This window comes from Trichosurus vulpecula, chromosome 8 (genome assembly GCF_011100635.1).
Source record: "Trichosurus vulpecula isolate mTriVul1 chromosome 8, mTriVul1.pri, whole genome shotgun sequence".
In the NCBI taxonomy this organism is placed as follows: Eukaryota; Metazoa; Chordata; class Mammalia; order Diprotodontia; family Phalangeridae; genus Trichosurus; species Trichosurus vulpecula.
In genome coordinates this window covers 8,202,712-8,274,800 of record NC_050580.1, presented here as the reverse complement: position 1 = coordinate 8,274,800, position 72,089 = coordinate 8,202,712, and the positions used below count along the sequence as shown (strand labels likewise).

The window sequence follows — 72,089 nt, the reverse complement described above, 5'->3', positions numbered from 1 at the left end:
AAGCTTAATTTTCATTACTAACATTTTCTACATCACTTTCTCAAGTCTAGACAGTCAGCAAAACAATAACTCAAATCTTGATTTCGAGTGTTCCCCTATTTCTGAGACACAAATGCTCACACTAAAATCTTAACAATGAGATAAGATGGTGCTCATGAGATAGTGTGAGTTGACTCGTGTGTACCCCTGGGGGGAACGGAAAAGATTCCTACAGAAGATCTGATATGGGCATAGAGAGAGAAAGACAGGAACAGAGACACAGAGGCAGAGGCAGAGAGAATGATTAATGAATTGGGCAAGCTTCAGGAGAAGGAAGGAAAAAAAGATAAGCCATTAAAAGAACAATAAAGAACTTAGCCTTGGCAAACAGAACACCCACCTCAAAGAAATAGAGAACTTCTTGGAGCTGTGAAGGATAAGAAATGCCCTGTCTCACAGAATTAGGAAATTTTAGAAGTGAAGGAGAATTCAAGTGTCATCTAGGTCTGCTCAGTCAGCTACTGCTTGAGGACCTCCATTGAAGAAGAGGGACCATCTACCTTCTGAGTCAGACAGTTGCATGGTTAGGCAGCTCTAATTGACAGGAACTTCCTCTTAATGGGGAGTGAGGTGTCAGAAGACTAGAAAGGTGAAGGGAAAGTTAAGAAGATGGAGAAAAGACCCAAGCTTAAATAACTAGGAAATTCTGTTAAAAGGGAAAGTTAAACCTGAAGGCCCTAATAAACCTTGAGAAATAGTCAAACAACCTGTTAGAAGTTGTGAGCAGCTGGGCACCTGAGGCAAAGAGTTTCTTTTTGAAGTTGAAAAGCTTTGTGTAGTCAAATGTAGTCAATGAATAAAGAAGCCAGAATTTTGTGATTTTTTTTTCCTTAGGAAGGACTTTTCTTAGCCCTTTATTATGACTGTGTGTGTTAAGGAGTTCTGCTTTATAAAAGATTGGGGCTTGAAAGTAAAAGAGCCTGGAAGAACCCACTCTCTTATGAAACACAGAAAGCTGGGTGCAGGGGAAAAAAAACAATGTGGGCCAGTAGAGGGAACCTTGCCTAGTCGTGGCCCATAGTCACCACGGGAACAATATAGCAACCCTGCACAGTAGCCCTGGAAGACCAGCAGCTGGCAAATCTGTGTGAAGACTCCCTCTGGTAGACACTATGTTCAAAGGACACTCTTCATCCAGTGGGGGTATGAACACTGTGATCCCAGCGGGAAGAGACCTGGTAGGTGCAGCGCATAAGAATACCAGAAAATGTGCAATGTCAGAGGTAGGTGTTGTCCCCCATGCATGCTCCCTGGTCACACATGCTCCCTTCATGTGCCTCCTGGTCTCAGGCATTGCCCACTACTACCCTACATGTGTCCACCTTTCCTAAGTTTGGTGTGTGAATTTATGGGAAAGTGTGGCTTCAGTTTGTGGGGAAAGTGCATTATTGCTACTTTCTTATTAGGTTCCCTCATTTAGTGCCTTTGCTTTGAATGAATTGTGTCCTCTGGGTAAATTTGTCAGTGGGCATTTGTGAGTTATTGTTTTGAGTGTAGGAAGACCCAGAGAATTCCTTGAACCTGGAGAGCTTGTCTGGGTGAATCTACTCTGGGAATTGGGGGTGCCCCAGGTGTTACAGATTAACATAATTCAGATCTTTCTCTGCATCTGACTGTTGATTTCCCTTTTGAATGAAGGAAAAAGAGGTTGATTGTGTTTTCAGAGAGATTTCTATGCTAATTAGAATATCTTACTGTTGAGCCCCTAATTAACACAGTTACATTGCATTCCCTATCTCATTCCCCACCCTCACCCGAATCCCCATTCCCTTTTGAGAGTAAAGCTGAAATATTTTGAGGAGAAAAGTCAAGGGAGATCTAATAACTAGCTCCATGATCATGGGCAAGTCACTTAACCTCTTTGAGGGCATAATATTTCTCAAAAAGACAGGCTATTAGTACAAAAGAGGGGAATGATGACTTGAAAGCATAAACAATATGGTTCAAAGTTACTATTTTGTATTTGTTGAATCCATAATTTATACCTTTAATAAACTTCGGTAGTTTTTTGGCAAAGTGTATCCCAGCTGTCTCTATTATCTGCACACCGGGAAGATTCATTATGCAATATCATTATCTTGTATAAACAAACTTCTAATCACTGTTAGGAAATTATTTATGAAGATGTAACTGGGGAAAAAACGCCACCAACACTTCCCTCGCTGTTGCAATGAAATGACAGCTGTGTGGTCTGGGCTTGCTAAGTGGTCTTTTCCCTTTCAGGGCATGACAAAACAGAACTGGGACCAACTCCTCTGCCTGCCCCCAAAAGCCAGGTCACTCCTGGAGACCAGGGATGGAGTGGTTTTCATTATTGTGGTCCCAGCACCGACCAGCTCCATGCCCTTGTGTCCCCAAATAATAGATGTTTGTGGAGGGTTGTGTATTTGAGCCTTGCAACCTCCCCGTGGAGCAGGTGCCATACTGTCCCCATTTTATAAATGAGAAAACCGAGTCTCAGAGTGGATATATGACTGACGACTCTTGGAGGGGGGAATCCAACCCAGGCCCTACTGGATCCTAACCCAACACTTTGACCACTACAGTAGGTGCTTAATCAATGTTTGTTGGAATGAATTTGATCTAAAAGATTCACGCTTCCAGAAATTCCAGGTTGGCCCAAATGCCTGAGTCCTGTTGCCAAAATATTTGATTCTAGCAGCCTGGTTTTTATCAGAGGTACATCTCAGTTACTTCTATTTACCCCAAAGCGTAGCACATTACAGAAGCTGCCAAAGAATCCCTATCTGTTATGCAATCTTCATAGGTGCCATATTGCACAGAGGGCTAGGGCTGGAGTTAGGAAGACTCTGAGTTCAAATTGATGTCAGACACTAGCCATGTGACCCTGGGCAAGTCACTTAACCTCTTTTTGTCTCAGTTCCTTCAACTGTAAAGTAGAGATAATAATAGCTCCTACCTCTTAGGGTTATTGGGAAGATCTAATGAGTTCACATTTGTACTTAGCATAGTGCCTCAAAAAATGCTATATAAATGTTATAAAATGTTTATTTCTGAACACTATGCTTCTTTTGTTGCAGCCCAAATCACCTTCATTTTCTTGACTGTGTTGAGCATGTAAGGCATGTACTTCTCATGTAATATAAACATAGAAGGCAACTCTAAAGGAGGTGATGATAGCTATCTCTGGAAGGGAGTTCATGATTCATGCCTTGAAGGGAGCAGAAGAAAGGGCCATGGGCTGACCATTGAACTCTCCTTTGAGAGAAGTACTCTGTGTTAGAATTATAGCTTTCCACCTCTCTAAATATTGCTAGCCTGGGGCCATGATTGATTCAAAACAAAAAAAAACCTGCTAGCTTTCTGGTCTCCACCTCTTAAACGGGGAGGATACCCTAAGCTTCCATTCACCAGCTTCATTCCTTCCTTCCAAATACTGGTTAAAGAAAAAGACCATCACAAATAGTGAACGAGTAAACCCATTTGTCCAAGAAGAGAGCAAACAGAAATCAGAAAAGTTCTACAGATTAAAATGTATCAAAAAATCCATAGATTGGGTGAGCTTTTTAGATGGAGCAAGAGGAGATCCTGCTCAATCAAGAGAGACGCTCTGATCTCCCTCAAGGGGAAACCCTACAAAATCATTAAAGAAGGAATTCGGAAATCAAGGGCATGTTGAGGAACTATTCTCTACATGTTTGCATTCCAAAGTTTTTCTTCTTGCTCCATACCTTTCTCCCAAAGGGAGTCTTGAACCACAGGTACATCTGTTGAATCCAATCCAATTCAATAAACATTTAGGTGCCTTCAATTTGCCAGACACTATGCTGAGCACTAGGGATACAATTAATAGAAAGAAAAACACTCCTCACCCTCAAAAACCTTACAATTTAATGGAGGAGCTTACAATCCAATGGAATTTTCTGTTGAAGGAGGAATGAAGATCGACTCATTTCCATCAAAACTCTAACACCAACTCTGCACCTTCTTGAAGGCATGAAACATATCAGCAGTCTCTCCAATGATTAGGAGAGTCTCACGCAAAATGCTCTGGAAGCCTGAGTAATAGCAGCCATGATCCACTGCTGACTCAAATGGAGCTTACAATCCATCCCTTCCCCTTCCCCATATGTTTTCAGCTTAACACTATGTTTAGAGGACCTCATGAAGAATAATCAATTCCATCTTCCTACAAATGGCCCCTGGCATCCCTATGAGAGGCTATAAGATAGGGTGGGGAGAGTCATTAGTGGAGGCCAACATTCATATTCATATGTTTAAAGAAACAGATGTTTAAGAGTTCATCAAATAGGTCTTTGAGTGGAGCTATGGGCCAGACTATTCTGCATTGTGGACTTATAGCAAAACAAGATGATAACCAGGTTCTGCATATACCCCACTGACATTTTTTTCCATAGCATTTGGAAGATACGAGGAGGTATGTTAAGGAAAATAATGACGAGAAAGAGAGAGACAGAGACAGAGACAGAGACAGAGAGACAGAGAGAGAAGCAGACATTTTCATAAAGTGCAATAAAGCAAGAGTAGAGGGGTGAATGAAGGGAGCACAATACTGCTGCCATCAAAAACTAGCAAGTTTTTCCCTTGACTTGGCTAAAATGGGGGGTACCCAACAGTGGGAGGTCAATAGACAGTGAAATCAGCCAAAGGAAAAAAAACAGAAGGAGCTTATTGCTCCTGTAATGAAAACCCTGGAGTAGCCAATAAGAGAGATAGGAAACTGAGCAGGTAGGCATTGGGGGTTTGTAAGAGGTAGGTGATATAATTGAGGATGAACTTGTCCAGTTCCAAGAGTATTTCCAGGTGATAAAAAATCCATTTCCAGCTAGGGCAGACATTGATTTAAAATTGGAGTGTGTTTTAGCTTAGTGATTTCAGGGACCTTGGTGTCCTTCAGGACTCCAAGTGGCTTCACTTTGGAAACTTCATTTTCAGCAAAAATAATTCATAAGGGGCTCAAGCCAACAACTTCTCTGTAGAGCTCCATTACCACCGTGTTGTTGCTGAATTCTCACAAGGATTGACCTTGAAATGATTGTTTCAGGTTTCCACATCCAATATGGCCCCAGGGAACATAGGATTGCTGATGCTGCCCCTCCGTGGTATTTCAAAGATTCTAGCCAGTTCATTGTGATATCCACTCCCTGAAATTGTCTCAAATTGGAGTTATAACTCTGTAGTGTCCAGTCATTCTAGATTTATGAGAGTATCCCTGAATTCAAAAAAGAAATAAAGGAATATACTTTTAATGAGGTTTTTCACAGTATTTCAAAGTATTAACCTTATCAAGGCCATGATTTTTAGTTTGGAAAAGAAAGTCAACGTGTATATGTGTATATGTGCTTGCTGTGTGACTGTATATGTCTCTTAACCTCTCAGTGGCCCAGGCAACAATCTGTGATGATTAGTTACAGATTAATTTCTGTTTGCCTCAGTTTCCTCAACTGTAAAATTGGAATAATACCAGCACCTACCTCACAGGATTGTTGAGAGGATCAAATAGGATATTTGTCAAGCTCTTAGCACAATGTCTGACACATAGTAAGTATGATATAAATGCTTATTCCACCCCCCTACACACACACATACCCCTTGACACTTTAAATAGGTAACAACATATCCTAATCAATCAAAAGGCCTTAGCATGAAGTGTGGGGTCTTTGAAAGCCATTGGAAAAAGTTAAAGTATGCAGACAAGAGGTCTATTCCATTAGGCTGGGTTTTGTATGTAAGCATCGCATTGGCTATAATAAAGAAAACTTCCAATTTGGAACCCAAAGTTTTAAAAACAGATGTTCAAAAACAAAAAAAAAAAAAGTTTTTGCATGCAACTAGAAAATAAGATACAGAGGCAATGGGGTGTAGAAATTTATCTTGCCCTACAAGAAAGGAAGGGAAAAGGGGATGGAAGGGGAGTGGGGTGACAGAAGGGAGGGCTGACTGGGGAACAGAGCAACCAGAATATACACCATCTTGGAGTGGGGGGGAGGGTAGAAATGGGGAGAAAATTTGTAATTCAAACTCTTGTGAAAATCAATGCTGAAAACTAAATATATTAAATAAATAAAAAATACCAAAAAAAAATAAAGAAAGAAAACTTCCAAATATTGGAATATAAGACTTTCCAGCATCCCCTTGAAGAGTAAAAATCAGATTGAGCTATGTAAGGGAAGGGAAATATCAAGGAGGGTGATTGGTTCTCCAGACATCTCAGAGCAGAAGACCCAGGCTGGGGAAAGTCCCAAGAAAAGGTCAACTCTTTCCCCAACTTTCCTTCTCATGCCCGTCTATCCACAGACGCTATCATATAATTGGCTATTTTGTTAGCCACATGTTCCCAGGAAACTGAATTTTGTCTCAACCACAAAGGACCAGGGGTTAACTAGAGATAGACATAAATGTAAAGTTAGGAAGAGACCCCCAACCCAAGCTATGCCTAAATGTTGGGTGATTTCCTAACTTGGAGCTCAGAGCACTTGTGATTCATTTATTACTGTTTGTCTAAAATAAGCTTCTTAAACCTGAAGAGAAGGGAGCCATGTGGATTTTAGGAGTCATTTTGTTGCCACCACCACTCCCATCCCTGCTCCTTAAAATTAGCTAATTACTCTAATGGAGTGCTATATATCTCTGTCCCATATTCACCTGGGGTTTTCTCTCCCTGGTAGTCTGTGAGCCCCATGGAGGAGGTGGGCTTTTCTAGAGCAATCGTTGTGGGGTACATACATAGAATGATAGATTGGGAATCAGCTAGACCTGGGTTCAATTCTCACCTTTAAGGCATAGTACACATTTGTGTAATTATAGATAAATGTGTGATTCTAGGCAAGAACCATTAGGGCCCTGAGCCTCACTTTCACCTCGGTTAAATGGAAATGATGTAATACCAATCTCACAGGGTTATTATGAAGTTCAAATGAGCTAATATAAGGTGCTTTGCAGACAGGAGAGGAGGACATCAGCTTGTTCTCCTCCTCCCTGTTCTCGTGCATTTATTTCTGTGTGCACATTTTATCTTCCCAGTAGAGTGTTATCCATTGAAGGGCAGGAGCTATTCTATCCTTGCTTGTTAAAGCATGATGGGAAGTACAGTGCACATAATAGGTATTTAATATTTGTTGAATTCAGATTAGCATGTGTCAGTTTGGACAGAGGAGGAGCAAAATAGCTTAGCCCTCGCCCCCTCAGTTCTGGCCAGTATAAGAGGTCTTAGAAAAGAATCCCAAACTCTTTTCCCTTCCTCTCTTTTTCTCCCTCTTTCTCACTTTCTCTCTCTTTTCTCTCTTCCCTCTCCCTCCTTCCTCTCTTTCTCCTTCTCTCTCTCTCTCTCTCTTTCTTTCTCTCTCTCTCTCTCCTCCCCCCCCTCTCTCTTTCATCTTTGTTTAGCAGTGTCCACTTGCCTAGAGCTCTCCAGGTCAGTGTCTGGGCAGATCCTCACAGAAGTGTTCTGCTTGGCCTGAGGACCAAGAAATAGGGATGGCAGAGTGGCAAATTTAAGTTTACTGTAAAGAAACATTTCAACCTCTTTGAACATTCTGAAAGTAGAGACAGTGAGCTAACCCACACTGGAGGTCTTCAAGCAAGAGCTGTATGACTTCTTGTCAGGTACACTGTAGAAGGAATTCTTGTTGGGCTACAGATTGGACCACCTAGCCTATGAGGCCCTTTCAGCTCTGACATTCTGAGATCCTGGGGCCAGCCCCTCCACCTCTGAGGAATGAGGCAGCAGGTTCAGGAATGCTGCTGCCCAGCACAAGCAGTCAGGAGAGCCCTCATCACCATGATGGCCACAGGGTGAATTTTTCAGCCACAGACCCTTTAGAAAAATGTCTAGGGGGACAGATGGGGCTCAGAGTTCTCTTAGTAAAGGGAATACCCATACCAATGAAAACCAGGGTCCTTGAAATATAAAGTACACAAAATAGACAAGTTAGGGGCTGATTGTTCCCTGGATCAGAAGGTTTGTTATAGAGTGTCTCTAAGCAGAAACCCAAGAGAGCCAGATTTTTTCCAATCTCTTTATAGGTCTTCGATCACAGGCCAGCTGACATCTTGTTTGGCATGTCATAATGGAGACTGCTTTTCTTAAATAGGTTAGACAGACTAGAGGCCTCCAGAGATTACTTTCAAATCTAAAATGCTGTGATTTGGTAGCATGCCCCCTAGTGTCTCAAAAGTATGAATCCATTTAGAAACAATTCTCACAGTTTGCTCAGAAAACCATGGAAAAAGCCAGTAAGACATCAAGGCCTTGGGATTTCATCAGTATTGGACCTGTCCCCACTGAGGAAACATACTACAGTCAATAACATACTACATATGTTGTAAACGTTTGCCCAAGACTCAGACAGGTTTAGCAACTTGCCCATGGTCCCATTGTAGTATGGGGTCCAGTGCTTAGGACAATGCCTGGTACATAGTAGGTGCTTAATAAATGTTAATTGACAGGAAGAGCTAAAACAGAGAAAGAAAATTATAGACCAATTTCCCTAATGAATATTCATGCAAAAATTTTAAATAAAATATCAGCAAGGAGATTATAGTAATTTATCACCGGGGTAACATACTATGACCAGGTGGCAGTTATACCAGGAATGCAGGGCTGGTTCAATATTAGGAAAACTGTTAGTATTGATCATAGTACTAACAAAGCAAACAGAAATCATATGATTATCTTAATAGATACAGAAAAAGCTTTTGACAAAATATACTAGAGAACATAGGAATAAATGAAGCTTTCGTTAAAATGATAAGTAATATCTATCTAAAACCATCAGCAAGCATTATTTGTAATGGGGATAAGCTAGAAGCCTTCCCAGTAAGATTAGGGGTAAAACAAAGATGCTCATTATCAACACTGTTATTCAATATTGTACTAGATATGTTAGCTACAGCACTAGGAAAAGAAGAAGTGAAAGGAAATAGAATGGGCAATGAAGAAATAAAACTATCACTCTTTGCAGATGATATAAAGATAGACTTAGAGAAGCAACTTAAAATTATTTTAAATAATTAACAACTTTAGTAAAGTCAAAGGATAAAATAAATGCACATAAATCATCAGCTTTTCTACAAATTACCAACAAAGCCCAGCAGCAAGACATAGAAAGAGAAGTTCCATTTAAAATAATTGTAGGCAATATAAAATATATGGGAGTTTACTTGCCAAGACAAACCCAGGAACTATATGGACACAATTACAAAACGCTTTTCACATAAGTAAAATTAGATCTAAACAATTGGAAAAATATCAATTGCTCGTGGGTAGGCTGAGCTAATATGATAAAAATGACAATTCTACCTAAATTAATTTGCTTATTCAGTGCCATATTGATCAAACTACCAGAAAATTATTTTATAGAGCTAGAAAAAAAATAAGAACAATTTTTTTTTTCTGGAAGAACAAAAGTCCATAATATCAAGAGAATTAATGAAAAAAATGCAAAGAAAGGTGGCCTAGCTGTACCAGATTTAAAACTATATTAAAAAGCAGCAATTATCAAAACTATTTGGTACTGACTAAGAAATAGAGCAGTGGATCAGTGGAATAGGTTAGGTACACAAGACTCAGTAGTCAATGACTATAATAATCTACTGTTTGATAAACCTAAAGACTCCAACTTCTGGGATAAGAACTCAGTACTTGACAAAACTTCTGGGAAAATTGGAAAAATAGTATGGCAGAAACTAGGCATAGACCAATATCTCAAACCATATACCAAGATAAGGTAGAAAGGGATACATGAGTTAAACGTAAATGGTGATATCATAAGCAAATTAAGAGTAAGGAATAGTTTACTAGTCAGATCTATGGAAAATGGAATAATTTATGACCAAACAAAAAAACAGAGAACATTATGAAATGCATTAAATTTAATTTAATTTAATTTAAAAGGGGTCGTACAAATAAAACCAATGCAACCAAGAATAGAAGGAAAGCAAAAAGATGGGAAACAATTTTATGGCAAGTGTTCCTGATAAAGGCCTCATTTCTGAAATATATAGAGAATTGAGTGAAATTTATGAAAATGCAAGTCTTTCCCCAGTTGCTAAATGGTCAAAGGACATAACAGGCAGTTTGCAGATGAAGAAATTAAACCTATCTAGAGTCACATGAAAAAATGTTCTACATAACTATTGATTAGAGAAATGCAAATTAAAACAATTCTGAGGCATCACACCACACCTATCAATTAGCTATCAATTAGACAAAACAGGAAATAATAAATGTTGGAGAAGATATGGGCAAATTTGTACACTAATGCATTGTTGGTGGAGGTATAAACTGGTCCAACCATTCTGGAGAGCAATTTGGAACTATATCCAAAGGGCAATCAAGCTGTGCATACCCTTTGATCCAACAATGCCACTACTAGGTCTGTATCCCTAAGAGATCATAAAAAGGGGGTAAGGACCTACATGTACAAAGTTTATAGCAGCTCTTTTTGTGGTGGCCAAGAATTGGAAATTGAGGGAAGACCCATCAACTGAGAAATGGCTGAACAAATTATGGTATATGAATGCAATGGAATACTATTGTGTTATAAATGATGAATAAGTGGACTTCAGAAAAACCTGGAAAGACTTACATGAACTGATGCTGAGCGAAATGAGCAGAACCAGGAGAACATTGTATACAATAACATTGACATCATTCAGTGATAAGCTATGATTGACTTAGCTCTTCTCAGCTATTCAATGATCCAAAACAATTCCAAAAGACTCATAATGGAAATTGCTATCCATCTCCAAAGAAAGAACTGTAAAGTCTGAATCCAGGCCGAAGCATACTATTTTCACTTTTTTGTTTTTCATGGCTTTTCCCTTTTGTTCTGTTTCTTCTTTCACAACATGACTAATACGGAAATATGTTTACAAGATTGCACATGTATAACCTATATCAGATTGCTTGCCATCTTGAGGAGGGGAATGGGAGGGAGAAAAAAAATTTGAACTCAAAATTTTTAAAAAATGAATGCTGCAAATTATGTTTACATGTATTTGGAAAAAAATAAAATACTATTTCCAAAAAAATAAATAAATTTTGATTGATAGCTGAGACAAGACTTGAATCCAATTCGTCCTGACTTCCAGACTGGTCCTCTTTCCATCATGACACACTTATACTAGCTCTGAAGATACATTTTGACCTGTTACCAGAACAAGTTACAGGAAACCCAAATATTTAATCTGGTCCCACCAGCCTCTTGGAGAAGAGCAGAGTCATTTAAAATATGATTGCAAAGACTGTTTCATGAACTACTTAGTCTTAGGTCCATATGGATAGTCCTAGATAGACAGAAAAGAGCATTATTGCATAGATGTGCTGGTTATCACTTGTCTGTACTGAACATTAGTATCAATGACTTAAATGAAGGCCTGGGGTGACCAGTTTATCAAGTGAAAAGATCATTCAAATAGAAAGGATAGCTAATACAGAAGATGAGAGTCTGGAGTAAAAAAGACCTTGGCAAGATTGAACAATTGGTTTGAATTTACCAGTTGAAGGAATACAAGTGCTCTAAGCACCTTCCAAATTTTGGTCCCCTGTCACACAGCTCTGATTGCTATACCTTAGTTAAACTCTGCCTGTTGGACTCAGGCACAGTACCACCCCAGTTCCTCTTCAGGAGAGAATTCTATGTATCACTCCACTCAATGTAAGATTCTGCTTTCATTGGAATCTTCCCTCCAAGGACTTCCTTAGCTTGACTCCTGCCCTGGCTGTATATTTTTTTACAAGTTATACACCATCAATTACTTGGCCCAAGAGATTCAAACATCCATCTCCTCCATCAGGTTACATCATCCAGTCTTTCAATATGGTTTATGTGAGCTCATGGAGGCCTGAGGTTGTCCTCCCTGGATCTGGAATTTATACCGTTTCTCTCTTTTGTCACCTGATGACTGGAATATTTGTCACCTTTTGTGATAGTGCAGCCCACAATCAAACACAAAGTTTGTTTTTCTCTAAGCTAAGGAACAGCTCCTCACCACGGCCCCTCCTGGAGATGTACAATGTGATGCTTATAGATCAGAATGAAAGCACGATGTATCATCAGCATGAACTGGAGCTCTCAAGCTGCATTATGTAATCCATCACCCCAACAAGCTGTTGGCCTAATGATATATTAGTGTAATAATCTGAGCAGGGCCCACCAATGATATATGACTCCAAAGATGGCACCACTTAAGGGAATCTGCTTCCAGGAAGATGCTCAAACCTGGAATGGGCCACTGGATGACTTTTACTGGAAAGAAAGTCAGCCAATGTGCACAATGCCATTGCAGCCCCTGTCCAAGCACCAGCAAGGAGGGCTGGCTTTCATTAAATTTTCTGCCTGCCTATGACAACTTGGCCACCCTATTTGACCTCAGGGCCTGGGATGATTCCAATGTGCAGGGATTACCATGGCCAATCATGGCATACGCAGGGTGCTTCCCTCTCTCATATACCTTGTCAAAGGATAACTTGCCTTTGCCCACACCCATTTTTCCATTCCATCCAATACAACAAAAGGGCCCCTGACCTCAATAGGCTTACGTGCTATAACCCTCCTTCTTCCAGTGACATGGAAGACCACCAGGCTTTGGTGTCTGTTCTCCCCCTGCCTCCTCACATCCTCCTGGCTTTTCCATCCACCCTGACTTTATGTCCGACTGGACCCAGCTGCTATGTAACCTAAGGGCCCCTGAGCCTTGCCATCCACCCTGCTGAAGCCCTTAGGATTGCTGGGTCTTTCCATCTGCCCCAAAGCAGAGCTTTCTTTTATGTCTTGTCTCAATTACAGTATGGGCTCTTAGAAAGAAAAGACAGCCTCAATTTGACTATTTTTAGCCCGAGCATTTAGCAAACATGTAGCAAGCATTTAATAAATGCCTTTTCACTCATTAATTATTTCATCTAATCATGCTATTAATGGAAAACTATATGTTTATAGCCAAGTAAAAGTAAAATCAAATAAAATAATGTTTGGATGGACTGGTGGTGGTAGTGCTAACAGTTGAGAGGATCAGAAAACACACTGGAGCTAAGCTTTGAAGAGACTGGAGATTCCTAGAGACAGAGGGGGTCATTGCAGGCGTTGGGCAAGGGGCCAGGGGTAGAAGGGAGCCAGCACCAGCTCACTTAGGAGAGTTGATTATTAAGTTTTTAGTGTGAGCCTTTTACCTCAGAAAACAGCAAGCACCAAAAATCAGGGCTTGATGTGTGGTTTTGTTGATTGTCTAAACTTAAGAAAGTCTTAATAAAGCAAATGAAACTTAAAAGTGTGCTTTTTTTTTTCTGAGAGTCTAGTTGTTAACTATTTACTACCACACCCTTCTAGTACTCTATAAACATTGCTTGAATGCTGCTGGAGGGCGGTAGAAACTTCAGAGAATGGAGTTGTTACCCTACTGGAGGCCTGGGGACTGTAAGATAAAAAGCCAGGAGGATATGAGGAAGCAGAGGGAGAACAGATAACATGTAGTAGCAGCAGCAGCAGCAGCAGCAACAACCGGCACTGATAGACAGATATAAGATTTGCAAAATGCTTTTCATTCATTATCTCATTAGAACCTCAGGATACCCCTACAAGTGATGCAGGGGATGGCACACATAGGAAGCAGCAAACATGCCGCCTTTCAGGTCAGGGGTCAAAGGGACAGGACAAAGGACTTCAGGAAATTTGCAAACAGTGTCAAATCATTGGGATTTTGCCTCATAAGTGAAGCATAGTAGAATGGCAAATCCGGTGTGCTTGGAAGTCTGGAGGGGAGAGAGCTTTGAATCCAGCCTCTAACACTTCCTGACTCACTGACCATGGAGTAGCTCTGTCACTTTTTCAGCCCTTCAGTTTTATCATCTGCTAAATGGCTATAATGTGACCTGTCCCATCTAGCCCCCAGGGCTGAGATGAAGCTCCAGTGTCATGATGTTGGAAAAGTCCTTTGCAAACCTCAGTGCATGCCCTCAATGTCAGTTCTTATTAATGATCTTAACTGAGTACGCTGACTTGGCCTTCTCCCACCCGACCCCATTGCTTCTCTGTTCTCTCAAGCTAGATTCATGTTGTCCTCTCTGTTTTGCCTTCTTCCAAATGTTTCACATCATTCAAGGCAGAACATTGGCTGTCCAGGCCTTTACTTCCTCCGCACGTCTAGGGGTTAATCATCATTGCTGGCTGCACGTGCGCACATGTGCAATTAGCCAAAGGCTCCCTGTGAGGCCGATGGAAACGTTCCAATCAATCCATTTGTACGTAAATCATATTATTGAAAACAATCAACTTTCCCCTCATCTCCTTGCTATGCTCATGGTACTTGAAGAACAATACCAGTATCACAGGGCGTGGACAACCCCTACTGGAAGTGTCAAGAGAGCCATGCGACCATGGGGGGATAACATCTGTGGAGGGATGGCCGATGGGGCACCGGAGCTGGGCAAAGCTTTATCAAGATGGCCAAGAGAGAGGGAGGGAGACCGGTGGGAGGAGACGGACCCAGCCCCTCTTAGTGGGCAGGCCCCAGCTCTTTGTCAAGGCAGGGTCCCATAGTGATGAAGCAGACCCATTAAAAAAAACCCACAGCCTATACAATGAGGCTTTTTGCCAGAAGATCTTAATAAATATGGTTTATGAGAGACTGGGCATTGAGGAAACAGGGTCTGAAGCCATTGGCCTGGAAATACTGAATTCTGGACGTGGGCACTCATTCGTTGGCTGTGTGGACATGGGACAGTCAGGCTGCCTCTCTGAGGCTTATCTTCTCATCTATAAAATAGAGATCCCTAGGGAATACCTCCCTCAAGGGCTATTCTTAGATTCAAGTAGGGTAATAGATGCAGAGTGCTTTGAAAAGTCTATAGCAGTATCGAAGGTCAGTGTTATTGGTGAATCATGCGTTGGCCTATAAATCACAGGAAGATGTTCAAGGCTCAGAGATGAAATGTGGTCCTGGAAAAATAAACTCATCTCAGTCTTATTGTCTGCCAAAGCCACACAGGCTATGAAGCAGACACAAGGCAAGAGCCAGGGTGGCTTTGACCCATCTGCATTCATGGTCGCTGGGGTGTATATCTGGTCTCATCCATGGGAGAAGCCTGGCCCCAGCATGGGACAGAAATCATCCCCAGCTTCTCATTCTATGAGATGTCTGTGCCTTTCTCTGAGTGACCCATGAAGAGGAGCATTTAGACTGACCAGCTTGGCAGCTGGGTGGCCCAGTGGCTAGAGTACTGGGCCTGGAGTCAGGAAGACATGAATCAAATCAGCCTCAGACACTCCCTAACTGGGTGACTCTGGGCAAATCACTTGACCTCTGTTTGCTTCAGCTCCCTCATCTATAAAACAAACCTAATAATAGCACCTACATCCCAGGGCTGTGAGAGGAATGAAGGAGATAAAATTGGTAAAGAACCTGGCAGAGGGCCCGCCATGTAACACTTGCACTTAATAAACGCTTATCCCCTTTTCCCTCCCTCTTACCAAATATACAGCTCATCGCCAGTCCTGATCACGTGTCCTCGGTGGATGTTGTACACTGAACACTGACACGATTATTTAGGTCTTCCAAGGTTTCTATAAGCCATTTTGTAGCTGTTTTTATATAAACTCTGTGTATGACTTGATAGCTTAGTCCCCAAGTTGGACATGCATTCTGAAGTCCTTTTGAATGGAATTTTTCTATATTTTTATTTTGGTTCTTATTATCAATATGCCTACGTGCAATGGTTTGGTGGGGTACTTTATACCTAGCTTGGTGGACTTCCCACTCCTCAATAAAATAAAAGAGAACTCAAGGATAGAATTCAAATCCTGGCTCTGCTACTCCCTAGCGGTGTGACCTTAAACAAGTCATTGCCTTTCTCCAGCTGTGGAATGGGGGGTTGGGCTAGATAGCCCAATCTGAGGTTCTCCAAGCTTTCTCAACTGCTGAATGGGACCAAGAACACTTCTGTTTCTTATCTGGCTGGATGATGTGAGAACAGGATTTTGTAAAGGGGAATGTACAAATTGAGGGATTGCTCTCATTTCTCTTATCCCGTTATCAGGATGCCTAGGGACTAAGAGATCTAAACTGTAGCTGCCAAGGCAGGTCTACTTCAGATTTCGGGGCAGAGACTCTAAGCTTGATGCTGGCACTGTCAATGATCTTGAACTGGCCATTTGGCTTCTCGAGGTCTCAGCCTCCTCCTCTGTAAATTAAGGTAGTTAGACCAGTTAAAGCCTCGTCTCTTGCAGCTGTGTCAATGACTTCTTTTCTCTAACTTCTATCTCCTTCTCAGGCTGAAACTTCAATTTGTTAAAAGAGAGAGGAGCTTTCTTTCTTCTCTGATGTTTGTAGAAACCTTTTAATTGCTCCTGGAAACAGCCCAGGACCCTGTTTGAGCCCAGTCCTGATCTTGTAGACAAGCGACTGTTGGACACAAAATGTCTCCAGGTCTATCCTGGCTCCACCTCCCAGAATGGGCATGTTGAGCACAAAAGCCAAGGACTCAATGGGCCTGAAAATTGAGCTTCCATTTCCCTCTTGGAATCCCCTTACTTTGCTTTGCTTTATGTTCCGTGGAGTGAGGAGAGGGAGAAACCTGGTGACCTTTTTCCTTCCTTGCCCACATCTAGCAATGCAGGCCTTCAGTCATTCATATTTATTGTGTGCACCCCCCATCTACAAGCCCTATTCAGAGCACTGGGGGGAACAACAAAGAAGACAGGAAACAATTCCTAGAAACAAATGCTCTTTTGGGAGGTCACAAGTCAGGTGCAAGTGTCTCTGTAACCTCATGGAAGGATGCAGCCTCATGGAAAAATATTTTTCTAGAAAGTGATGTCCTTGACTTGTTTTCCCTCTGAAAGATGCCCAAGAGTCCGATCCATCTTGTGGTTTGTTATCAGCCTGGCAGTAAAACAGAAACTAACTGCCATAATTCCCAGGCCAGCTGAAGTATGGCTCGTCCTCCCCTGGAAGAGATTAGTGGGGTCATTGCTTGGCTGATGTTGCCTTGCTGTGACACACAATTCAGAGCAGAGCTGTCTGGGATAGCATGCATCCATTTAAACAGAGGTTGCAACCAGGGCAGTTGGTTATGTTTAGGCTTAAGCTGACTAATGAAATGGGAGGTCCAGCTCTGGAAATGGGACTGATTTGTCTGGGTGGCCATTACAGCGGCGAGTCACTGTAATGAGCACTTAGAAATAAGAGAACTATTTGACTTTCTGACCACACATGGTGCTCACTCCAGGAAATAGTCAACGAGGTCATTTTTGAAAGGTAGATTCTAAACAAATCCCAGAAGGTTTCCAAATATTGGCTTTAATCCATGTAACATCTTAGATCGATCGCCCTTTGCTTGAAGATTTGGTGTAAAGAAAAAAATAACCCTAGCTGCCCAGCAATGCCAATGCAGAACCACCTCCTGGAAGGATACATTTATTTGCTGTGGTTATTTGTAACATGTGGGCACAGATGATTTATTCCTCTGATAGTTCTCTGGTTATGCTCACTTCAAATTCAGAGTTATTTATCTGCTTCCAACAAATGACTGTGTCTCAATGCCATGAAATAGGACGTCTCTGTCCAGGAAGACTACAATACTAGCTTTCCAAAGACAAGACTGCAGAGGAATAAATGTTCCCATTCTTTGACCTTGGAGATAAAAGGACAAAGCTTCCTGGAACCCGTCAGAATATTTGTGGCCACTTGAGATCATTCTGTGCCACTCTCCCATCTTTATATAATTGTCCTTAATGAAAGTAAGAGTGGAATCTCTAAAACACCCAGGGGGTGAAACCCACCCTTTGACAATCAGGCACCTGGAGGCTCAATGGGCTATTCTTTTTTCCTCATTCTTTCCTTTCTCTGAAGTCCCTTTTTGTTCAATGCAAAATGTCTTTTAGCTAAGCTATTTGCACTGCATGGAAATTCATATTGACATTCACATTCTAATAAATCTTTAGGAACTCTGCCAAGGCAAAAAGGACGGTGAGTGCTAGTTTATAACCCAAACGGCAGAGAGAATCCACAATTATTTCAGATTTTTTTAAGTGTTCAGGAAAACTCAGGTAAGACCATTAGTTTGAAAAGGATTCCAGATCCTGGCAGTCAGTCAGAAAGCTCTGCAGGCAAGCGAGCTAGTAAATCAGCCCTTAGCGGGTGAGCGAGGGAGGCTGAGCAGTCTGCTGTCCTTGGTATTAAGGAGCTGATGGAACACCTAAGACTCATTTTCTCATTTCAGTAGTTTACATTCTAATAGAGTCTGCTGTCAATAGTCAGATGGAAAAGAAAGTGTTCCAAGTCATTAATAATTAGAGAAAAGCAAATTAAAGTAACTCCGAGATTCTACTGCATACCCATCAGATTGACAAAGGTGAGAATAAAAGAAAATGGCGAGTGTTGGAGGGGCCACAGGAAAACAGGCACAGAATGCAGCTTTGGTGGACTTGTAACTTCGTCCATTGGAGCTATGTCCCAAAAGTCAAAAAAATCTCTGTAGCCTTTGATAGAATTCTACTATTGCTAGGCTTGTGCCCAAAAAGATCAAAGAGAGGAAAATGATCCATACACGCACTAATATTTTAAGTAAGTCTTTGTAGTGGCAAAGAACTAGAAACTGAGGGCATGTCCAACACTTGGGTAATGGCTGAACAAATTATGGTAAAGAAATGTAATGGAATACTATTGTGCCATAGGATGGTTTCAGAGAAACCTAAGACTTGTGTAAAGTGATACAGGGTAAAGTGAGCAGAACCAGCAGAACAAAATTTTTATAATAATGACGGTATTATAAAAATGAGCAACTTGGAAAAAAATTTAAAATTCTGCTTAATGCCACGACTAACCATGACTCCAGAGGACCAGAGATAAAATATTCTACTTACCTCCTGAAAAAGAGATGATGGAGTGAAGATACAGGATATGACATACATTTTTAGACAAGGCCAATCTGTCTAAATTTGTTTTCGTTGAAATGTGTGTTATAAGGAGTTATTTTTTTTTACTTTTTTTCCAAGAGGAGAGCAGGACAAGGGAGAGAAAATAAATGCATGTTAATTGAAAAAATGAAATAATATTTAAAAGTATCTGATTATCTAATTGGGACTATACAACGCCTACAACTAGAAAAAATAGTAATAATTATACAACAGTATAGCAATGAATATGTACCCACTGAGAAAATGAGTGGAATTCTAATTGGAGATTGGGATTAATCAGAGAAAATTCAGGATCCTAGGATTTAGAGTTGGGAGGAACATTGGAGGTCTTTGAAACCAACCTTCTCATTTTAACAAGGGATACATCAAAAATGTTACTTGTCTTACTCAAGGGTACTCAGTCAATAGCTGAAGTGTCATTCAAATTCATCTTCCACTCACACATGCAAGGCTGGCACAGTCCAGCCTGTTGGCTCTTCTTTGAGGAGAAAAGTTTTAAGTCAGGTTATGGCAAAGGGAAGCAACATAAATTGGTGATAAGGAGGAAAGAAGTCTGATGTATAAGCAATAGCACAGAATGGCATATGAGAGAAAAAAGCCAGTTTGAAGGATATTTGTTCTTGAAATGTTTAAATAGATATAAGTAAATATGCCTCTCACTGCAGAGATCCTGTAGTGATTCAGGGCCTGATGCAGCCAGCCCCAAGTTATCTGTAAACAGAAGCACCTAGCCTAGTGCCCTGAACTTAAGAGGCACTTAATTTTTTGTTAAATGAAAAAATGAAGTACCAAAAGAATGTGACCACCAGTAAGGTATCCACCATATATTTTCATTTTGTATAGGATACTCCTACAATCATGGCTGACAGTAAGGTGGGTATGCCTCCCTCTTGCATAGCTTCCTTGATGTTGCTACTAAGGGTATTGTTAAACAAGAGTTATGCTTAGCCATTCATACAGGAAAAACAAAGTGAATGAAACATGCATATTGTCCATATTATGGCATGCAATGAGATAGGCAATTCACTGATTTTAGTCAATCAATGCATTTATTTTTGGTGCACACAAAGGCTCAACCATGAGCTGGCACCATAAGTGAATAGAAGAAAGAGGGCAGACTAGAGAGTACTCAGAAAACCACCTAATAACTGTTCTGACCCTAGGATGTTGCTCATTGCCAAATACCATCTTCTTTGCACCAATTTTGTCCAAGGGATGCAATTTGGTTGGGAATACTGTAATATCACCAGCTCCAAAAATGAAAATCACAAGTAACCCAGAGTGGGCACCTAATGAGCATCATCAGCAGGCTGCAACATATTCCCAATGATGACTTGGACACGAGAAATATTGCCAAAGAAAATACTGAAGACACATAATGAGTTGGGTTGAGTGAGGGTGGAAAATAATGAATGAGGAAGCCAAGCATGGCACCACCAACCACATGTTGAAAGGATCAGAGCCCTCATTGGGTCCTTCATGGGAGGACAGGAGCAAGAATAATGAAGAAGAGGTGTGAAGGGGTCGCAATGCACGTCAATGGAAGGACCTTGTCCACATCAATGAAGTTAGGGATTCAAGGGCATACTCTAGCAAGTAGCTATATAGATGTCCTGGCTGGTAACAATATGCCCTAGGGAAGAAGAAATGGGGATTAGTAGGACAAAGTATGAACCAAGGAAGCAATAATGTTTGCTCAAAGAATAATAAGGCAAAGAATTGGAAATTGAGGGTATGCCCATCAATTGGGGAATGGCTGAACAAATCATTGTATGTGATTATGATGGAATACTATCGTGCTGTAAGAAATGATGAGCAGGCTGCTCTCAGAACAATCTGGAAAGACATACATGGGCTGATGAAAAGCGAAATATGTACAAACAGCAATATTGTAAGGTGATCAGCTGTGAATGACTTAGCTATTTGTGGCAATACAATGACGCAAGACAACTCTGAAGGACTTAAGATGAAAAATGCTAGCCATCCCCACAGAAAGAAATGATGGTGCCTGAATACAGATAGAAGCATTACTTTTTTTTTTACTTTATTTTTCTTAAGGGCCTTTTCTGGGTCTATGTTTTCTTTCACGTGACTAATATGGAAAAGTTTTGCATGACTACACACATACGGCATATCGAATTCTTTGCCTTCTCAATGAGGGGGGAAGTGTGGAGGCAGGAAGGGAGAGAATTTGAGATTCAAAGTTTTAAAGACAAATGTTAAAAATCATTTTTATATGTAACTAGGGAAAAACAAAATACCATTTAAAAAAAAAAAAGAATAATAACCAAAAGGATTCACTTGAAAGGTCTCCTTAATGTCTCAAAAGAGAGACTGGAGCCAAATGGTGAGGGACTTTAAATGGAAAATAAGTAATGGAGACAATGATGATGATGATGGTGATGATGATGATGGTGATGCTGATGATGGTGATGATGATGATGATGGTGATGATGATGGTCATGACAATGGTGGTGGTGGTGGTGATGATGATGGTGGTGGTGATGATGATGATGGTGATGGTGATGGTGATGATGATGGTGGTGGTGGTGGTGATGGTGATGGTGGTGGTGGTGATGATGATGATGATGGTGGTGGTGGTGATGATGATGGTGGTGGTGGTGGTGGTGATGATGATGATGGTGGTGATCACGATGGTGGTGGTGGTGGTGATGATGATGATGATGACGATGGTGATGATGATGATTGTGTGGTGGTGGTGGTGGTGATGATGATGGTGGTGGTGATGATGATGATGGTGATGATGATGGTCATGATGATGGTGGTGGTGGTGGTGATGATGATGGTGGTGGTGGTGATGATGGTGGTGGTGGTGATGATGATGGTGGTGGTGGTGGTGGTGATGATGATGGTGGTGGTGATGATGATGATGATGGTGGTGATGGTGATGGCGATGGTGATGGTGGTGATCACGATGGTGGTGGTGGTGGTGATGATGATGATGATGGTGGTGGTGATGGTGGTGATGATAATGATGATGATGGTGGTGGTGATGGTGGTGATGATGATGATGATGATGATGGTAACTGATGTTTATACTTTGAAATGTCCCAAATAGGTTAGGTATGGCATCTCCCAGAGCCTCAGAACAACCCTGTGAGATAGAGATCGGGAACAATCTTGTCCCCATTCTATAGATGAAGAAACAAACTCAGAGAGAAGTGATTTGCCCGGTCATACAGCAGGAAGTATGATAGCTGGGCTTCAAACCCAAGTCTTCCTGGCTCCCAGTCCAGCATCCTCCCACTAAGCCATGCTGCCTCTCCCAAAAGCCAGTGCTTCCTTGTTCAGCCCAGTGGCCTCATGGGTCTTTCCTGCTCTGCCTTTCTTTCCTTTGCTGGCTTCTGGACCCCTTCCTGATGTGGGTGTGGGCCAAGGGTTTGCCCTTGGTCTTCTCACCTCTTCTATCCTCTCCTTTGGTAGTCTTTTTTGCTCCCACATTAAGCTACAACTTCTCTGGGCCTCAGCTTCCTCTGCAAGGTGCTCCTCAACCAAGGGGCTTTCACTACACACTTTCTAACTCACTCCAGGGATTGTTTTCCTTTTTGGTCTTCATATCCCTAATACCTAGCACAGTACTTGGTATGTAGGAGGTGCTTAGTAAATGTTTGTTGCTGGACTGATTCTCTATTTCTGTTTATTTATTTTATTTTTCATTTACGGACTAAAACAAGCATTCCTATAACATAGTACGATAAAAAAAGATGATTATACATGCAACTTCAAATTTACTATCAAAAGTACAATAAAATTAACATGTAAATTTCTTTTTTTCTTCCCTCCCCCGACCCCTAGAGATGGCTCTCTATTTCTATTTTACTAAAATTCTGATAAAATGAATAAACTAGTTTATCTCATGTGTTGTAGCAAGTTCCTCCCTGGATATTTTACTAATTAGAATCATTGGGTCACAGGTCAACAACTGGAAGGCACCTTAGAGGCTGGCTACTTGGTGCCTCATTTTAGAGATGATAAAAGTGAGGCCAGAGAGATGAAGTACCCTGATCCATAGCGTCCCAGACAGGATTTAAACTGAGCTCCCCTGACTCTAGGGCTAATGGGCTTTCAACACCATCTGCTCCCTTCTGGAGAAGAAGTATTATACCAACAAAGTCATGGATCCTCAAGGATAATTCATAGTAATATTTAGTGCTTAAATGGAGCAGCTAGGTGGCGCCATAGTGGATAGAACCTGGCATCAGGAAGAATCATCTTCCTGAGTTCGAATCTAGCCTCAGATATATACTAGCTGTGTGACCCTGGGCAAGTCACTTAACCCTGTTTGCCTCAGTTTCCTTATTTGTAAAATGAGCTAAAGAAAAAAATGGCAAATCACTCCAGTATCTTTGCCAAGAAAACCCCAAATGGGGTCACAGAGAGTCAGACACAACTGAAATGACTGAACAACAAGGACAAAAGCTCTTAAATAGCATTTAAGGCTGGTAATGTACTTTACAGTGATTTCGTTTGATCCTCACAACAGCAGTGTGAGGTAAGTGCTATTATTACCCCATTTTATAGATAAAGAAACCAGCGCTTAGAGAGGTTGTGACTTGCCCGAGGTTGTGACTTGCCCAACGTCATACAGCTTAAGCATCTGAGGCACGATCTGAACTGAGGTCTTCTTGACTCTTAATCCAATACTGCCCATTGTACCTCCTGGATATATAGATGGAGATGAGATCTGCTCCTGCAGCTGTGGGTACAAAAATGCTCACCTTGTGGATAGGGAATGGGGAGACTTTTATTTTATGGATAATTTTCATTCTGTTTCTTCTTCATGCAGCTTTTTGTTAGGTAGCATTTTGATGAAATTTCTGGGTTCTTTCATGCGAAAGGCATCATGAAAGACACCATGGAGGACCCATATGACCAAAAAAGGAGGTGGGTCAGTAATGTAGCAGGGAAGAGGCAGAAGAAAAGGACAGCTTTAGTGGTATGTAGGCACCCCCACGGTCCCAAAGCAACAACAGAGCTAGCTCTCTGGTGCGTTGGGTGGATCCTTCACAGAGGATGTATCACAAGTAATAGTCAAGAATTACTGGACCAGGAATTGGAAGATATCTGAGTTTGGATCCTTCTCCCTACACTTACAAGCTGTGTGGCCATAGACCAGTCACTTCTCCTTCTCTGATTCCCTATGTCTGCAACTATCAAATAATTATAACACTGGCATGAACTCTATTGGAGTATTAAATGATATAATACATATAAAGTGGTGGTATAGAAGTCAGCGTGATTTAGGGACAAAGCCACAGACTCCCCCATTCTACCTCCACTACACACATATATACGAATGTGTTATTCTTGTAGAGAATGTAAAGAGATGTGCTAGACAATATGGGGGTTCAGAGCTAGAGGAATGGCCAGACCCAAAGTATAGCCCCAAACTCTTGGCTCCATGTAAACCTCCAAGGAGGTCTCCAATGGAGGGCACCATAGATTTGTGCCTGGCCCTGGGCTCTTTGCCAATATAAAGGAATGGGTGCAACTGGAAAATAATTTGTCTAAAAATAATTTTGTGATTTTAGGAGTCCCTATCTGAGTAAGAAGTGCATTATGGCAGCTAATGTGACCTTGGGTAGGACAGTATAGAGGGAATTGGACTTGGTGTCAGGGCAACTTGAGGTCAAATCCTGCCCCAAACATTTCCTAGCTGTATGACTTTGGGCAAGTCACTTAATCTTTCTAAGCCTTGGTCTTCTCACCTATAAAATGGGGTTGATAATAGCATCTACGTCATAGAGTTGTGAGGATCAAATGAGATAAAGGATAGAAAACATTTTGCAAACCTTAAAGGCTCCTTATAGGAACACTCACTATTAAGAGAGGCATGACGTCCAAGAACAGGAGGAGAGTAGTCTCCTGGTACTCTTTCCTGGTCAGACCATGCTGAGAGTAGTGAGTTTATAGCCAGATCCCAATTAATAAGAATAATGAATCCCATGAAGAGGTTGCATTATTCACATTGCATTTTTCCATCGGGCTGGAACCAATGACCACATTTTACATATAACCATAACTTCAAATGGTGTGATTCAAATCATGGAACCACTTCACTTCTCTTTAGTCTTTAAAGGACACTGATCAACTTTAGAGTTTCCAGAAGAGAGCAATAAAAGTGTCGATGTGTCCTGAGGTTCTGCTAGATGAGGCTCTGGGGAAGGAACTAGGGACAAGTAGCCTGGAGAAGAGAAGGCAGCATTCAGGGGCATGGCAGCTGGGGACAGCATGTGGAAGACAACTAGTATTTGTTCTGCTTGCCTCCCCACCCCCGCCCTGGCCCTGGAATGTAACTAGGAGCAATGGGTGGACATTAAAATGAGGCACATCTAGCCTTGATGTAAGGAAAAACAACTTCCTACCATTAAGAGCTGTCCCAAAGTGAAATGGGCAAGAGTAGGCTCCCCCTCACCAGCAGCCTCTGCCCAACTAGTGGTCTTTTAGTCATTAATGATCTTTAAGCTATGCTTGGCCAACTACTTGTTGGGGATGTTATAATAAGGATTCTCATTGTAAGAAATGGGAGGAGGAGTTTTGTTTCCACAGAACTAAAGGTGTGCTTCCCCGCCCTCCCCCACCCCAGCTTTAGCAGAGACCAGGCCTTGAGGTTGGTCAGGTGAGAGGTCAGAGGCTTTTATGCATGTGCATACTTTTCGAGAAGGCAGTCTAGGGAATTAGAGAGGCCAAACCCACTTGAACCAGTTCAAGCTTATCTAGGGTCTGGCTTCGTCAAGAATCCAGGCCTACTGATTTGCATAATTTGCATATGTTAAAGAGGGAAAGTAGGGGAAGTAAAAGAATATAGTTTAATCCTAAACTAAGACAAGGAAAATCTAATTAACTTCACTTCTGCTTCTGTATCCTTATTATCCTATTTATATAAACTATATAACCTAGGAAAACTGTGTAAAAAACAAAGATTGTAAACTAACCATGACTCTAGCAGGAGTGGAGGGAATGGTTACCCCTGCTCCTGCAGCCACATCAGTGTGAGTGTTCCCCTGAGCACTATACCTGCTCTCTCGAGGAGCATAATAGAATGCCTTCTTCTGCCCACTTTGGTCTTGAGTTCTTTGGGTGAGAATGGGCAAATCACATGGATTTTCCTAAGGTCAAGTGAATGGAAGCAATAGGCAGCGGAAGCTCACCGGGCTTACTCCTGGATCTTGTCTTGGGGTGCCCTGTGATCCCCACTGTGGTATTAAGAGGGCTATCACTCTGGATTCCCTTGGGGAACCCTGTGGTCTGCACAGCCTTCTTAAGGGGATATCACTTGGGACTTCTGGCCCTGTCTCGGCAGCCTTGTGATCTTACTGCTGCCCTAAGGGGCCATCACTGGGGTCTTCCTTAGGGTCTGACCCCTAGGAGGCCCTGTGATCCCCACAGATCAAGGGGTAGCTACCACTCTGGGTGTCCTGTGATCTGTACAGCCTTCCCTAGGGATTATCACAGGGTTCTTCCTCAGGACTTTGGCCCTGCCTAGGAAGTCCAATGATCCCCAAAGCTGCATATTCTTACAATTTGGGGAAGTCCAGTGATCCCCAAAACCACATTTCTCACACTCATACGTACATACATACGTATGTATATATATGTGTATATGTATATATATATACACTCATATATGTGTGTATATATGTGTCTGTGTGTATATATACACACGTGTGCATACATACACACACACACACATATATATATATATATATATATGTATGTATATATAAAATAGCTAAGGAAACGGAATTGCAGGCAATTAAGTGAATTACTCCAGGTCACAATGGGAATGAGAGCAAGAGGCAGGATCTGAACTTAGATCCTCTGAAACTCCACATCTGGTCCTCTTTCCCCATGCCACATTGCCTCTATCTGATTTGCAATCTGCTGACCAAATGTCCTCTAAAGTCCAACATCTTTAAGAATGCTTCATTTTAAAATGAGCTACTTTACATATTTCTAGCAAGATAATAGCTGAAAAAAATATCATTTCCCCACAGGAGCAGCTGTCCAAAATTTGGGCTAACTTGCTGAATCCTACAGGAATGAGAGGGGTCATCTGATGGAATCAGTAAGAAGACCCTGAAATGTTCAATCATCTATCCTTAAAGAGGTGACTGGAGAAAGGCAAGGGCTGTGATTTCTTTTTCTCCCCTCTCCTCATCAAATGTGCAAAGGAAGACAATCCTACCTAAGGTCCAATATGTGACCTCTGAAAGATCTCTTGGTCCTATTTGGGATAACTTGTCAGCCAGAAAAGGGGATTGATTGATTGTTTCTTTAATCCCCAACACTTTTATACCATTTTCATAAGCAGATTCTGAAGTCACCTCAGTGGGGAGATGTGAGGTCACTTTAAATGTCCAGCATTTTAGAAATAATACAATTAACCACTGCCTGGGCTCTCTTGTATGATCATATTCTACTAGTAAAGCCTTTGGAGGGCAGTGAAGCTCTTCCTATGAAAGTCTTCATCACCTTGAGTGTCAGAGGATCTCAATTCCTGAGCAGAATTGTTTAAAGGGCTGGGTGATTTTATGACTAATAATAACCTTTGTAATTATGCAAGTTAGGAGAGACACAATCAGGAAACAAACTGATTGCCTTGGATCTCAGCAAGGTCATTTAGTTCCCCTGACTTAAACAGAACAACTACCTGGTGAAGAAGTGAATATTGGCCACAATATTGGGCTTCCTAATTGAAGGGATGAAGGTCATGCCATTGATTGCCTTCAGACCTAGGCCTGTGCAGGTGGAGAAATTCAGGGTTAGAGTTTCTAATCTGTGCCAGTGGTATTCTAATGTGAAATATTACTGGCAACACTAGCTCACACCAGTCAATCAACTAACAAGCATTGGGATGCACCTATTTAGCTGATGCTATGTGTGACTTCAGTTCAGTGCTTAGGGGGACTCTGTCTTCTGGACCAAACTCCCAATCACTTCTCCTCCCAGTCCCCCAGGGTTTAGAAAACTCAACAATGGCCACTGGATTGGGAAAGATCAGTTTATACCTCAATCCTAAAGAAGGACAATGCTAAGGAATGTTCAAATTACCAAATGAATGTATTCATTTCACATGCCAGCAAGGTTATGCTTAAAATTTGGCAATTAGGCTTCAGCAAAATGTGAACCAATTATCATGAGAAAAGCAGGCTGGTTTTCAAAGAGGCAGAACAACTGGAGACCAAATTGCCAACATTCACAGAATTGTAAAGAAATCAAGGAAGTTCCAGAAAAAACATCTACCTCTTCCTCATTAACTAGTGTCCTTTTAATAAAAGGATTTGTTCTGTAAAATTTGAATTCAGTAAAAAAAAACACACTTAAGGATCTAGAAGGCCACTTGTGGCCTCAAGGCTGCAGGTTTCCCACTCCTGACTTTGACTGTGTGGATCACAATGAAATGTGACAAGTCCTCATGGAGATGGAAGTACTAGATCATCTTATTGGTTCCTGAGGAACCTGTACATGGGCCAAGAAGCAACAGTTAGAACCAAACATGGAAAAAACTGATTGGTTTAAGACTGGAAAGGGAGTATGACAAGGCTGTATACTTTATTTGTCACTTTATTTAACTTATATGTGGGGCACAACATGTAAAATTTCAGGCTGGATAAATCAAAAGCTGGAATTAAGGTTTCTGGGTGAAACATCACCAATCTCAGATATGCAGACAATAACCATTCTGATGGCAGGAAGTGATGAGGAATTAAGAAGTCTCTTGATGAAGGTGAAAGAAGAGAGTGTAAAAGCTGCCTTGAAGCTTAACATAAAAAAACACAAGCTCTTGGCAACTGATCCCATCACTTCCTGGCAAATACAGGGAGAAGAAATGTCAGATTTTATGTTCTTTATTTTATATTTATATTCATCTGCAGATGACAATTGCAACCATGAAATTAAAAGGCACTTGTTCCTTGGAAGGAAAGCCATGACAAATCTGGACAGCATACTAAAAAGCAGAGACATCACCTAGCCAACCAAGGTCCATACAGTCAAATCTATGATTTTTTCAGCCAATATACAGCTGTGAGAGTTGGACTATGAGGAAAGTTGAGCACCATGGAATCAACATTTTCAAATTGTGGTGCTGGAGAAGATCTTTGAAAGTCCCTTGGATAATAAGGAGATCAAATCAGTCAATACTTAAGGAAATTAACTTAGGCTATTTACTGAAAACTCAAATACTGAAGATGAAGTTTAAATACTTTGGCCACATAATGAGAAGAGAGGACTCACTGGAAATGACCCTGATGTTGGGAAAGATTGAAGGCAAAAGGAAAAGGGGACAGCAGAGGATGAGATGGATGAAGAGTGTCATGGAAACAACAAACATGAACTTGGACAGGCTTGGAGAGATAGTGGAGGACAGAAGAGCCTGGTGTGCTCTGGTCATGGGGTCATGAAGAGTCAGATGTAACTGAAAGACTGACCAACAACAAGTCGAGTCTTACTAACTCTGCTTCCACAGCCTCTCTTGCATTTGTCACTTTCTCTTCACTCAGACCACGTCTCCCTGGCTTATCATTTCTTGCTTGTATGATTGCAGTGACCTCCAAACTGATCATTCTGTTCTGCTCCCCAATCTGTCCTCCACATAGCTGTGAGACTGATATTCCTAAAGCACAGATCTCACCAGGTCACTCTTCACTCAAGCATTTGCCTCTAGGATGAAACACCAATTTCCTTCCTTTGGCCTTCTAATCTCTTCACCACCTGGCTGCAGCTTCCTTTGCATATTACACTCCTTCTCACACATTGTGTTGCAGTGATAGTAGCTGACTTTGCAGAATTATAAAGGGATCCCCACTATCACATATTGCACCAAGCAGTTGCCCAGGCTCTGTGTGAAGCCCTCTGAGAAGGCTGGCCACTCTAGCCTTTGACAGCTCTTTTTCCTGACATGAAGTCCAGGTTGACTGCCCATTTCTCCTGGTTCCGCCATACTTGCTGTTCCCTCAACAGAACAATCCATCCCCTACATCTGGTCCTCTACACATACTGACTCCCTGTTCTGGGATGCCTTCTCTCCTCACTGCTCCCTCTAAGAAAATTTAGCTTCCTTAAGGCTCAGCTGAAGGGCTACTACTTTTCCTGGTTCTCCCAGTCCTTCTTGCTCTCCCCACCCTAAATTACTTTGTGTTTGCTTTCAATATACACACTTAAGAAGCATCATGGCATAGTCAATAGAGTCAGCCTCCAACCCAGGAAAGCCTGGGGTTGAGTCCATACTCTGACACATCCTGACTAGGTGACCATAAGCAAATCACTCACCCTCTTGGTCATCTGAACAATGCTCTCAGACCGTAAGGTGCACAGAAGAGATACCATGCATCAGTACAGGGAGCTTTCTCAAAAAGATTTTCCCAGTACCAGTGAAAAATAACCTCAAAGATTCAGTCAATATCCACACACATACATTTACACACAAATGCACATGGACACACATACACATACACACAAATACTCAAGCACACATACATATACAATTCTCCACACATAAATACACACATGCATTTACACTCAAATGCATATGTACCCACATAAAACACTCATGCACACATACAAACATATCATACAACTAAATACACACACATGTATTTACACACAAATGCACATGCACACATATACATACAAATATTCACTTACACAAATTACACAGATACTTGTGAACACATATATGCATAACTTGCACACACATGCATTTACACACAAATGCACATGTACCCTCAATCCACATACATATATCTACATGCATACAAAAACTCACGCACACATACAAACACAACACACACACAAATACATACACATGCATTTACACACATACATTTACACACACATGCTCATGCACACACACATACGCATACATAGACACTAAGCATAGCTATATACCTATAGGCTTCTCTCTGTCCATGTATTACCCCAAGAGAAGGTAAACTCCCTGAGGACAGGGACTGTTTCATTTGTGTCTCTGTGACTCTCAAGACAGTTCCTTGAACACTTAGTAAATTCTTGCTAAATTGAATTAAACTGAATTGAGGCTTAAGCTTCCCAGTCTCGCATTGCACTTTGGGCCTCTGAATACTAGAAGCACATTTTTTCCTAACTGGAATCCTGACCCTCGGCTGGAAAGGCTCCTGTATCTTATTCCCCTTCCACCAACTTGCCCAGTGTAGCTGAGTGTTGACTGCACTCAAAAGCCTCTTGTTCAAAACCTGAGGCTATCATTTCACTGGATGGGCCACAGGGCATACAGTCATTGCTGATAAGATGTTTCAAGAAGAGGTGATCCAGGTGAGGTGATTCTCAGGCCTGGGGGACCGTCATCATCCTAAGCTTTGAACTTGGTCTGAACATTCTGGCCCAGCCTCCATCTGCTGAGGGCTGGACTCGATGGCAGCAGAGACTTAGGTAGGAATCCCACACCAACCCTCAGCTGCTGAGGGACTCTCACCTAGTCATTTGCTTCCTTCTGACTCAGTTTTCTCATCTGTAAAACAATGATAATGATACCAATAGTAAACACCTCACAGGTTGTTGTGAGGCCCAAATGATACCATAGAAGTAGCCAGTCAATCGATTTGCATTTATTAAGAGCCTACTATGTGCCAAGCACTATGCTGAGTGCTGGAGAGGCAAAGAAAGGACAAAAACCATATAAAAAAACAGTTCTGATCTCAGGGACCTCATACTCATACACACATGTGTAACCAGAATGGCATTTGTTTTCTTTGAGTGACTCAATTTATCTCAGTGAGCTTACTAGGTGCTAAGCCCCAGGCCCAAACCCCATTAGGTGTTAAGGTAATCCATGTGGATGTGAACCTCCCAGGGTCCTAAGGGGAGGGGCCAACTCAAGAACCAATCACCAGAGCCTGAGCTCTGGTGATTAAGATGATGTTTGATGTCTGAAGCCCTATAAGAAGGGAGGATAGAGCCATTTGTGTGGGGCTCTGGAGATGGTGTTGATGAGGAGACTTCGGGCAGCTGTAGCTAAGGAGCCCTCCAGCTTGTAAACCCAGATGTTGAGATTTTGTTGAACTCTGGTAACTATATGTTGGGATTGAATCAGACAAAGTCTGTTGATGTTTGTAATTTGTTTGCATTTTGTTTTGAAGTTCAGGGTGCTGGTTTTTTCCCCTGAACTAACTGAATGCTATTTGAATTAAAAGTAAGCTTGTCAACCCCTTCACCTTGCTTTCCTTAATTAAGCAGATCAGAAGAACCTGTGCTGTTGGCAGCTCTCTGGGTGCTGGCTGTGGGTGAATCTTATACCCCCACAGAAGCTGCTAGCCAGATTGTTGAAACAACATGTCTATATATGCATACATACATACATGTGTCAATACATATATGTGTGTGTGTGTGTGTGTCGACACAGCTTGGTGGTGCAGTGGTTAGAGCACCAGTCCTAGAGTCAGGAAGGCTCCTCTTGCTGAATTTATATCTGGTCTTAGACACTTAGTAGTAAGTCACTTAACACTTTGCCTCAGTTTCCTCCTTTGTAAAATGAGCTGGTAAGGGAAATGGCAAACCACTCCATGTCTCTGCCAAGAAAACCCCAGAAGGGGCCACAAAGGTTGGACATGACTAAAAGTCACTGAACAACAAAAACATCATGTATACATGTAAGTGTGTGTGTGTACATGTGTGTGTATGTGTATGTATATACATACCATGTGTGTTTTCCTATATATTTACATAGCAAATAAAAGTGGTGATTATTCTTTTCATTCCCCCAGACAGCCCAAAGGTTTCCTTATTCTATTTCTTTACTGTCTAATCAGGCCATTTTCTAGGATGCTGTCCAGGTAGCTGAAGGTCAGGTGCTCTCTCCTCTAGGAAACAAGTGAGCCACTCTCAGTAAGCACACAGAGCCTAGAAGACAAGGCTGACCATCATTTCACAGAGCTGCACCGAGCCTGTCCGGTCACCCGTGAGCCTAGAGCTGTAGGAGCCGAGACAGCCCTGTGTCTGTCACTTGACATGGCTGCTCAGTGAGTTCTCCCCAGAGGAGGGTAGCCTGCAGCCTGCATAGGACTGTGCTGGGGGTTGGGTAGCCTATTTATGCCACATTTGTTATTCTGGTGGAGTCCAAACCTGGCTGCTTTTCTGACATGGGCTGGCTCAGAATTGAAATCAGAACAGTAAATATCAACAAAAATCCCATCATTCTTCATTCCCCTCATCCCCCTGCCTTGTTAATCATTTTAATCAGTTCTAACCTTTATTTCTCTCATTATGTTTTCTTTCTCAATTTCTCAAATTTGGTGCATAAATAGGTGGATTTCTTTGCAAAATAATATCCCGTTTCACAAATGCAGATGAATGATGGTGCTCTTTCTTCCCAGAGTTCAGACTAATACTTTCCTTCAGCCACATGTTTGCTATTCAAATGGCAGCAAACAACCAAACATCTTGTGTGGCTGTGGAGTCGAATTCTCGTAAATGTTCCTGGGAAGATGAGTGGAATTTCTTAATGCTCACAACCTTTTACACATTGTTTCTTTATCTCATCATGCATCTTTCTTGAACTTTGAGGTTAGATTTCTGGTCCCCTTTTGTGTGTCATCTTCTATTAGAACAGAGGTTCCTTGGGAGTAGATGCTAGTTTGTATCTGTATCCCCAGTGCTTAGCACAGTGCCCGGCATGTCAGAACCACTGAATAAATGTTCACTCATTCTTTCACCCATTTATTTGGCCAAGCAAATTAGACGTTTCACTTTCATTCAACACCACCTGTGCTTGTGATCAGAATCTTCAAAAAAACTTTCAGTCGAATTTAGCAATAACCACTTTCACCCAAATAGGTAGAGTTGTCACCATATCTTTTTCATGTTTACATTATGATTACATGATTGGTGAAGGAAGAATTCAGAGCAACTGGGGATACATGTATGAACTAATGCAGAAAAATAAAGCAGAACCGGGAGAAAATACATACATACATATAGATATATAGATATATACACGCATGTATATGGGTGTTATTGTTGTTCGTCCTTTGTTTTCAAAGAGAACCAACGACATCATGGAATACCGTCTTGATTCATGGTTGAATTGGATTTAAGCGAGGCAGGGCTGCACAAAGTCCTCAGCCTCACTCTCTTCCAGAGTCACTGAAATCCAGTGGCAGGACAAAAGTCAAGACGTGGTGATGGCCTGGGATTCCACGGATGACCTTGGAGTCTTTGATGCCTGACCAGTCTCTAAGTGCTCCACAGTGCCTGCTTCAGCTGCCTTCATGGATGTTGGAACAAATTGTTCTCATCCTACCATTCTTCCAGAGGAAGCCTTCCCATGCTTGGGGTACACTCCCCCAACTCACCGATGGTTTTGAGACCTGTCAGCTACCCCCAACCTGGTGTGCCCCATGGGCCACAGTGGTTTACCAGGGTGTGACTGCTGTACATGCTATAGCTTCTTGGAGCCACAGGTGAGAGTTGGGTATCAGGTAGATACCAAAGGCAGATGAACAGCCTTGAAAAAGTCCCAGAAAGCCCTCCCACAAGAGGTGCTGTTCCTCTTTGAATAACCCATCCAGCCCAGCTAGGTGGTACAGTAAATAGAGCACCAAGCCTAGACTTAGAGAGATCTGAGTTTAAATCTGGCCTCAGACTTATTAGTTGTGTGACCCTGGGCAAGTCACTTAACCCTGTTTGTCCTAGTTTTCTCATCAATAAAATGAGCTAGAGAAGGAAATGAAAAACGAGTCCAGTGTCTTTGCCAAGAAAATACGAGTCAGACATGACAGAACAGCAACAGATAATAAAATATGTGCATCTATACATATATATATACACACACACAAATGCATGTATTACCTACAAGAAAGTAAAGGAAAGCAACATTAAATGGTATCCAAGCTGACATGAAATGCAAATATCTGTCCCAGAGGACAGATTAAATAGCAAAGAAGTGGCCAGGAATAGAGGGCAGTCAGCTGTATCATATGCTGTAGAAAGGCTGAGAAGGATGCAGCCAGAGACCACATCTCATGTAAAGTTTCTGTCTCTTCCGGGGTCAGTCAGTCAAAAAGTATTTATTAAGCATCTACTATGTGCTAGGTACTGTCCTCAGCTCAAGATTATGAGGAAAGGTAAAAGCAGTCACTTAAGGAGGTCACAGTCTAATCGGCTTATTATCATTGTCTGTGTAAGTAGGCAACACTCTCACTATAGCTTGAAGAACGTTAGTTGAATGAATGATTTAACATTGCTTCGCTTCAAACTTGGAGCTTGTGTTCAAATGCAAAATGGTGAAAGAGTTCTGAAACTGTTCAGAATAGGCTTTGGGCCAAATGACTCAGGAACGGCTCACCTCCATGAAGAAGGATTTGGCTGACCTTGAAGTGGATGTTAGACTCATTGGACACGCGATGCTGCTTATTTTAACCAAAAATAACATTTAAGAGACACCTCTGTGGCAACAATATTAGACAATGAAGTTGGAAAACTGGATTGGTCAAATTATCAGTGTGGCCTTGCATTTAGGATCTAATCCTAAATGGATTCGAAATGGATCCTGAATGGATCTCTATGACATACTCTCCGTGAGACTTTGCGCAAGTCCTCTGACTGCTTTGGGCCTCAATTTCTTTATCTGTAAAATCAGGGGGTTTGACTAGATGGCTTTTAAGGTCTTTTCAGCTCTAAACCCATAATCCTAACTTGAAACCATGCTATGCCACCACTAAATTAATGCATAGAGAATTAGTCTATGCACAATCAAGATTGAATAGGTTCTCAAAAAGGGAAAAAGTGTTTCAATGATCTTTATCCAAGGAGATGAAACTCAATGGAAATAAAGCATAAGCCTTGAGTTTAAAATATCAGTGTCACAAGTACATGATGTAGGTGGCAAGGTTAAGCAATGCTTTATCTGTGAAAATCTGAGGGTTTTAGTGGAATAAAGGCTCAATATGAGTTAGCAAGGATATATGGCTGGCCAAAAAGTCATGTGATATTGGGATGCAAGATGAGAGGCACAGCATGTAGGCGTAAGGAAATGAGAGTCTGTGCTCCTTGCACTGCTCAGGCTAAGGCAGAGTCTTGTGTTCAGATCTGGATCCCACAGCTTACGAAGGACTTTGAGTTCATGATGTAAGAGAATCACTTGAAGGATTGGGCCATGTTTAACCTGTAGAAAAGATGACTAAGTCCATATATTTGAAGGACTGTCATGTGGAAAGGGGATTTAACTTGTTCTTCTTGGCCTGAGAGATGAGTGAGAAGTGATGGGTGAAAGTTATCCAAAGCCAAATTGAGGACTGATGTCACCAAAATTCTTTTTTTAAAAATTTTTGTAATTTAATATTTTATTTCCCCCAATTACATGTAAATACAATTTTAACATTCTTTTTTTAAATTCTGAATTCCAAATTCTTTCCCTTCCTCCCCTCCTCCTTCCCATTGAGAAGGCAAGCAATTTGACATAGGTTATGCATGTATAGTCAAAACACATTTCCATGTAAGTTAATCTGTGAAAGAAAACACAGACAAAAAGAAAAATAGAGGAAGAAAAGAAAAAGTATCTTCTATCTGCATTCAGGCTCACCAGTTCTTTCTCTAGAAATGGACAGCACCATTCATTATGAGTCCTGCCAAATTGCCTTAGATCAGTGTATTGCTGAGAAGAGCTAAGTTATTCACAGTGGATCATCATACAATATTGCTGTTACTGTGGACAGTGTTCTAGTGGTTCTGCTTGTTTCACTTAGAATCAGTTCATGTAAGTTTTTCAAGGTTTTTCTGAGAGCATCCTGCTCATCATTTCTTAAAGCACATTAATATTCCATCACAATCATACCCAACAACTTGTTCAGCCATTCTCCAATTGATGGGCATCCCCTCAATTTCCAATTCTTTGCCACCACTAAAAGAGATGCTATAAATATTTGTGCACACATAGGTCCTTTTCCTTTTTGTTTTTGATCTCTTTGGGATACATACCTAGTAGTGATATTGCTTGGTCAAAGGGTATGCATGGTTTTATAATCCTTTGGCCATAGTTCCAAATTGTTCTCTAAAATGGTTGATTCAGTATTCAACTTCACCAATAGTATATTAGTGTTTTAATTTTCCCACATTGCCTCCAACATTTGTCATTTTCCTTTTCTGTCACATTAGCCAATCTGATAGGTGTGGTAGTAGCTCAGAGTTCTTTTAATTTGCATTTCTCTAATCCATAGTGACTTAGAGCATTTTTTCGTATGAATATAGATAGCTTGGATTATTTTGTCTGAAAACTACCTGTTCATATCCTTTGACTATTTATCAGTTGAGGAATGGATCATTTCTACAAATTTGACCCAGTTTTCTATATGTTTGATAAATGAAGGCTTTACCAGAGAAACTCACCATAAAAAAATCTTTTTCACAGTAAGGAATACCAACTATGTATTTCCCTCCATCCTATTTCTCCCTGTTTATCCTTCTCTCTCTCTCTCTCTCTCTCTCTCTCTCTCTCTCTCTCTCTCTCTCTCTCTCTCTCTCTCTCTCTCTCCTATTACCCTATCCATTCTCAGAAATGTTTTACTTCTGACTTCTGCCAACCCCAAACTGTCCTCACTTGTATCAGCCCTACCTTCTTCTCTTATCCCCTTCCTATCCTACTTTCCTGTCTGGTATGATGGATTTCTACACCCAACTAAGTGTGTATGTTATACCCTCTTTGAGCAAACTCCAATGAGTGTAAGGTTCACATGTTCCCTTCTACCCTTTCTCCATTTTCTCCACCACTGTAAAATCTTTTTAGGGCCTCTTTTATGTCAGATAATTTACCCCATTCTACCTCCCCCCTTCCCCTTCTCCCAATGCATTTTTCTTTCTCATCCTTTATTTTTTAGATAATCATACCACCACATTCAATTCACATCTGTGCTTTCTTACTCTTTCTAACTCCCCTAATAATGAGAAAGTTTTTTAGGATTTGCAAGCTTCACTTTCCCATGTAGAAATGTAAACAATTTAACCTTATTGAATCCCTTTTGATTTGTCTTTCCTGTTCACCTTTTTATGCTTCTTTTGAATCTTGCATTTGAAAGTCATATTTTCTATTCATCTCTGGTCTTTTTATCAGGAATGCTTGAAAGTCTTCTATTTCATTAGATGTCCATTTTTTTCCCCTGAAGACTTATGCTCAGTTTTGCTGGGTAGATGATTCTTGGTTATAATTTGAGCTCTTTTGCCCTCCAGAATATCATATTTCAAGCCCTCTGATCCTTTAATGTAAAAACTGCTGAATCTTGTTTTATCCTATGGCTCCATGATATTTGAATTGTTTCTTTTTAGCTGCTTACAATATTTTCTCTTTGACCTGGGAGCTCTGGAATTTGGTTATAATACTCGTGGGATCTCTTTTAGGAGGTGACTGGAAGAGTCTTTCAATTTCCATTTTACCCTTTGGTTCAGGAATGTCAGGGCAATTTTCCTTAATAATTTCTTGAAAGATAATATTTAGGCACTTTTTTATCATAGCTTTCAGGTAGTCCAAAAATTCTTAAATTATCTCTTCCAGGTATATTTTCCAGGTCAGTTGTTTTTCTTATGAGATATTTCAGATTTTTTTTCATCCTTTTGATTTTGTTTCTTTATGTTTCATAGTCATTAGCTTCCACTTGGCCAATTCTACTTTTTAAGGAGTTCTTCTCTTCAGTGAAATTTTGCACATCTTTTTCCATTTGGCCAATTCTGCTTTTCAAGGCATTCTCATCTTCATTGGATTTGTGCACATCTTTTACCATTCAGCCTATTCTGGTTTTTAAAGTATTACTTTCTTCAGTATTTTTTGTGCCTCCTTTAGCAAGCGGTTGGTTCTTTTTTCATGATTTTCTTGCATCACTCTCATTTCTCTTCCCAATTTTTCCTCTACCTCTCTTACTTGATTTTTAATATTCTTTTTGAGTTCCATGGCCTGGGACCAATTCATGTATTCTTCTTTAAGGCTTTGGCTGTAGGAGTTTTGACTTTGTTGTATTTTTTTGAGTTTGTGCTTTGATCTTCCCAGTCACCATAATAACTTTCTATAGTCAGGATTTTTTCTGCTGTTTGCTCATTTTCCAACCTATTTCTTGACTTCTAACTCTTGCTAAAGTGGTTCTCTGCTTCTGGAATGGAGAGGGCACTGTCCCAAGCTTCAGATTTTTTGTGCAGCTGTTTTCAGAGGTATTCTGGGAACCTGTAAGTTTTCAGCTCTTCCAAGGTGGTACAATCTAGGGAGAGGTGTTTATTACTCTCCTGATCTGTGCTCTAGTCTGTGAGCAACAAGCACTCTTTTCCACCCTAGAACCATGACTTGGGCTCCAATTCTCCTGCAGCCACAAGCTCTGCTGTGCTAGTGCTCCTCCTCACATAGGACAGAGCCCCAGTTTTTAAGCGCAGGGCTCAGTACATAGTAGGCACTTAATAAATGTTTATTGATTAACATACACCACTGTTGAATGGAATTACATTTTTAGTGTTCTCTCCCTCTTCTTATTATCTCATGTCTTCTCTTTACATGATTCCTCTCTGTTCCCTCAGAAGAGTAGGCACCAGGATTCTCAGATCCTATCTGAATGTATCCTGAATGCCTAGTGCAGTGTTAGGCATATAATAGGTACTTACTCAGAGCTCCAGGAATTGAATTCGGTGAGAAATAAAGAGCTGAGCCTAGCCAGAGAATGTAGCCTTCTCTCTAGTCAGTGAAGGATGAGGTTCTCTCAAACCTTTCAGAGCAACTTTCCTTTCAGACACAATACATCCCATGTCAGCACCAAGGCATGTCCTATAACACTATGCTCTGTGTGTGAGCAGCTAAAGTCTTGAAAAGAAAAGAAAGGAAGGAAAGAAGGAAATGAAGGAAGGAAGGAAGGAAGGAAGGAAGGAAGGAAGGAAGGAAGGAAGGAAGGAAGGAAGGAAGGAAGGAAAGAAGGAAAATACAGGAAAAAAAAACACAAAACAACACCAGGAAATGTAAAATTGAAGTGATTTCACCCAGATATACCTTAGCCATTCTGTAACATCTACAGCTGTTTCCTACAAAATGGCTAGAGCCCAAAGACATTAAGTAATTTGCCCAGGGTCACACAGCTAATACGGAAACCTTACATCTCTGGACTCCCAGACCACTGCCCAGAGGCTAGACGAAGAGAGTTTCAGAGAAAGTAAAGTTTGAATAACTCTTAAAATAAATTAAAATGCATTAAATTAATATTAATCATTTTTAGTAAAAATTTTTAGTAAAAATAATGACGTTAAAGGGGTGGTGTTCTGTTCTGAAAATTCAGGGAAAACAATTGCGCTGATGTAATTCTAATAGCTCTTTCTCTTCAACTCAGTGTGATTACACTTCCCTTCCTAAGGTTAAGTCCCATATAGGAACTGTCAAGTCCCTTCCCTGCTCTGGGCCTCAGTTTCCTCATTTGTAATATTAAAGGATGGGGATGCTGGCTCTGGGATCAGTAGCTCTGGTTCAAATCTTGCCTCTGACCTGCCACCTTCTATGGATCCTTAATCTCCTTGTCTGTAAGATGAGGGGGTTGGACTAGCAGGGCCCTGAGGTGCCTTCCAGCTCCAGAGCAATGATCCTATGATCTCCAAGGGTCTTTTCAGCTCTGATGTTCTGGATTCTGCTGGGAGGATGTAACCTAAATAGGGATGAGCTGACATTCGAGCTCCCTTTTCCTATACTACAACTTGAGAGGGAGAAAAAAAAGAAAAACAACTGTGTCTTCCTAGGAAAAATCCCTCCTGTAAATAAACAATTTCAGTGGAAGACAGGACGTGCTTACTATACTGTAATAGACAATGTATCAGAGCCAAGCGATCTCATAGGAATGTAGATTCCAGGCTAGCCCTTGTCTCCAAGGTTACCTATTTCAAGCCCTTCATTTTATCATTGAAGAAAGAACCTCAGGGAGGCGAAGGACTTGCCTGGTGTCACAGGGGTAGTAAGTGGCCACACTAGCCTTTGAACCTACATCTGCTGATTCTCTATCCTGGCTTCTTGCTTCTTCTCCAGGCTGCCTCTCCTTTCTCAATGAAAGCTTTCATTAAGACAGTAACTCCAAACATGCCACTCCCCCTGTTGCTCAGGTACGTGGAAGGCTTCTGAAAGTTTGGATTATTTTTGCTGTGTTCTATCCCACAATCCTGCCCATGCCATCTTGTCTTCCATAATGAATGAGGCCACTGGAGCAGGAAGCAGACCCTGGTTTCCACTAGATGGCATCCCAGCCACACAATTAGACCACCCAACCCAATACAGGAAGGAAGGAGCGCTTGGCATCCCAAGGAAGGCTCCAGTGGAACTCTGCCAATGACCCAACAATCAAAACTGCCAGAAGGTCAAACCAGTGCCCCTGCAGCAGGGAGGCATTTGGCTGCCCCTCTCCCTGGTTGTAATGCACAAGCAAACATTGACGTCACAGTCTGTATCCATGTTATGGCTTGGATCTGCCACAGGAGGGTCAGGGAGAAGCCCAAAGTATGAAGCAAAGTGGCCAGATACCATATTTCTCACTGTGACAGCACCTCAGGCTGTCACTGAAGGTTCTAGGACATCAGAAGGATTGGAGGGGATGAAGGTGGTGCCAAAAAGGACAGGAAGAAGACTGTTCACCAATGCTAAGTCTAGTTTATAGCCAGCCCATCTCAACATGGAGACTGTGGGTTTGCAGGGGAAGAGAGGGGAGTTGTAGCAGAGAACACGAAGAGCTGGGGAGGGGGGGGCAGTTATGACAAAGGAGGCCTTTGAGAGCTGGGAAGTGGGGAATCATGTCCAAAGAGCCTCTGAGAGCTGGGGGGCAGGGGGGAGCAGGAAGCAGGTCATGGCCAAGGAGCCCTTTGTTCAGTTTCACAAGAAGACGTAATGTATTTGTTTGAGATAACCCTTTGGTAGAAAAATAGCAATTCCCAGAACCAAGACTGGCTGTACAGGCATGAGCAGGGAAACTGAGGAAAAAGAAGATAGTGAGAGCACCAAAGATTGCTTTTCTTTTTGATCCCATCCCTCTCATTTGACCAAGGAAAGAAGAAAACTGGTCTTTATTAAGCACCCTCTAATATGCCAAGCACATTGAGTGCTTTGCAAATGCTATTTCACTTGATCCTTACAACAATCCTGGGAAGTTGGATGCTATAATTATCCCCATTTTATAGTTGGGGAAACTGAAGAAGAAGAAAAAACCAGAAGCTGAGGGACTTGCCCAGGGTCATCATGTGTCAGAATTGAGATGACCCTTATACCCCCAAGTCCAAGAGCAGCAGGCTGTCCCTTGGGACAAGCTTCATCTCTCACGGGTTCTGCACAGGGAAAATAATTTTCACAGAGCTTATAGAATCCAATGCCCTTGAAGTTAGTAAGCTGCCACTCCTAACTGCCACCCTGGCTTAAAGAGCATAGAGGGTGGGAGCCACATACATTGAATGTGCTCCTCGACTCCCCTAACAGCTCTGGGAGGGGTCAAGCAAAGTGGGGAAATGCACAGAGCTCTGGGCTTTATCTCCTAAGATTCAGATCATTGGTAGCTGTGGTACCTTGGGCAACTTCACTACTCTGGGACTCATTTTCCTCTTTGAAAGATGAGAAATTGGCTGGAATGATCCCCAAGGTCCCTTCCTTTGCTGAATCCTATGAGCCCAAGCCCTCCTAGTGCTCTGAGCCTCAGTTTCTTCCTCTGGACAATGGGGATGGTAATTCTTGCATGACTTTATGGCAGTATTAAGGGTCTAGTGAGGCAGTATCTGGAACAGCTAGGTGGTACAGTGGATAGAGTGCTGGGTCTGAAGTCAAGAAGACTCTTCTTCCTGAGTTCAAATCTGGCCTCAGACATTTACTAGCTGTGTGACTCTGGGCAAGTCACTTAACTCCATTTGTCTCTGTTTCCTCATTTATAAAATGGGCTGGAGAAGGAAATGGCAAACCACTCCAGTGTGTCTGCCAAGAAAGCCCCAAACGGGTTTGTAAAGAGTTGGACATGATTGAAATGACTGAACAGGAGATAGTATCTATCAGATTTTTAAGCATTAATAATTGAAGCTCCTGTTAGTATGAGCAGTGGTAATTCCACTATACAGATGAGTAAACTGAGGTTCAGAGGAGTACAGTGGCTTCCCTGATGGTCTGTACTAGCATATGTCTTCTGACTCTAAGCCCAAAGTTCTCACCAAATTCTCTGTTTCAGTTTTATTCTCTTTCTTTGAGCCACTTTGTCCTCAGAAGTTCAGAGGTGAAAGGAGTCTCCAAGTCAAACCTGTACCTCTTGGATACCCCTGCCAGGTAGCCATCATCCAGTCTTGAAGACTTCCCTTGAGGATTGTAGCCAGAATGGACTTTGTTTTCTTTGAATGACTCAGCTCGCCTCGTTGAGCTTCCCTGGACGCTGGGGCTTGCTCTTCCGGGGCAGGACCAGAGCTTCCTGTGTGATGAGTCGTGGTGCTGGCTGAGGGGAGGTGTGTTAACGTGGTCTACGCTGGGGGAGGGGCCAAGTCAAGAACCAATCGGCCCCGGTTGTTCAGGCGGCGCTTGATGATGTCAAAAACTCTATAAGAGGGGAGAGGACAGCTTGAAGATCCTCCTTTCCTTTTCTGGTTGGAGCCAGAGACGCCTACAGCCGAAGCTGAGCTGCCGGTAGCAGAGCTGACTAGAGGCTAGTGGGTAATCTTCTTACCGTAGAGGGGAAGCATGTATACGATTTTGCCTTATACCATCTCGCTTCTCTGTGGCCTCCTGGTTACCCTTGTAAGGCGGACTTATTGGGCCTGGCAGCTTTTGATGAAAATATCAAAATGGGGACGCCGGTTTGTGGGCTTGTTATTGTGGAGTGTAAATACATGCTTTAGTTCTCCTGCCTTCTGCCTAGAGAATTCCTTATATCCTGTGGTTCCGGACCTTTTAGGCACATATGAGATTCTCTTTGAAATCATAAATTCTGCCTTCCTAATATAAGGATGAACTCACTACCATGAAAGGCTGCCTAGATTCTATTTTAGCTATAGTTCCCAAACCATGTGGTATACTGCCAAATGCATGCTCAGGTGGGAGAAGTGGGCCCCAGAGCCAATGGCCCCATATTTGGCTCTTCCATTTACCAGCGCTTGGCAAATAACTTAGGTGATTTTCTCACCTGTAAAATGAAGATAATAATTCTTTCCATGTCTACCTTATGGGGATTGTGTAAGTGAAAGGAAGCATTTTTTACACTGTACTGTATAACTATCAGGTATAACTATGTGATATCAAATGTAGAAGGAACAATTTTTAATTTTCCATATTCGCTTTCCTTCAGTAAACCACAAAATAAAAATATAAATGATGACTACTACCTTCCATGTGGTTCCTTGCAAGCAGTGAACAGTTAATAAATTCTTGGCAATTGTTGATTGATATGGCGCACACTCTATCTATGTTTTCAATAAGGCTTTGAAACCAGAAGACACGGGTTCAAAAGCTGCCTTTGATACTTACTCTCTATGGAACCTTGATGAGCTTCCACTTTCTCATCTGTAAAATGAGGGAATGGAACCAAACAACCACGAAGGCACCATCCAGCTCTGACTTCGTGGCTCTAGGATATGCCAAAATGCTCATATTTGGAGGCCTCCTTAGGGGGCTGTCTTGGGGAAACAAGCTGTAAGATCATGCTCTGCATCTGAGTGGGAGAAGGAGTGGAGTCTGGGATGGCATGCTGGCTTTGGAACCAGAAGGACTTGGGTTTGTTTCTTCTCTTTAAAACTTAATCTGTGATCCTGAGCAAGCCTCTGTTTCTCTGAGGCCATTTCCTCATCTGTTAAATGGAGACAGAGAGGAATTAAATCTGATTTGAAGAGAGTAAGAAACTCCCAGATGAGGGAATTCTTTCTACTATTTCAGGTTGACACATTCTTTGCAACTCATTGTATTAGGGAATTGCCCAGAGAAGTAAGTGACTTGACCAGGATAATCCAGACAGAATTAACAAAAGAGAGAGGATGATAACTATGATATTTGACTCTTGTGAAGATCAAATCAGTTAATGTTCATTATTCAAGAAATCAATAAACACATATTAAGCACTCACTATATGTGAGGCACTGTGTTAATGTCAAAGGTTTTGCAACCTTTAAAACATTAAGTAAATACCATTTATTGTTGGGGGTCCTTTTAGAAGCTCAGAAATAGGTATTGGTCTTCAAAGCTCTGTGTCTTCAAGAAAAGGCTAGATGGCCAGGGCACACTGCAGAAGGGCTTCTCCATCAGGAGTGAGTCACCCTCGATGGCTAGCTGCTGAGAAATTTTGCCAAGTCTTTCTCTTAAGTCTGAAGGAAACAGGCCCTGAATGAGATTTCTCTCTATATCCTGTGATCTTTTTTCTTGGCAAGTGTCCTCAGCAACTCCCACTGAGGGGAAATCAAGTGAAAGAACATTTCAAAGTCACTGTGTTCCATTTTCCTAAACTCCATTTATAAACTTGGTCTTTTGATTTTTAAAAACAAAAGCAAAACTGCTAAGGAAGAAAATAAAGAAGGACATTTGGATCAGTGAGGAGAAGCAAAGAGGTAAGGAGGTAGAAGCCTGGGCATGCAGTACATGACAGTGATGGAGGACAGCCTACAGAGTTGGAGAAGATCATTGGAACTAAAGTCTCATCTGATAGCATGTGAGGTGCTGAAATTCCCAAGTGTTAGCAGATTCCAATATAGTACTAGAAAGGAAAGTTGCTCAAATCAATGGAGGGTTGGGGGGGAGGGAGGGAACTGAGGTGATTAACAACAATAATAGCATTTATTATTTAGCACTTTGGGGCAGCTAGGTGGTGCAGTGGACAGAGCTCCAAGCCTATAGTCAGGAAGACCTGGGTTCAAATCCAGCCTTAGACACTTACTAGCTGTGTCACCCTGGGTAAATCACTTAACCTTGTTTGCCTCACTTTCCTTATCTGTAAAATGACCTGGAGAAGGAAGTGGCAAACCACTCCAGTATCTTTGCCAAAAAAAATCGCCAAATGGGGTCATGGAGAGTCAGACACAACTGAAATGACCGAATGACAACAAAACCAACTTAGCTACAATGTGTATCTCTCAGTCTCCATAGTGTGGATTCTGTAAGAAAAGCATCAAAAATACTGAAACTCCAAAGGAACTGGGGCTGGTGAGGAAAGTCTAGGGCAGCAACAACAACAGAAAAAGATTCTTAGCCTCGAGGGGAACAAAGGAGGACCAAGGGAGCCAGAAAATCAGTGGGGCCCTGATGATGGGGAATTGGTAACTTATGCTGAAGAGAGGTGTGGCTGCTCAGCTCTTAACTAGTTTTCACTATCTCTACAGAAGAGAGGGAGGCAGTTGGGTGGTGCAGTAAATAGAGTGATGAGCCTGGGGTTGGGAAGACCTGAGTTCAAATCTGGACTCAAACATTCACTATCTGTGTGACCCTGGGCAAGTCACTTAATGTCTGTTTACCTTAGTCCACTGGAGAAGGAAATGGCTGACCAGTTCAGTTTCTCTGCCAAAATACTGGGGTCACCAAGAGAAGAGTCAGACAAGACTGAACAACAACAACCACAGAAGAGATAATGGGCTGTTAAGAGTTCTTAACCCAATATAAGTAGGGAGATAGTAAGATAGTACCACCAATTCTCGATGCCTTCAAGTCCAAAGGCTAAGATTAGCTACTTCTGGGGTCTTAAAAGGAAAGATGTGGATTTAAATTTCTGGGAGCCAAGATGGCAGATTAAACAGTAAGTGCTGTCACACCCCTGACCCAGTTGGTCTTGAAAACACCTAGAGAATATTGCCCTAGGAAGAATCCTACAATAGTGGATCCAGTAGAAGGGGTACAGCAGTCTTTTAGCTAGGGAGGTTAGGGGATTAGGGGGAAAGGTTTCTATTTCTGTGACTGAAGGGAACAGAGTACAGGACAGGCAGAATCCCAGCAAGCCAGCAGCAGGCTCCACCTCAGCACACCAGCAGGAGATTCTGAGGCCAGGGTGGTGGAGCCAGCAAGCACCAACACCAGGACTCCAGGCATACTAGGGGAATTGGAGGCAGGGAAACAGTCATCCACCAGTAGCTGAGCCTACCTGGTCTCTACTGCAGCCCTAGGGGAGGGGCAGACCTCCAATGGCCAGAACACCCCACCCCATACCTCATGCCGAGACCTTCAGTGCAACTCCAGGGAAAAACAGAAAGATCTCACCTGACCTCAGCCTTGGCACATGCCAGTTAGCTCCAGCTCAGCACCAGGTAAGCTACAACATTATATAGCTTCCAGCTGCCAGAACCAGAGGTCACAACACATAAAGCCAGTAACCAGGTCCCCAGCCCCCAGCACAAGAAGCATGGGACAAAGCCCCCTGTGCCCCAGAAGCAGAGATCCACTTTAAAAGCTAGAGAAAAGGCAATCACAATGAGCAAAAAGCAAATTAGTAGAATAAAGACCATAGATTCTTAGTATGGGGACGGAGATCAAAATGTGAATTCGGAAGAGGACAGCATTGACACTATACCCACATCTGAAACCTCAAAAGGGAATATGAACTGGTCTCAAGCCTAGAAAGTATTCTTGGAAGAGCTCAAGAAAGAGTTTTAAAAGTCAAATTACAGAGGTAGAAGAAAAATTGATCAATTCCTCTAAAAATACAATTGACAAAATGGAAAAAAAAAATTCACTAAAGAAAATAACTCCTCAAAAAGTAAAATTGGAAAATGGATAAGAAGGTAAAAAACCAAGCTAAAGAAAATAACTCCTCAAAAAGTAAAATTGGCCAAATGGAAAAGGAGGTACAAAAGCTAACTGAAGAAAATAATTTGTTATAAATTAGAATTGGTGCAAGTAGAAGCTAATGACTCTATGAAGCATCAAGAATCATTTAAACACAATCTAAAGAATGATAAAATAGAAGAGAACATAGAATATTTTATTGGAAAAACAACTGACCTGGAAAATAGATCCAGGAGAGGTAATCTAAGAATTACTGGTCTACTGGAAAGCTATGATGAAAAAAAAAAGAGCCTGGAGAGTATCTTCTGGGAAATCATCAAGGAAAACTCCCCCAAGATCCTAGAACCAGGGAGTAAAATAGTCATCAAAAGAACCCACCAATCACCTCCTGAAAGAGATCACAAAGTCAAAATACCAAGGAATATCATAGCTGAATTCTAGAATTATCAGGTCAAGGAGAAAATACCACAAGCAGCCAGAAAAGAAAAATTAAATATCATGGAACTACAGTCAGGATCACACAGGACCTTGCAGCTTCTACGTTAAAAGATCATAGTGCTTAGAATATGATATTCCATATGGACTACAACCAAGGATCAACCACCTAGGAAAATTGAGCATAACCTTTCAGGCAAGGAGATGGACATTCAATTAATTAAGGGACTTCCAGACCTTCCTGATGAAAAGGCCAGAGCTCAATGGCAAATTTGATCTTCAAATAAAATACTCAAGAGAGGCATAAAAAGGTAAATGGGGAAAAAATGTTATTCAATACAGTCAAACTGTTTACATCCCTACATGGGAGGATGATACTTATAAATCTTGAGAATTGTATCTTTATTATGCCAAATTACCAGTATCAAAAGTGAAAAGGGATAGGTCACCTCCAATGAAGAGGAAATTAAAACAATAATTAGGAATTATTTTGCCTAATTATATGCCCATAAATTTGACAATCTTAGGGAAATGGATGAATATTTACAAAAATATTAATTGCTCATATTAACAGAAGAGATAGTGAAATACTTAAATTATGCGATCTCAGAAAAAGAAATTGAACAAGTCATCAATGAACTCCCTAGGAAAAAATCTCCGGGGCCAGATGGATTTACAAGTGAATTCTATCAAATGTTTAAAGAATAATTAATTCCAATACTATATAGACTATTTGGGAAAATAGGTGAAGAAGGAGTCCTACTAAATACTTTTTATGTTACAAATATTGTACCGATACTTAAACCAGGAAGAGCCAAAACAGAGAAAGAAAAGTATATAAAAATTTCCCTAATGAATACAGATACAAAAATTTTAAATAAAATATTAGCAAAAAGATTACAGCAACTTATAATGAGAATAATACACTCTGATCAGGTGGGATTTATGCAAGGAATGCAGGGCTGGTTCAATATTAGGAAAACTATCAAAGTAATTGATCAGATCAACAACAAAACTAACAGAAACCATGTGATTATCTCAATAGATGCAGAAAAAGCTTTTCACAAAATACAACATCCATTCCCATTAAAAACACTAGAAAGCAAAGGAATAAATGGAGCATTCCTTAGAATGATAAGTAGCATCTACCTAAACCATCAGCAAATATTATATATAATATGGATGAGCTAGAAGCATTTCCAATAAGATCAGGGGTGAAAAAAGGATGTCCATTATCACCACTGTCTTTCAACACTGTACTAGAAATGTTAGCTTTGTCAATGAGAAGAAAAAGAAATTGAAGGAATTAGAATAGGCAAAGCAGAAACTAAGTTATCACTCTTTGCAGATGATATGATGATTTACTTAGAGAATCCTAGAGAATCAAGTAAAAAACTACTCGAAATAATAAACAACTTTAGCAAAGTTGCAGGATATAAAATAAACCCACATAAATCCTCAGCATTCCTATACATTACTAACAAAGCCCAACAGCAAGAGATAGAAAGAAAAATTCCATTTAAAGTTACTGTAGACATTATAAAATATTTGGTAGTCTAGCTGCCCAGACAAACCCAGGAACTTTATGAATACAATTACAAAACACTTCACACAAATAAAGTCAGATCTAAATAATTGGAAAAGCATCAGTTGCTCATGGGTAGGCCAAGCTAATATAATAAAGATGACAATTCTACCTAAACTAACTTCCTTATTCAGTGCCACACCAATCAAACTACCAAAAAATTATTTTATACAGCTTGAAAAATAATATCAATATTCATCTGGAAGAACAAAACATCCAGAATATCAAAGGAATTAATGAAAAGAAATGCTAGGGACAGTGGCCTAACCACACCACATCTTAAATTGCATTACAAAGCAGCAATCATCAAAACTACTTGGTACCGGCTAAGAAATAGAGGGGTAGATCAGTGGAATAGGTTAGGTACACAAGATACAGCAGTCAATGATTATAGCAATCTACTGTTTTATAAACCCGAAGACCTCAGCTTCTGGGATAAGAACTCACTATTTGATAAAAAAAAAAAAATTGCTGGGAAAACTAGAAAATAGTATGGCAGAAACTGGGCATCTGACACTGTATACCCAAATGAAGTCCAAATGGGTACATGACTTAAGCATAAAGGCTAATACTATAAATAAATTAGGGCAGCAAGGAATGCTTTATCTGTCAGATTTATGGAGAATGGAAGAATTTATGACCAAATAAGAGAGAGAAAACATTATGCAATCCAAAATGGAAAATTTTGATTACATTAAATTGAAAAGTTTTTGCACAAACAATGTCAATGAGACCAAGATTAGTAGAGAAGCAGAAAACTGGGAAAGAATTTTTACAGCTAGTGTCTCTGATAAAGGCTTAATTTCTAAAATGTATAGAGAACTGAATCAAATTTACAAGAATACTAGTCATTCCCCAATGGTCAAAGGATATGAGCAGGCAGTTTTCGGAGGAAGAAATTAAAGCTATCTATACTCATATGAAAAAATGCTCAAAATCACTATTGATTAGAGAGATGCAAATCAAAACATCTCTGAGGTTGCACATCACAGCTATCAGATTGGCTAACATGACAAAACAAGAAAATGATAAATGTTGGAGGAGATGTGGGAAAGTTGGAACACTAATTCATTGTTGGTGGAGTTGTGAGCTGAGCCAACCATTCTGGAGAGCAACTCAGAACTATGCCCAAAGGGCTATAAAAATGTGCATACCCTTTGACCCAGCAATACCACTTCTAGGTCTATATCCCAAAGAGATCATACAAATGGGAAAAGGACCCACAAGTACAAAAATATTTATAGCAGCTCTTTTTGTGGTGGCCAAGAACTGGAAATTGAGGGGGTGCCCATCAATTGTGGAATGGCTGAACGAGTTGTAGTATATGAATGTAATGGAATATTATTATGCTATAAGAAATGATGAACAGGTGGACTTCAGAAAAACCTGGAAAGACTTGAATGAACTGATGCTGAGTGAAGTAAGCAGAACCGAGAGAACATTGTACACAGTAACAGCCACAGTATGCACATGACTGATTTTGATAGACTTAGCCCTTCTCAGCAATGCAACGACCTAAAACAATTCCAAAGGACTCATGATGAAAACTTCCATCCACATTCAGAGAAAGAATTATGAGGGGCAGCTAAGTGGTTCAGTGAAAATAGCACCCATCCTCGAGTCAGGAGGACCTGAGTTCAAATCTGACCTCAGGCACTTGACACTTACTAGCTATGAGACCTTGGGCAAGTCACATAACCCTGATTGCCTTGCCTTCCCCCTCTAAAAGAAAAATATATTTTTTAAAAAGAACTATTGAGTCAAAATGCAGAGCAAAGCAGACTAATTTCTTTTTGGTTTTGTTTTGTTTTTCTTTCTCATGGTTTCTCCCATTCATTATAATTCTGCTATACAACATGACTAATGTGAAAATGTGTTTAATAGGAATGTATGAGTAGAGTTCATATCAGATTGTATGCCATCTTGGGGAGGGAGGCAGGAGGAAGGGGGAGAAATTTTAAAACTTATGGAAGTGAATGTTGAAAACTAAAAATAAATTAATTTTTAAAAAGAAAAAAAAAACCAAAAGGAAAGATGTGATTAGAAACCACCATCAATGGTCATTCAAATAGTGCAGAACCAAAGGACCACAGATGTGAAGAAGGTAAATAATGTCTCAGTTTTTTTTTTAATTCAAACTAAAGACTAATGAATTACCTTCAGTTTCTGGCAAAATTGTAGAACGTTTTATTAAAGGGTTAGTTAGTGGATATCTAGAAAGGGAAGTAATGACCAACAAGAGCTTCATCAAGAATGAATCACCCAAGAGTTTTCTGTCCTTTTTTAACAGGGACATCAGTACATTAGGGAATATTGTATATATCATTTGCTTAGATTTAAGCAAAGCATTTGATAAAACTGCTCATGCTACTGTCATTGAAAAGATGGAGAGATGCTGCCTACATAATAGTCCTGTAAAATGAATTTAAACCTAGCTGAATGGTGAGACCCAAAGAGAATAATCAGTCAGTCAGCCAGTCCACAAACTTATCTTAAACACCTTCTATGTCCAAGGCACTGTCATAAGCACTAGGGATACAAATATGAAAAAAAGAAAGACAGTTCCTGCTCTCAAGGAGCTTTCCCCACCCCCACACCCCCTGGGGGAAAAATCAAAGGAGTTTCATTAACAGATCAATTTCAACTTAGAAAGAGTAAGTACTCCAATGGAGTGCTTAGTTCTATGGGATGTAACATTTTATCAATAACTTTGATAAAAGCATAGATGGCATTCTTGTCACAAAGCTGAAAGGAGTAGCAAACACAGCAGACATATAAGCCAGGATCCAAAAAGTCAGTCATTAAACATTTATTAAGAACTTCTATGTGCGAGATGCAATGCTAAGCACCAGGGATACAATGAGAGGCAAAAGACAGACCCTTAATCTTCAAGGAACTCACAGTCTAACATGGAAGACAATAAGCAGACAAGTATATACAACATACTGGATGAATAATAAATAATTCAAAGGGGGTATGTGTTAGAAACAGGAGGGATTAGGAACAATTTCCGGTAGAAGATATGATTTTAGTTGTGATTTAAAGGAAGCCATGGAAGCCCAGAGATGGAAAGGAGGAGGAAAAGCTTTGCAAAGAAAATGTCCAGGGCCAAGAGATAACCAGCAGGGCAGACAGCATGACTGGATCAAAGAGTGCCTAGAAGAGAGTAAGGTATAAGAAGACTGGGAAGACAGTTGGCTAGGCTAAGTTGAGAAGGACTTTGAATGCTAAACAAAATATTTTTGTATTTGACCTTGGAATGGATGGGGAGCCATTGCTATTGAATGGGAGGTGAAATGATCAGACTTGTACTTTAGGGAAACCACTTTGATGGTTAAGTAGCCTATGGAATAGAGTAGGAAAAGACTTGGAGCAGACAAATCAATGAATAGGCTGCTGCAATAGCCCAGGTGTGAGGTGATGAAATCCTGTACCAGGGTGGGGGCAGCAACTAACAATTATGTAGCATAGTAAAGTTCCCAAATCATTTTCCTTTGTTATTCTATTTAAGACCTATAACACTCCAAAGAGCTTTATTCTCTTATTACAGTTCCAATTTGGCAGGTAAGGAAACTGATCATCAAGTAACTTGTCCCTGGGGGTCACATAGTACTTCTCAGAGGTGGCTCTGAGTCCAGAGCATGTTTGTGTGTGTGTGTGTGTGTGTGTGTGTGTGTATCACACACACACACACACACACCCAAAGGTAATCACAAGCTGGCTTCTTGTACCCAGCTGGCTGCCCCCTCCTACCTCAGTTGTAGCCAAACAGATGCCCAAGGTTTATGTCTTTTGTTTCCTGCTAGAGAATACAGAAAGCCCTCCCCCTTTTTAAAACTTATTTATATTTTTGTGAAGTTCATTTAGGTATGATGTTATGAAAAATTATGGAATCCTGGTTTGAGGAGGAAGAGTAGCGTTTTAAATAGAGTAAAAACTTCACCAGAGTTTTAGAGGAATCAGCTACAGATGAGCTCTTCGAAATGCTTCTCCCCAGCCATTGGCTTCTACAGCTTTTCAAGGTTGATTAGATTTTCCAACTTTCTTTGACTTCTCTACCCAAGCATAACCAGCTTCTTCCCTCCCCTCCCCTTCCAAAAGAAAAGTGTTATTTGTTGTTTATACACACCTTCTTCACAAAGTAAATGGAGATTAATTCCCTGAGTGGGGTGGTGCCCAGTAAGGTCACCAGATCCCTTAATTTTTGTGTGGGAGGGACATTAGATCCCATCTAGTCCATTTTCCCCTTTAACAAGATGATCAAACCGATGTTCACAGAGCTGTAACCAGATCGAGGTCCTGAGGGTGGATTTGGAGCCTTTTTCCAATTCCGGATACTTCACCACCCAGCCTTGTAAGGATGCCTTGGGGGCGAAACACTACCTGGCTTCTGCCAGATTTCTTTACGTGACCATTCTGCTTTCTTGGCATTATCTGAACCTTAGTTTCCCCACCTCTGAGCTCTGGGTTTGAATCTTCTAGCTGTGTGTAGGCTTTGACAGTTCCTTCTCTTTCTGGGATGTAGTATCTTCCTCTTTGAAAGGAGTGTGTTACAGTGAAGTGAACAGAACTAGAACACTGCAGCAGCAGTATTGTGAGGATGATCAGTTGTGAATGACTTAGCTCTTCTCAGCAGTACAATGATCCAAGACAATCTCAAAGGACTAAGGATGAAGCAGACTATCCACTTCCAGAGAAAGAACTCATATTGATTGAATATAGACTGAAGCATGCTATTTTTCATTTTCTTTCTTTCACTTTATTTTTTTTCTTTTATTTGAGTCTTCTTTTACTAAATGACTAATATGGGAATGTTTTACATAATTGCACATATATAACCTATATCTTATTGCTTACCAACTCAGGGATCAGGGAGGGGATGGGAGGGAGGGAAGGAGGGATAAAATTTGGAACTCAAAACTTTAAGTAAAAATGTTAAAAAACAAACAAAGAGAAATGAGTGTATTGGACCAGACCACCTCCCTTTCAATTCTAAATCCCATGACCTGAGCAGCTTCTCTCCCTTCACATGAACAGCTTGGGGTGGGAGAAAACAGTGAAGGGGTGGAGGGTGGAAGAAGCCTAAACTATATTTGGGGGAACCCATCTCAGCTGGTGGGCAGGGACAGTGCCGCTAGGAGATCTATTGGGGCAACTAGAGGCACAACGAATAGCATACTAGGCCTGGAATCAGGAAGACCTGAGTTCAAATCTAGCCTCAGACACCTACTAGCTATGTGACCTGGACAGTTTCCTCCTCTGTAAAATAGGGATAATAAAAACATCTACTTTCCAGGGTTGTTGAAACTGTTGAAAACTGTTGAAACCATTCTCTACAAAATTACCTGTGACTTCTTAATTGCTAAATCCAATGGCCAGTTCTCAATCTTCATCTCTCTTGATTTCCTTGCAGCCTCTGATATGTTCAATAATCTTCTTCTCCATGATAGCTCTCCTCTCACTTGGTTCTCCTCCTACCTATCAGACCTCTCCCTCTTGGGTTCCTTTGCTGAATCATTTTTTTTATGAAATAAGACAAGCATTTTCATACCATAGTAGAACAAAAAAAAAAGATGATTGCACATGAAAGTGCAAATCTATTATATACAAATTGTTATTCATTTTAAATATATAGTAATATAAATCCCACGCCCCCCAATGGCTACCATTAGACACAAATACACACATATACATATGTAAAATCATTCCATCCATACTTCTATTCATCAGTTCTTTCTCTGGATGCAGATAGTATCTTCCTTCATAGGTCCTCTATAGTTAATTTGGACATTTATAATAGTCAAAATGACTTACTCACTCAAGGTTGCTCTTAAAACAATGTAGTCACTGTACACAATATTCTCTTGTTCCATTTCATTCCTATTTTGTGCAGGTCTATTCATGTTTTTTCTAAGATCATTGAACCCATCATTTTCTGTAGCACAGTAGTATTCCATCACAATCATATACCACAACATGTTCAGCCATTCCCTGATTGATGGGCATCCCCACAATTTCCAGCTCTTTGCCACCACAAAGAGAGCTGCTATAAACATCTCAGAACATATAAGGTCGTTCCTTTTTCCCTAATCTTCTTTAGAAAAAAGACCTAGTCATGGTATTGCTCAGCCAAAGGGTATGGGTCATTTAATAACTCCTTGGGCATAATTCCAGATTAATCTCCAAAATGATTGGATCAGCTCACAATTCCACCAACAGCAAAGTCCTAATTTTTTCCCCATCCCCTCCAACATTTGTTGCTTTCCTTTTCAATCATCTTAGCCAATCTGATAGGTATAAAATGATATCTCAATGTTGTTTTAATTTGCATTTCTCTAATCAATAATGATTTAGAGGTTTTTTTATATGACTATAAATTATTTTGATTTCTTCTTTGGAAAACTGCCTGTTCATATCCTTTGACTACTTATCAGTTGGGGAATGACTTCTATTCTTCTAGATTTTACAAAGTTCTTTACATATTCGAGATATGAGACCTTTATCTGAGAAACTGTCTATAAAATTTTTCTTCCAATTTTTGGCTTTTCTTCTCATCTTGGCTGCATTTGTTTTATTTGTACAAAACCTTTTTCATTTGATGTAATCAAAATTAGCCATTTTATACCTCATTCTGCTCTCTTATTTCTTGTTTATTCATAAACTGTTTGCCTTCCCATAAGTCTGAGAAGTAGCATGTTCCATGTTCTTCTAATTTTCATATAAAATCTCTCTTTGTAGCTAGGTCATGTATCCATTTTGACCTTGTCTTAGTAAATGGTGTAAGATATTGGTCCATGTCCAATTTCTGCCAGACTGCTTTCCTATTTTCCTTTGCTGGATCTTTTTTCAGGTAAGACCACTAACCATGGGTATCCCTCAGGACTTTGTCCTGACTCGTCTTTTCCCTCTACACTATTTCACTTGATGGTCTCATTAGCTCCCAAGATTCAATTATTATCCCTATAATGTTAATTATCAAATCTATTTGTCCCACCTGAAACTTTCTGCCAACTCCCAGTCTCACACATCCAACAGCTACCTGGTAGACACTCAAACTGTATGTCCAGTCGGCATCTTCAACACATGTCCAAATGTCATTATCTTCCTCAAAAAAAACCTTTTTCCTTCCAGGTTTCCTTATTACTATCAAGGGTAGCGCTCTCCTCTCAGTCTTCCTGGGCTTGAAATATAGGTGTCAGTTTCAACTCCTTACCTCGCCCCCCCACCCGCCCCCGCGCCATATCCAATCTGTTAGCAAGGTTTGCTAACTTGATCTTTGTAATCTCTCTCAAATATGGCCTCTTCTCTTATGCTGTTGTTTCAGGCCCTCATCTCCCTCACCCCTGGGCTATTTCAATAGCCTGCCCATTGTTCTGCTTGCTACAAGGCTGTCTCTCTCCACTTCAGTCTACCTTCCACTCAAAGTGATTTTCCTAAAGTGTACATGTGATTGGGTCACCCCCATATTTAATAAATTCCCTATGACCTCCAGGAAAAAAGCAAAAATCTTCTGCTTAGCATTCAAAGATCTTCATAACCTGCCCCCCCCCACCTTTCCAATTTTCTTATACCTTACATACAGAGACAGACAGACAGACAGACAGACAGACGCGCGCGCGCGCACACACACACACACACACACACACTTACCTTTTACTGTTTTGATGCAGTGATTCTGCCCTCCCTGCTGTTCCTTGAACAAGACACTCATTTTTTATTGCCTACTCATAATACCTAGAAGGCTCTTACTTTCATCTCTGATTCCTGGCTTCCTTCATAACCTACCTAAAATCTGACCTCCTACAGGAAGCCATTCTCAATTCCCCTTAATGCTAACACCTTCCTTCTGGTGATTATTTCCTATTAATTCTATATATGGCTTGTTTCTAAGTTGTTTGCACATTGTCTTCCCTATTAGACTGTGAGTTCCTTGAGGGTAAGAACTACATTTTGTCTTTCTCTTGTATCCCCAGTGCTTAGCTTAGTGTCTGGTACATAGTAGGTGCTTCATAAATGTTTATTGACTGATTGACTCCCCTTGGTGGTGTTCTGGGAATTTATTGTACCATGTGGATGAAGCTCACCATATGAGACTTCAGTCTGGAACAAATTTTCTGCCTCCCACCAGGCTGTGGGGACCTGCTTCCCTAAGCTTTGGTGGGAAGGTGCTAGGGTTAAGAGAGCAGAGGGCAGTGACAGATGACCAGAGACTTGTAGATGCATGAGAAGTCAGGATGCCAATCCCAATTGGGCTACTTGCTAGTGGGCAATCCACTTGCCCTCTCTGGGCCCAGTTCCTCATCTCTACAGAGCAGAGGATAAGCTCCTGTTTCCTCTTTCAAAAGAATCTTTGCAGAGTGCTTTCTCCACAAATGCCTGTAAGTTCATTGGAACAAGCATTATATCTCTTCACAAATGAGCTACTGAGGCTTCTGGAAACAGGAAAGACCTGAGGGCCATTCTTACTAGCCCAAGAATCCCCTCTGGATGACATGTGGCCATCCAGTCTCCAACTCCATTGGAGGGGGAGCCCCCCATTTCCAGCCCATATCCCTTTGGGAGATCTCTCCTCCTGAAAGCTTCTGAGTTTTTATGATTCACCCAGGCTCCCACAGTTAGTGCCAGACTAGAGATGTAAATGTCTGAGCGCCTTTCTGGCTCCAATGCCAGGGAGCTCCCTCCTGCCCCTGCAAAGAGCCTTCTCAGCCTCTTTTCTAAAGTCCCTTGCAATGCTCCCTTCTTGTTCTCTGATCTGACAGCCCAGGTGTAAGAAACGCAAGGAGATAGAACCGAAAGTTTGACAGCAGCTAAAGGAGGAGTGCTTGGGGTCAGGAGGAGGCAGAGAGCAGGAGAATTTGCCTGATGAGAGGTGAAGGATCGAAGCTCTCCAGGCGGGAGAGAGCCGAGGTGCTTCTACCGGAAAGTGGGGATACCTGGGCTGGGAAGTAGGATCCCTGGGCGGGAGTGGAGAGAGGAGGGGGGTAGCAGACTGAGGAGGAAGGTAAATGAATCAAGAATTGGGAAGGGTGGGAGGAGGTCAGAGATTAATGTGCCGGGTGGGCGGAGGAAGAAGAGGAAGGGGAGGGAAGGAATTTGAGCACCTTGGGAGTGCTGGGCTGGGCTGGGCTGGGCTGGGCTGGACTCATCTGGACTCATCTGAGCTGGGCTGGAGTGATAGGAACCGTGTCTACCCGACGGTTTCTCCTACTGCCACTGCTCTCGCTGCTCAGCCCAGGGGTCAGTGATTGCAGCCATCCCCGCTGCCGTCGGTCACCCCTGGCCTGCTCTCGGCTCATCTGAGCGGTCACCACTCCTCAAGGTTGCGATTTAGAAGGAGAAGAAGGATAGAGTTCCATGGGACCGTCATGAAAGTTCCGGGGCAGCCGTCAGCCAGCCCGCCGGGCCCCTCGGGCCAGCAACATCCCCCCAGTGCCCAGGAACTGTTGGATTTGGCCGTCTACGGAGACCACCTGAGCCTCTACCAGCCAGGACTACCCCAGCACCCTCACCGCTCGTCAAGAGCCCCCTCGGTGGCCTCCACCGGCTTCGGGCTCTCTGACTACGGCGGTGCGGGAGCCAACCCCTACCTGTGGCTCAATGGGCCGGCCCTCAGCCAGCCCTCGTACCTACCCAGCTACGGCTGCCCAGGTCAGCGCCCGTTCCTGCCCTCTTCGTCCGGCTTCGGTGCGGCCGCGGCCGAACTCACCTGGTTGTCGCTGTCCAACCAACAGGAGCTCCTTAAGATAATGCGGCCGCCTTACTCGTACTCGGCGCTCATCGCCATGGCCATCGAGAACGCTCCTGACAAGAAGCTTACTTTGAGCCAGATCTATCAATACGTGGAGGGCACCTTCCCCTTCTACAAAAAGAGCAAGGCCGGCTGGCAGAACTCTATCCGTCACAACCTTTCCCTCAATGACTGCTTCAAGAAGGTGCCGCGTGATGAAGATGACCCAGGTATGCCGTCTCCTGACCCTTCCTGTAGACTAGGGGACGCCTCCCTCCCCCCCACCCCGGCCTGACCTGGTTTCCCACCCTTTCATCTCCCGCGGTCAGAAGGCCATCTCTGGTTGGGCTTGTCTTTCTCAATAAAGTTCTGGAGGTGACCAAAAGGGAAGCCCTGCTCAGGCATTTCTGATCTGTGCCACCATGGGCAAATCCCTTGACCATCCATCCTAGACTTCCGATTTCCTCAACTGTAAGATGAGGCCATTGGGCTAGATTTCCTCTAAGGTTTCTCCTAACTCTAATCCCCAAATCCCAGAATCCTATACCCAAGTCCCTTCCCTTTTCTGGACCTGTGATCTCATCTGTGAAATGAGGGTTAAGATTTGCTTGGTTTCTGAAAATAGATCTCCCTGAGTGGGATAGGCTGCCTTGGGAGGTGTGGAGCTCCCCTTCTTGCTAGAGACCTTCAAGCAGAAGGCAAAACATGTATACCTGTCTGATGGGTTGTAGGCAAGAGGCTTGTTCCAGACTAGTCCAAAATGTCACCTGCGTGTGACAATAGATGGTGGGGTATGTGAAAGAACTGTCATCTTTCCGAAAGAGACTGCTAGCCTCCCCATAGAATATAACTGGCATTTACATAGCATTTTACAGAAATTCTCTCATATGAGTCACCCAATAATCCTGTAAGGAGGGTTAATACCTCTAATAACACAGAAATTCTTATCTTCATTTATAAAATGAGAAAATGAAGCTCAGAGAAATTAAGTGAGTTGCCCAGGGTCACAAAGCTATTGTTAGCAGAAGGTTTTGAACCCAGGTTTTTCTGATTCTAAGACCAAGGTTCCGCCAACTCTACACCATTACTTGAGTGGTCCTAGGCTAATTTACAGAAAAACTGGTTATCAATTCATCTTTAAAAAACAATCTACTGTTCTTCTGCAGGGAAAGGAAATTACTGGACCTTGGACCCAAACTGTGAGAAAATGTTTGATCATGGAAACTTCCGGAGAAAGAGGAAAAGACGAGGGGACCCCAATGGGACAGGGACACTGGGAGCTGTCTCTAAGTCTGAAGACAACAGTTCTGGGACCCTCAAAAACCCATCGGAGAACCTAGGCCTCATTGACTCCACCTCCCCAGAACTGCTTAGCTCACCCAGCTCTGGGACTGAGTCCAAACCCCCCCTACTAACTATAGAGCCCAGCCCATGTCTCTCTGGCTTCACTTCCACTATGGGGGCCCTGGCTAATGGCTGTGGAGTCTTCCCCAGGCACTTCACAGGAGCAGGAGGTGGACCAGTGGGGGACTTAGCTCTGGGAAGGCAGGTGAGCCCTGGCCTCAGCTCCTACCCAGCTTGTTCCAACACAGCACATGGTGTAGATCTTGGCCCCCAGGCTCAGATCCAACACATGAATGGTCATGCCACCAGCTTTCATAACTTCCATGTCAACAACTTGATCTATAGCAGAGAAGGGACTGAGGTTTAGAGTGAGGAAAGAGAGGTATTCAATCCTCAGAGAAACTGTTCTCTGTCCTTGGATTGTACCCTTCAACCTGTACCCTTCCTGTCTGGCTAGTGTAGCCTGCAGAGAAGGCTGGAAGAGGGAAACAAGCATTTGTTCAGTGTTTACTAGGTGCCAGGCACTGTGCTAAGCATGTTACAAATATCTCACTTGATTCTCAGAGCAATCTTTAGGGCTAGGTCCTGACATTATCCTCATTTTACAGATGAAACTTAGAGAAGTGACTTTCCCAGGGTCACAACTACTAAATATCTGAGGCCAGATTTGAACTCAGGTCTTCCTTACTTTAGGCCCAGTGCTATATCTACTGTGTGACCTAGCTCTGAATGTTGGATTATTCCAAAATTTTCCCACATGCATCCCAAAATTTCCACCCCAATTCAGCCTCAAAAATGGCATTCTTTGGACTCTATGAATGAGGCAGGGCTCTGCCTGCTGTTTGTGAGCTTCTGTGTTGTCCTTTCCAGGATGAGAGAATGAGAGGAGAGACATAGTCTTTGAGGCCACTGTCCCTTCTTTGATTTTAGCATCTGGCAAACAGTTCGGGGTTCCCAGACACCAGTTCTGTAGGAGGGGGTGGGGTGGAACTGTGGTGATTTCTTCCCTTTAAAATGAAATAGAGCTGGTTTGCATTTTCATCATTTGGGCTCCTGTGTTTTCTTTTTGACCTTCCAACCCTCTTTACTGAGCTCCTTGGGAGTTTACAGTGGACTACAGTGTCTGCGGCTTGGGTTTGAATCACTGGTGCAGCCACTGCCTCAATGATCCATGGTGCGACCTTGAGTCTACTGCTCTCCAAAGGTTCAGCTCTAAGAGAAGCAGCTTAATGGCCAGGTTTTGTATTAAAGGAGGCATCTCCTCAGCACTGTCCTGAGAACTCTAGCCAGGAGCTTCTCAGAGGCAGCCCCTCTCCAAGGGTTCATGTTCAGAAATGGTTAAGTTCTCAGTGGCTGCAAATACCTGAAGTGGAGAAACTCTCCCTTCCCTCTTTTTGCCTCAGTGTCCTCCTTATCTATTCCCTCCCCTCTTACTGTCTATGTGTCACTCTCATGGTCCATTTTCCTTTATCTGTCCAATTGTCAATCTTAATTGATCTTTGTTTCTGTGTGTCTCCCTGAATATGGCTCTTTGTATGTCTTTCTCCATATCTTTTTATCTCCCTTCCCCTCCCCAACCCAATTTAAAATGGAAGGACCTTAAGCTCATGAATTTCTCCTTCCTCCAATCTTTCATTGCCCCTATGCTAGGTCTGGCCCACAGACAAGCCCTCCCTACCTCTTGTGCTTTCAGATGACACCACACACACACACACACACACACACACACACACACAAGCCATTGTTGTCTGCTTTGGCTCCTATGTGGAACCTTTCCTAGATGGCTATGTTAGAAATTACAAGTTCTGGTTTTCACCATTCTCCCTGTGAATAGGAACCCTGAGGATGAATTTGAGACTCAGGTGAAGCTACTAGAGAATCCAGATTCCTGCCAAAGCCTTTCTAATGGCCAGTTCCCCAAATTTCTCTTCAATATTCCTTGTGACATTGTGGGACACATTTCTATCTAGCTTCCTAGGGAAGGGGGTGAGCAAAAGAAGAAAGATGATCCCCCAAAATATCTCTATCTGGACCCACATCAACTAACCTAATTTCTCTTCCCTGGTGGAAATAGAACTTTGTGATTTTCCTGTGTAATTAATAGAGGGGAGTGTGTGTGTGTGTGTGTGTGTGTGTGTGTGTGTGTGCGCGCGCGCGCGCGCGCGCGCGCCAAGAGTGTATACACATGTGAGTCTGTGAATGTTGGAGAAGGGTGGAAAGTGAGTCCTCTCCATCCCCAGCAAAAGTCCAAGGGGCGGGGCTTGGAAAGCTAAGATTCCCAGCAAGAGCACTCAAGTGTGAAGGGAGGCCAGCTGCTCCTGGGGTCAGGAACCGAATTCTCTTTTTTTAAGACTCCCTTTCTTTTGTAGAAAAAAGGCCTGTGAGTGAAGGAGGTGGGGAGTGGGGGACTTATAATCCCTACAGAAGCCACCAGCTCAATCTTCTCACCCAGGGGGTTAGAAGGAGTTAGAAAGAGCAGCAGCAGCTCCTTCCAGCCTAGATAGGTTTGGCCCTCCCAGTGGAGCTGTCCAGCAAACAGTCTGCCTCCACCTCCCCATTGGCTATGGCTCTTCAAAGTCATTTGCAACCCTTGGCCTGTCCCCGTTATGCCCATTGAGCTGCCTCACACTGAGGTCTCCAATTAAGATTTCTGGAAGATTTGGGGAAGTGAGGAGGACAGGAGTTCAGGAGAAGGTTGGGTACCATCCCCAGCCATTTGCTTAACTCCTTTCCCTGTTGTAATGTGGTGTTTTCCCCCCTCTTCCCTTCTTTGGCATTTTCCCTTTTGTCTTTATGTACACAACCCAGAGAACTGTCATCCCAGTATCAGCTCTCAGGTCCACTGTGGGGAAAAGATCTCAGAACAGCCTGGAAACCCTTAACTTGTCGATGAATGAGCTTTTTCTCCTCCTTTTTAATTGGTTGCAAGGTTAAAAAAAGGCCACCCGATCAATGTCACTGCCTATGAATCTGACTCGTCAGATGTGACCTTTTGAATTAAGAGACTTCAGAAAAAAGAAAGATTAATTCTAAGAGCCTGCAGCTAGGTGTGAAGCAAGGGGAGCAGGAGGGAAGAAAACATGAACAAGCTTAGACCCATCTTCCGATGCCTTTCTTAGCTTTTACAAAGCAAAATAATGTGCATTTCCTGTGTTCCTAGGTGTGTCAGAGCTTAGTGAGAATAAAGCAAGTTGCCAAGGGGGAAAAATCTATTACTACTAATAATAGCTGGCATTTCTATATGGTTTTAAAGTTTTCAAAACTCTTTTTAAGCTCTCCTTCCCTCTCACCATGACTCTGGGAGGGAGCTGCTCTTATCCTCCCTCTTTTAGTAATGAGGAAACCTCCTTGCCAGGGCTCATGCAGCTAATGTGAGGCAGGATTCAAATTCATATTTTTCTGACTCCCAAGTCTAGCACTCTAGACACTGGGCCACCTGCTTTAAAAGGATGTCTTAAAATATTAAAATAAACTCCTTTCTGCAGGGTTTTCATTAGTTTCCTTTGCCTCAGTTAATATCTGAAATGGGGCAGCTATGTGGCCCAGGATTGGGCCTAGAGTCAGGAAGCCCTGAGTTCAAATCCAGCCTCAGATACTTGCTCTGTGACTGGGCAAGTCACTTAACACACTTTGCCTCAGTTTCCTCATATGTAAAATGAGCTGGTGAAGGAAATGGTAAAGCACTCTAGTATCTTTGCCAAGAAAACCCTGAAAAGGGTCGCAAAAAAGTTGGACGAGACTAGAACAACTGAATAACAAAAATGTCTGAAAGGCTTTTATGGTGTAGGCAACATGGACCAGTGGAATGAGACTAAGAGTTGAGGGTCAGAGGACCTGGGCTGGAATGCCAGCTCAGCTGTAGTCACCTTGGCAAGTTATTGAAGAATAGTTCGAATATTCTCCAGTGAGTTAGCACGTAAAGCAATGTGCTATGTAAAGGCCAGCTGTTATTGTTTAGCAATAATCACAATGGACTTTGTTGAGATTTGCAAAGAGCTTGATGTATGTTATCACATTTGATCTTCATACCGTTATGTGCCTCACTTTCCTCATCAGTGTCTAAATCTCTGATCCCATGAAAAATATACATCCAGGACAGCGAATCCAAACAGTAAAATTTACTGGAAAGCATGACCCTGTTAGTGGATTCTAACAGAGAATGGTGCCCTGAACTAGCTCATTCCCTCAGCAAGCATTTACTAAGCAAGTGCTACATGCCTGACACCGCTATCAGTTGGTACCACAAGGGCAGAAACAAAACCAGGGAGAAGCAGACCTGAATGGTCCAATATTTTCAACGTTTCTGGCTGTCCTGGGAGTATTTGGTTACAAGGAATGTCAGTAGCCTCGCTCTCCAATCTCCCATTTCAGCCATTGCCCCTGAGCATCCCAAGGACAACAACTGCAATCCAGCCTCATTGCCCCAAAGAAAGGGCATTCCTGGAGGAAAAAATTGTGTCCCCGATCTAAACAAGCAAACATGAACACCTCAGAAATGGTCACCCCTTCTGTGCACTCTTCCTCTAGTCTCCATGGGCCAGACTAAAAAGATATGATAAGGAGCTGGCCAACACCTACCATGTTGCAGTCCTGAGATAAATCCCTATTGGCATGCCCAGGGAGCTTCTCCTGAGACAAGGGAGCCCCTGTGATCTCCAAGCTGGGAACCCAATTAGATCGCTCAAACTCCATTTTCTTCTCTTGTCCTCCCTGGACTCCAGAGGCATTCATCCAGGTCTTGTTTTAATGCTTGAGAGGCCCCAGTGGGGGACTCATCTTCATTCCAGAAATAGCCAAACACTGGAAAAGGAAGAGATGCTTAACATCCTTAGATGTTATTTTCCTTGTGGGCCCCAAGAAAGGATGGGCCTGTGACCAACAGGATCACAGGTGATCAAGAACCAAAAGGTTCCATACAGAGACCTCAGGGCTCAATCCCCTCATTTTACATGGGGGAAACAGGTCCAGAGAGCAGAAAGGATGTGTCCAAGGTCACAGAAAGAGCTGAGAAACAAAGCCACATCATGTGATCTCCAAGTTTAGTTCAAGCTCTTTGACTCAGCCTTTGCAGGGTTGTCAACATTCAATGCAGTTTTTCTTTAATTAAAAAGCTTTTTATCTTTTAAAAAATTATTGACATTATAAGATGAGCTTCAATCAATTTTTCTAGAGACTGTTCAAATTAAATTTTTGAAGATATAGTATTTATGGTCTTGGCACATTTTTTTGTTTTTATCCAGCCTTCATTGCCTGACACATCCCTCCTCTCCCCAGAGAGCTATCCGCTATTACAAATAACAAAAAAGAAAGAAAAAGAGTTAGAAATGGAAGGGGCCTTTGAGGCCAGCTAATCGAAACTTTCACTGTGCATAGTGGTCTTACCCAGTTTTCTGGCATAGAGTGCTTTGGCAGCAATCTGGGGAAACCTATGGACTTTTTCTGAGAACTTTTTTTTTTAATGTATAAAGTACAATACACAAGATATCAAAAGAAACCAATTGTACTGATATACAGTTATCAAAATATCCAAAAAAATCAAGTTCATAGATTATAGGGAGTTAAGAGCACTTGATTTTATAAATAAGGAAACAGATGCCCAGAACCAAGACTGAGTTCAGAGTCAGTGTTCTTCCTTTGCTGCATCTCTGACTCTCTTCATATAACTTTCAGTATTGACATACTGGAGCATTCAGAGAAAATATCCATCAGAAACAGTCATTCCCACAATCCCATGTCAATTCTGGCCCCTACTCACCCTTTATGGGGCTATTCATTGGTTGGAAAGCCAGTGTTAAAGAGTAAAATACATCATGGTCTCTGTGATATAAACTCCTTGAGGGCAGGGGCAGATCTATTTATGTTCATATCCCTACATTTATCTATGTGCTGCCACACACCTCTGCATTGGTTGGTTAGTCTTCACTGCTGACATTTTGATGACATTTCCAAGTTTCTCAAGGTACTTTCCATGACCTCACTTGACCTGCCCCAAATCTCTGATGGACGGGCTCAGAATCTAGACAGTGGCTTAGACCTGCCACCTCATTTTCCTTCAGTGACACCCATGGGAGAGCTTTTTTCAACCCACTTCACTTGCTTCTGTGTGTCAATTTTTCAGAGGTCCAGCATATCCTTAAGAAATTCCTGGCTACCTGCCCATTTCACTGAGCCTTCTCACAGGAAAATACGGGCTCATGGATTAAGAAGCAGGAAATCTCAGTGTTTAAGGAACCTCAGAGAACATTTGGTCTGATCAAACTGAATCCCTTGCAAAGCCCAGCCCAGTGCTGGGCATCTAGCCGTTGTGTGAAGATCTTTGGAGAGGAGGAAACACACCATTTTCCAAAGTAGCTCAGTTGGACAGAAAGAATCATTAGGAAGTTTCCTTCTGATGGCAAGCCTGACTTTGCCTCAGTATCCATCCACTGCCTCTGGTTAATAATAAGGATAATAGCCAACATTTATTTGGTATTTACAATGTGCCAGGCATTGCAATAAATGCTTTACAGTCACTCTCATTTGATCTTCACAACAACCCTGGGGGATAGGTGCATTATCATCCCCATCTTACAGATGAGGAAACTGAGGCAGACTGAGGTTACATGATTTGCCCAGGATCACAGAGCTAGTGTCTGAAGCTAGATTTGAACTTAGGTCTTCCTGACTCTGCAAGCTAAGCTAGATATTGTGGAGCCACCTATTTCTTGGGCAGTATAATTATTCTTCTATGCCACAGTCCTTCAAACTCTTGAAGATGACTATTGTGTCCTCCTGCATCTTACTTCTACAGGCAAAGCATTTTGTTCACTCTAGGCCTTCCACCAGTCTGACTGGTTTCCTTTAAATGCTCTTGTCAATGTCCTTCCTAAAATGGAATGCCTAGACCTGAGCACAGGACTCTAGTTGTGGTCTGGCTGGGGCCAAATACTGTGAGGCAATCTCTTGCTTATTCCAGGAAGCTCTCCCTCTCTAAATACACACCATGATGAGCCCAGAGCAGGCTCCCAATAAGTCCCAATTAATTGATTCAAAAATGATAAGATTAAGAACAAAGTAATGCTTCAGGTGTGAAGATGGTGTTACGGTAATTAGGGTGGGACTTTTTGTTTTTACTGTTTTCGCCTTTGGAATGCTGAGGTAATCAAGTACCTTTGGTGAGTTTTGCTTTTTGGACATTTTGCTGTCTTTGTTTTGGAGTGTTTCTCACCACCAAGGAATCTTTGATTGAATCGGGAGTCTTTGATGACCTGCTTACATCAAGGGAAGGCCTAGTTCTGCCCTCTGTCCCTGAGCAAGCATTTAAGTCACAAGAAGGCATAAGTCATGTGGGTTTGAGTTGTATGGTTGTGACACCCTTTGACCCTGAAGAAGTGTATATAAACTCAGAGGTTAGTATTTTGCCTTTGGGGGCACACTCATTGGAAGAGTGTTGGTGATTTGGCCAGATGAGACTCTGGGTAACTGTTGGAGCCCCCCAGCTTTGAAAACCCAGATGCTGGTGCCTCTGTCTTTTGTAACTATGTAATTCCCTGGTCAGACAGATAGAGGCCTGTCTGTTAATTTCTGTTTGTTTTTTCTCTGAAGTTCAGGGTGCTGGCTTTTCCCCTTGAACTAAATAAATGGCATATGTACGTTCAATTAAAGTAAGATTGTTAACCCCTTAAAGTTGCTTTCCTTAGAAAAGCAGATCAAAAAATCTTAGCTAGCAGCCCTCCTGTGTGCTTTTGTTGTTGGTCTTTCATCTCCATTACAGCTGCTAAGAACATTGTTGTTACAGATGGCAGGATAAGGAGGGAAACCTCTGAAGCCCTCCCAGATTCCTCTCCAAACAACTAGAAAACCACTTCAGAAATGATCTAGTAGCACAAAAGCAGCTTATCAGCCTGACAGGAAAGGTCTGTCTCACTAAGCTCAGAGGCCAGCAAGATTCAAGAGCAGCAGCAGCAGCAGTCAGTCTCACATCAGGGAGCCTGCATCAAGCCTCCAAGCCTGGGAAAAACAACTGACCTAGAAAATAGACCCAAAAGAGATGCTATAAGAATTATTGGAGTACCTGAAACCCTTGATTAAAAGAAAAGCCAGGATAGCATCTTTCAAGAAATTATCAAAGAAAACTGCCCTGATATATTAGAAGCAGAGAGAAAAGTAGAAATTGATATAATCCACCAATCATTGCCTAAAAGACACCCCAAAATGAAAACTCCCAGGAACATCATAACCAAATTCCAGACCTCACAGCTCAAGCACAAAGTATTGCAATCAGCCAAAAAGAAACAATTAAAATATTGTGGAGTCAGGATAAACCAGCATTTTGCAGTTTCCACATTAAGGAACCAGAAGGCTTGGAGTATAATATACCAGAAGGCAAAGGAGCTAGGATTAAAGCCAATAATCATCTACCCAGCAAAATTGAATATAATCTTTTTGGGGGGGGGGGGAATGGATATTTAATTGAATAGAGGACTTTCAAGCATTTCTAATTAAGAGGTGAGAGCTGAATAAAACATTTGACCTCCAAACATAAGACTCCAGGGAAACATAGAAAGGTAAAAAACAACCACAACAAAAACAAACAGAAAACAAGAAATTCAATGAGGTAAAACAGTTTATATTTCTATATAGCAAGATAATATTTGTAACTCTTTTTTAAAATTTATTTATTTAATATTTTTAGTTTTCAGCATCAATTTTCACAAGAGTTTGAATTACAAATTTTCTCCCCATTTCCACCCTCCTCCCAACTCCAAGATGGCATATATTCTGATTCCCCTGTTCCCCAGTCAGCCCTCCTTTCTGTCATCCCACTCCTCTGCATCCCCTTTTCCCTCACTTTCTTGTAGGGCAAGATAGATTTCTATGCCCCATTGCCTGTATATCTTATTTCCTAGTTGCGTGCAAAAACTTTTTTTTTAACATATGCTTTTAAAACTTTGAGTTCCAAATTCTCTCCCCACTTCCCTCCCCACCCACCTTCCCTAAGAAGGCAAGCAATTCAACATAAGCCACATGTGTATCATTATGTAAAACCCTTCCACAATACTCATATTGTGAAAGACTAACTATATTTTGCTCCTTCCTATCCTATCCCCCTTTATTCAATTTTCTCCCTCAACCCTGTCCCTTTTTGAAAGTGTTTGCTTTTGATTACCTCCTCCCCCTATGTGCCCTGCCTTCTATTGTCCCCCGTTTTTTATCTCCTTCCTCCTTTTTTCCTGTGGGTAAGATACCCAATTGAGTGTGTATGTTATTCCCTCCTCAGGTCAGTTCTGATGAGAGCAAGATTCACTCATTCCCCCTCGCCTGTCCCCTCTTCCCTTCCAATAAACTGCTTTTTCTTGCCACTTTTATGTGAGATAATTTACCCCATTCTATCTCTCCCTTCCTCCCTCTCTCAATATATTCCTCTCTCATCCCTTAATTCGATTATTTTTAGATATTATCCTTTCATATTCAACTCACCCAGTGCCCTCTGTGTGTGTGTGTGTGTGTGTGTGTGTGTGTGTGTGTGTGTGTGTGTGTATGTATATTCCCTTCAGTTACCCTAATACTGAGGTCACATGAGTTATACACACCATTTTCCATGTAGGAATGTAAACAAAACAGTTCAACTTAAGTAAGTCCCTTATGATTTCTCTTTCTTGTTTACCTTTTCATGCTTCTCTTGATTCTTGTGTTTGAAAGTTAAATTTTCTATTCAGCTCTGGTCTTTTCACTGAGAAAGCTTGAAAGTCCTCTGTTTTACTGAAAATCCATATTTTGCCTTGGAGCATTATACTCAGTTTTGCTAGGTAGGTGATTCTTGGTTTTAATCCTAGCTCCATTGACCTCCAGAATATCCTGTTCCAAGCCCTTCTATCCCTTAATGTAGAAGCTGCTAGATCTTGTATTATCCTGATTGTGTTTCCACCATACTCAAATTATTTCTTTCTGGCTGCTTGCAATATATTCTCCTTGATCTGGGAGCTGTGGAATTTGGCGACAATATTCCTAGGAGTTTTCTTTTCAGGATGTTTTTCAGGAGGTGATCGGTGGATTCTTTCAATTTCTATTTTACCCTCTGGCTCTAGAATATCAGGGCAGTTTTCCTTGGTAAATTCTTGAAAGATGATATCTAGGCTCTTTTTTTGATCATGGCTTTCAGGTAGTCCAATAATTTTTAAATTATCTCTCCTGGATCTATTTTCCAGGTCAGTGGTTTTTCCAAAGAGATGTTTCACATTGTCTTCCACTTTTTCATGCCTATGTTTCTGTTTTATAATATTATTATTTCTCATAAAGTCACTAGCTTCCACTTGCTCCAATCTAATTTTTAAAGTAGTATTTTCTTCAGTGGTCTTTTGGACCTCCTTTTCCATTTGGCTAATTCTGCCTTTCAAGGAATTCTTCTCCTCATTGGCTTTTTGGAGCTCTTTTGCCATTTGAGTTAGTCTATTTTTAAGGTGTTGCTTTCTTCAGTAGTTTTTGGGTCTCCTTTAGCAAGTCATTGACTTGTTTTTCATGGTTTTCTTGCATCACTCTCATTTCTCTTCCCATTTTTTCCTCTACTTCTCTTACTTGCTTTTCCAAATCCTTTTGGAGCTCTTCCATGGCCTGAAACCAGTTCATGTTTTTCTTGGAGGACTTTGATGTAGGCTCTTTGACTTTGTTGGCTTCTTCTTGCTGTATGTTTTGGTCTTCATTGTCACCAAAGAAAGATTCCAAAGTCTGAGTCTGAATCTGCATCTGTTTTCACTGCCTGGCCATGTTCCCAGCCAGCTACTTGACCCTTGAGTTTTTTGTTGGGGTATGACTGCTTGTAGAGTATAGAGTACTTTGTCCCAAGCTTAAGGGGCTGTGCTGTTGTTTTCAAGCTATTTCTACACAGCAAGCTCTGTTGCAGCAGCACTTCTCCTCCCCCAAGAACTGCCAACACAGACAGCCACTCAGATCTGAGCAGGCTCTGAACTCCCACTGGGATCCACCACTTAATTCCTCCCACCAGGTGGGCCTGGGGCCAGAAGCAACTGCAGCTGTAGTTCTGTAGCTGTACTACCTCTGCCACCTTCAGGGCAATGGCCAAACCTTGAACTCCTTTCACTCTGTCCCTGCTGTTTTTTCCCACTAACCTTCTCTGTTGTCTTTGGTGTTTGTGGGTTGAGAAGTCTGGTAACTGCCACAGCTCACTGATTCAGGGTGCTAGGGCTTGTTCTGTTTGGCTCCCAGCCTAGTTGGTCCTGGTGCAGCCCACGATGGGCTCTGCTCCCAGTTCTGTGTGATAGACCTTACCAGTGACCATCCAGGCTGTCCTGGGCTGGAGCCCTGCTTCCCTCTGCTATTTTGTGGGTTCTGCAGTTCTAGAAATTGTTCAGAGACATTTTTTAT

General features: G+C 41.8%; 1 protein-coding gene across 1 annotated transcript; it reads left to right on the top strand.

The window, feature by feature from the left end:
- Positions 1-59,022: 59,022 nt before the first annotated feature.
- FOXI2 (forkhead box I2) lies at positions 59,023-61,095 on the top strand. The gene is made up of 2 exons (XM_036734368.1): positions 59,023-59,614; positions 60,551-61,095. The coding sequence occupies exons 1-2, from the start codon at positions 59,023-59,025 to the stop codon at positions 61,093-61,095; spliced, it is 1,137 nt and encodes a 378-aa protein (XP_036590263.1).
- The last annotated feature ends 10,994 nt before the right edge of the window (positions 61,096-72,089 follow it).

What these genes read in the sequence shown, in the direction of transcription:
- FOXI2 (XM_036734368.1), top strand. Translation starts at nt 59,023, where the DNA reads ATGAAAGTTCCGGGGCAGCCGTCAGCCAGCCCGCCGGGCCCCTCGGGC. An exon ending in GCGTGATGAAGATGACCCAG is followed by an intron (nt 59,615 to 60,550) that starts GTATGCCGTCTC and finishes GTTCTTCTGCAG; the next exon opens with GGAAAGGAAATTACTGGACC.